The sequence below is a fragment of the Pleurodeles waltl genome, chromosome 4_1, assembly GCF_031143425.1.
Source record: "Pleurodeles waltl isolate 20211129_DDA chromosome 4_1, aPleWal1.hap1.20221129, whole genome shotgun sequence".
Lineage (NCBI taxonomy): Eukaryota > Metazoa > Chordata > Amphibia > Caudata > Salamandridae > Pleurodeles > Pleurodeles waltl.
Window position 1 is genome coordinate 111,673,429 of NC_090442.1, and position 72,089 is coordinate 111,745,517.

Here is a 72,089-nt window from a genome sequence, read left to right on the forward strand (position 1 = left end):
ATTGGTGGTCACAAGTTCTACTTGCACAAAGGAGCACAGGGTGACAGGCAGAGGGCGCTGTGTAACAGGGGCACTGGCCATGGGCAGCAGGATGCACAGAGCCACACGGAATGAATAGGTGGATAAAGTGTGACGAAGAGCTCAAGGTGTCCCGTGCAGGACACGAGGAGCCCATCCGGTCCTGTACGCATCATCACATTACTGGTCCCATTGTGCATTTTGGGACTGGAAGTAGAATACAGAGGAAAGAATAACGGTCTGCATGAGCTATTTATGACTGATATGAGGAAACTGAAACATTTTGGACTACAAGGGGCATTACGCCTTCGCTCTGCAATCCACTTGACAGCTTTGCTTGTAAGCAAGAGATATTATGCTGTCTATTGGTCTCCAATGCAGGACATGTACTCAAGTAGCCTTTCGGTCAGCTTGTTGCTCGTGAGTGGATGACTTAGTTGGCCATCTCATTTGTCTGCTCCAGATTTGATGGCTTTCCTCCCTATTCTTGTATTTGTCCTGCACAGGAGTATTTCATGGCGTAGCCTTCCAGTGCTAACGTTAGACCTTGCTGGGCACTGCATGGAAAGGACTAGTTTCTCTCCTTCTCTCGCTCCTTCTGTTCCACCATCCATTCACGTACCCATCCCTCACCCAGCATCCTCTTGTGCTCCAGCTGCCTTGCTTTTTTGCCACCTGACATGTAGCAGCAAAAAGCTATCTTAAAATGGTTTTATGGCCATTCCAAGATGTACACCCGCTTGGATGCATTCAAGTGCAGTGGTCATCTTCCAATGGCTTTTCTTTAACAAATACCATTCAAAGATGGCCACAGCGGATGCACACCTATCCACGCTTAAATGAGATTTCTTTAAATAAATCAAAATGCATTCAAACATGTTAATCTTTTAAGGGAATTTTTTTAAAAGACGATGGGTTTTAGGGATTAGACCTACTGGCTTTTCAAATACGCAGGAAACTATTTATGGACAGATGCCATACTTAATATTACTAGCATGTGCCAAAACGGACTGGCTTATCCCACTCAATGGATGTCAGACTTCTTTGGACCTGAGACCTTGCAAAAGTTTTCCTCTGCATTTCACATTGATTTTTCAGTTCCCTCCATCTCTAAAAGTGTGTGAAATGTTGTTAGACCTGACAGCCTTAGGGTAGTCACCCCTAACTTTTTGCCTGCCTCCCTCCACTTTTTGGACACTGTTTTTGCTGTTTTTTAGACTCTGCGCACTTTACCCCTGCTAACCAGGGCTAAAGTGCATATGCTCTATCCCTTAAAACATGGTAACCTGGAATCATACCTGATTGGACTATTAATTTACTTATTAGTCCCTAGTAAGGTGCACTTCATGTGCATAGGGCTGGTAAATTAAATACTACTAGAGGGCCAGCAGCACTGGTTGTGCCACTCACTTAAGTAGCCCCTTTTCCTTGTCTCAGGCCTGCCATTGCAAGGCCTGTGTGTGCAGTTTCACTGCCACATCGACTTGGCATTTAAAAGTACTTGCCAAGCCTAGAACTCCCCTTTTTCTACATATAAGTCACCCTTAATGTGTGCCCTAGGTAACCCCTAGGGCAGGGTGCTGTGTAGGTAAAGGGCAGGACATGTACCTGTGTAGTTATATGTCCTGGTAGTGTAAAGCTCCTAAATTCGTTTTTACACTACTGTGAGGCCTGCTTCCTTCATAGGCTAACATTGGGGCTGCCCTCATACACTGTTGAAGTGGCAGCTGCTGATCTGAAGGGAGCAGGAAGGTCATATTTAGTATGGCCAGAATGGTAATACAAAATCCTGCTGACTGGTGAAGTCGGATTTAATATTACTATTCTAGAAATGCCACTTTTAGAAAGTGAGCATTTCTTTGCACTTAAATCCTTCTGTGCCTTACAATCCACGTCTGGCTGGGCTTGGTTGACAGCTCCTTGTGCATTCACTCAGACACACCCCAAACACAGGGTACTCAGCCTCACTTGCATACATCTGCATTTTGAATGGGTCTTCCTGGGCTGGGATGGTGGAGGGCCTGCTCTCACACAAAGGACTGCCACACCCCCTACTGGGACCCTGGCAGACAGGATTGAACTGAAAGGGGACCTGGTGCACTTCTTAGCCACTCTTTGAAGTCTCCCCCACTTCAAAGGCACATTTGGGTATAAAACAGGGCCTCTGCCCTACCTCATCAGACACTTGCTGGAGAAGAAACCTGAACCAGAAACTACATCCTGCCAACAAGAACTGCCTGGCTGCTCAAAGGACTCACCTGTCTGCTTTCTACAAAGGACTGCTGCCTTGCTGTTGCCCTGCTGCCTTGCTGAACTCTTGTCTGGCTGTGAAAGTGCTCTCCAAGGGCTTGGATAGAGCTTGCCTCCTGTTCCCTGAAGTCTCAGGACCAAAAAGACTTCCCTTTTTCACTTGGACACTCCGTGCGCCGAAAATTTCGACGCACAGCTTGTTCCGCGGCGAGAAAAACGCCGCACACTGACGCTGATCGACGCGCCGCTCTTGGGACGACCGAAAATCCGACGCACGGCTTCACAAGGACAACGCCGCCCGACCTCTAGAGGAGAAATCGACGCGACGCCTGCCGTGAGATCGTAATTTCGACGCGCAGCCCCGCAGACCGACGTCTAGAAGAGAAATCGACGCAATGCCTGCCGTGAGATCGTAATTTCGATGCGCAGCCCCGCATACCGACGCGCAGCCGGAGAACAAGCAGGAAAACCCACGCACAGACCCGGGACATCTGGTAATCCCCGCGATCCACAGAAAGACTGTCCGCGCGCCGGAAAACGACGCACGACTTCCCCGTGTGGAAAATAACGACGCAAGTCCATGTGTGCTGGGGAGAAATCGATGCACACACCCTTTTTCCACGCACCTCTTCCTTTGTGGCCCTCTGAGGAGATTTTTCCACTCCAAACAAGGTACTTGTGCTTGAAAGAGACTTTGTTTATATTCTAAAGACTTAAGACACTTTATATCACTTTTCAGTGATATCTCTACAATTTCCAATTGCAACTTTATTCTTTTTGACCTACAATTATCCTGATAAATATTATATATTTTTCTAAACACTGTGTGGTGTATTTTTGTGGTGCTATATGGTGGTATTGTATGATTTATTGCACAAATACTTTACACATTGCCTTCTAAGTTAAGCCTGACTGCTCGTGCCAAGCTACCAGAGGGTGGGCACAGGATAATCTTGGATTGTGTGCGACTTACCCTGACTAGAGTGAGGGCTTTTGCTTGGACAGGGGGTAACCTGACTGCCAACCAAAAACCCCATTTCTAACACTGGTGATCAGCGGTGAGGATAGGACTTGTATTTGTGCAGTGACATACAGTAGCTAAGTATTTCACTACCTACCCACAGTTGAAGGTCAACTTGGCTTTTATCTCTTTTTGCAAAACCGTTTTTTTTCCTGACAATTTTCAAAAACTAAATCCTCACTCAACATGTCTCTGACTGGGTCTCAGACAGGGGACTTTGACCTAGTCCATTTGGATACATATACAGTCAAACAACTAAGAGGATTCTGCAGGGCATTGAGGGTACCCACCCAAGGGACCTCCAGAAAGGAGGACTTTCAAGTGGCGCTGAGGGCCTGGGCAGAAGCCCATTTAGAAGAGGATGATGAGGAAGAGGAGCCAGAAAATTGCCCCTCAGAGGATTTGTTACTATCTGTGGATGGTGTTACCACTGCAATTGTGCCCCCTTCCAGACCAGGGAGCAGTGTCTCTGTGCAAAGCCTGACCGCAGAGGAAAGGAGAGAAGAAAGGGAGTTCCAATTGCAAATGGCCAAACTGAAAATTGAGGCTCAACAGGAGGAGAGAAGGGCAGAAAAAGAAGCCAAACAAGCTGAAGCTGAAAGAGCAACCAAACAGGTGGAGGCTGAGAGAGCTTTGGCTGAAAAGAAACTATTGTTGGCTCATGAACGGAGTCTCAAGGAGCTGGAGATCAAGGCGAGACAGTCTGAATCCAGCAATAATGGTGTCAGCATACTGACAGGACCTGCTGGAGAAAAGAAGGTTCGTATACCCAAAAATGTGGTGCCCAGTTTTGTGGTGGGAGATGACATAGATAAATGGTTAGCTGCTTATGAAGTTGCACTGAGGGCTCATGAGGTTCCTGAAGGGCAATGGGGGGTAGCTATGTGGGGTTATGTACCGCCATTGGGGAGGGATACACTCCTCACATTGGATCAACCTGATCAAAACACATACCCACTTCAGAAAGCCACTTTACTTGCCAAGTTTGGGCTGACCCCTGAGGGATACCGTCAGAGGTTCAGGGACAGCACCAAACAAACCACACAAACATGGGTAGATTTCTTTGACTTTTCCAGTAAGGCACTGAATGGATGGGTGCGGGGCAACAAAGTAGCTGATTATAAAGGTTTATATGACTTGATTCTGAGAGAGCATATGCTTAATACTACTTATACAGAGATGCACCAGCACTTAGTGGATAGTAAGCTGACTGATCCCAGGAAGCTTGCTGAGGAGGCGGACCTTTGGGTTAGCACCAGAGTGTCCAAGAAGGTACCTGGGGGGGGGGGGGGGGGGGGACTCCCACAAAGGTGGTCAGGGTTCCCAACAGAAGAAAGAGGGGGGGAGATAAACTTGCAGATAAGGACCTCTCCAAAGGCCCCCAAAAGAATTTCCAGGGAGGGGGTGGCAACCCTTCCTTTTCCAGATTTGGGAAAAAGCCAGGGACATATGACAAGTCAGGGAAATCTAACCCCAAATGCATGGAGTGTTACCAGTATGGTCACTATAAAGGCGATCCCCAGTGCCCCAAGAGGGCACCGTCCACTACCGGACAGGCACCTGGGTTGACTAGTGTAGCGCTCGGGGGGAGATGGCCCCAGATAGCTTTGGGGAACAGGAAGAGATTTCCCTAGTGTCCCTGGGAGAAGGAGAAATGGTGCCCAAGGCCCACATGCCCAAAAATACTTCCAAGTACCGGCAGTGGGTCACCATTAATGGGCAGAAGGGGGAGGCACTGCGTGACACAGGAGCCAGTATGACTACTATCAAGAGTCAGCTGATGTCCACAGAGCAGATAGTACCTAATACATTCCACCAGGTCATAGTCGCTGACAATCGCGAGAGTCACCTACCGGTGGCTCTGGTTCCCTTTGAGTTGGGGAGGGGGGGGGGAGGGGGGGGGGTCCTCTGGTACTCTGAAAGTAGCTGTGAGTCCTGCCATGCCTGTAGATTGTCTGTTAGGCAATGATCTTGAGCATACTGCTTAGAAAGAAGTGGAGCTCAAGTCTCACCTGGAGATGATAGGGTTACCTGAGTGGGTCTGCATGACCACAGGGTCCATGGCTGACCGAGAGGGAAGTCAAGGGCGTCTGGAGCCTGGAACGATGGCCCAGAGAGCTGCCAAGAGGAGGGACACGGAGCGCGGGAACCGGCCCCAGAAGTTCCCGCAGTGGCTGACGGGGCTCCTGAGGAGGAGGCTCCCAAGCCAACTGGGGAAGACATTGCCACCCTAGGTGACTTACCTGAGCTTGCTGGCTGGCAAGTTGAGGGTGGACCCACCAGGGAGGAATTCTGCAAGGCGCAGAAAGAATGTCCCACTCTAGAAGGTCTGAGGAAACAAGCCTCAAACCAGGCGGCAGGTGACGCCTCTGGCGATCACCACCTATATTGGGAGAATGGTCTCCTCTACAGTGAGCTTAAGGTTCCGGCCTTTGGGGCAGCACGTACGCTGGTGGTCCCCCAATGTTACCGAACCTTCCTACTGGGTCTGGCTCACGACATTCCCCTGGCGGGACATTTGGGGCAAGGCAAGACCTTTAACAGGCTTGTCACCCACTTTTATTGGCCCAAAATGAGGACACACTCAGATAAGTTCTGCAGATCTTGTCCTACCTGCCAGGCCAGTGGTAAAGCAGGAAAAAGGGTTAAAACCCCCCTGATTCCACTTCCTGTCGTTGGCACCCCCTTTGAAAGGGTGGGCATCGACATTGTTGGTCCCTTGGACCCCAAAACTGCCTTCGGCAACAGGTTCATCCTGGTTTTGGTGGACCATGCCACCCGTTACCCAGAGGCAATCCCTCTGAGGACCGTAACTGCACCGGTGGTGACCAGAACTCTGATGGGGATATTTACCCGTGTGGGATTCCCCAAGGAGATAGTGTCTGACAGAGGCACTAACTTCATGTCTGCATACATGAAGTCTCTGTGGGATGCGTGTGGTGTAACCTACAAGTTCACCACACCCTATCACCCCCAGTCTAATGGTCTTGTGGAGAGATTCAACAAGACCCTGAAAGGCATGATTGGTGGCCTCCCTGAGGCGTAAGTGGGACATCCTCTTACCATGCCTTCTCTTTGCTTACAGAGAGGTCCCCCAGAGGGGGGTAGGGTTCAGTCCCTTTGAGCTTCTCTATGGGTACCCTGTCAGAGGACCCTTAAGCATTGTCAAGGAGGGATTGGAGAAAGCTCCAAAGACACCCCCTCAGGACGTGGCCAGCTACATGTTGGCCCTCCGCAACCAGATGACCCGCTTCTGGAAAGAGGCCCAAAGTAACCTTGAGGCCAGTCAAGAGTTAATGAAACACTGGTATGACCAGAAGGCCACCCTGGTAGAGTTTCAACCTGGAGACAAAGTGTGGGTAATGGAGCCAGTAGAGCCTAGAGCTCTCCAGGACCGCTGGTCTGGCCCATTTGAAATCAAGGAGCGGAAAGGGGAGGCCACTTACCTCGTGGACCTCCAAACCCCTAGGAATCCCCTAAGGGTGCTCCATGTGAACCGACTAAAGGCTCATTTTGAGAGGTCGGAGATAAACATGCTTCTGGTCACAGATGAAGGAATGGAAGAGGAGAGTGAACCTCTCCCCGACCTCCTCTCTGCCCAAGAAGGTGATGGGTCAGTAAGCGGGGTCATTCTTTCTGACTCCCTGACTCTAAACCAGAAAGGAGACTGCTATGAGCTGTTGGAGCAGTTCTCCCCCCTGTTCTCCCTTACTCCTGGACTGACCCACCTCTGTGTTCATGATATTGACACCGGTGACAGTCTCCCTGTGACGAACAAAATTTACAGGTTGTCGGATAAGGTGAAGGCCAGCATCAAGGAGGAGGTCTCCAAGATGTTGACTCTAGGGGTTATCGAGAAATCCAGTAGTCCCTGGGCCAGCCCAGTGGTGTTGGTCCCGAAGGCTACTGCCCCAGGTGCGAAGCCAGAACTCCGGTTCTGTGTGGACTACCGGGGTCTCAACTCAGTCACCCGGACTGATGCTCACCCCATCCCCCGAGCTGATGAGCTCGTTGACAGGCTGGGCGCTGCCAAGTTCCTGAGTACGTTTGATCTTACTGCAGGTTACTGGCAGATCGCCCTGACTGAGGGGGCTAAGGAAAGATCCGCATTTTCAACCCCTGATGGCCATTACCAGTTCCGGGTGATGCCGTTTGGATTGAAAAATGCCCCCGCTACCTTCCAACGGTTGGTTAACGGGGTCCTAGCTGGCAAGGATGCCTTCTGTGCAGCCTACCTGGATGACATAGCTGTCTACAGTTCCAGCTGGGAGGAACACCTGCTTCACCTCAAGGAGGTGCTTCAGGCCCTGCAACAGGGAGGCCTGACCATCAAGGCTAGTAAGTGCCAGATTGGGCAGGGTTCCGTGGTGTACTTGGGACACCTGGTGGGTGGTGGCAAGGTGCAGCCACTCCAGGCCAAGATTGAAACTATCAAGGCCTGGCAACCACCACGAACGCAGACTGAGGTGAGAGCCTTTTTAGGCCTCACAGGATACTACCGCAGATTTGTCAAGGGCTATGGTACCATTGTATCACCCTTGACAGAACTCACTTCCAAGAAACAACCTAGGTTGGTGAATTGGACAGAGGCTTGCCAGAAAGCCTTTGACGCCCTGAAGGAAGCCATGTGCACGGCCCCCGTGCTCAAGGCCCCTGACTACTCCCAGGAATTTATTGTGCAGACAGACGCTTCAGAGCATGGCATAGGGGCAGTCCTAGCACAGCTAAATGAGGAGGGCCGAGATCAACCGGCAGTCTTTATTAGCAGAAGGCTATTACCACGGGAACAGAGGTGGAGTGCTATTGAGAGAGAAGCTTTTGCTGTGGTCTGGGCACTGAAGAAGCTAAGACCCTACCTGTTTGGGACTCACTTCCGGGTTCAGACAGACCACAGGCCCCTCAGATGGCTCATGCAGATGAGGGGTGAGAATCCAAAACTCTTGAGGTGGTCCATTTCCCTACAGGCGATGGACTTTACGGTGGAACATCGCCCAGGGGTTGACCACGCCAATGCTGATGGTCTCTCCAGGTACTTCCGCCTTAGCGATGAGAGCTCCCAGGAGGTCGGGTAGCTCTCCCCACTTTCAGCTGGGGGGGGACACATGTTAGACCTGACAGCCTTAGGGTAGTCACCCCTAACTTTTTGCCTGTCTCCCTCCGCTTTTTGGACACTGTTTTTGCTGGTTTTTAGACTCTGCGCACTTTACCCCTGCTAACCAGGGCTAAAGTGCATATGCTCTCTCCCTTAAAACATGGTAACCTGGAATCATACCTGATTGGACTATTAATTTACTTATAAGTCCCTAGTAAGGTGTACTTCATGTGCATAGGGCTGGTAAATTAAATACTACTAGTGGGCCAGCAGCACTGGTTGTGCCACCCACTTAAGTAGCCCCTTTTCCTTGTCTCAGGCCCGCCATTGCAAGGCCTGTGTGTGCAGTTTCACTGCCACATCGACTTGGCATTTAAAAGTACTTGCCAAGCCTAGAACTCCCCTTTTTCTACATATAAGTCACCCTTAATGTGTGCCCTAGGTAACCCCTAGGGCAGGGTGCTGTGTAGGTAAAGGGCAGGACATGTACCTGTGTAGTTATATGTCCTGGTAGTGTAAAGCTCCTAAATTCGTTTTTACACTACTGTGAGGCCTGCTTCCTTCATAGGCTAACATTGGGGCTGCCCTCATACACTGTTGAAGTGGCAGCTGCAGATCTGAAGGGAGCAGGAAGGTCATATTTAGTATGGCCAGAATGGTAATACAAAATCCTGCTGACTGGTGAAGTCGGATTTAATATTACTATTCTAGAAATGCCACTTTTAGAAAGTGAGCATTTCTTTGCACTTAAATCCTTCTGTGCCTTACAATCCACGTCTGGCTGGGCTTGGTTGACAGCTCCTTGTGCATTCACTCAGACACACCCCAAACACAGGGTACTCAGCCTCACTTGCATACATCTGCATTTTGAATGGGTCTTCCTGGGCTGGGAGGGTGGAGGGCCTGCTCTCACACAAAGGACTGCCACACCCCCTACTGGGACCCTGGCAGACAGGATTGAACTGAAAGGAGACCTGGTGCACTTCTTAGCCACTCTTTGAAGTCTCCCCCACTTCAAAGGCACATTTGGGTATAAAACAGGGCCTCTGCCCTACCTCATCAGACACTTGCTGGAGAAGAAACCTGAACCAGAAACTACATCCTGCCAACAAGAACTGCCTGGCTGCTCAAAGGACTCACCTGTCTGCTTTCTACAAAGGACTGCTGCCTTGCTGTTGCCCTGCTGCCTTGCTGAACTCTTGTCTGGCTGTGAAAGTGCTCTCCAAGGGCTTGGATAGAGCTTGCCTCCTGTTCCCTGAAGTCTCAGGACCAAAAAGACTTCCCTTTTTCACTTGGACGCTCCGTGCGCCGAAAATTTCGACGCACCGCTTGTTCCGCGGCGAGAAAAACGCCGCACACAGACGCTGATCGACACGACGCTCTTGGGACGACCGAAAATCCGACGCACGGCTTCGCAAGGACAACGCCGCCCGACCTCTAGAGGAGAAATCGACGCGACGCCTGCTGTTAGATCGTAATTTCGACGCGCAGCCCCGCAGACCGACGTCTAGAGGAGAAATCGACGCGACGCCTGCCGTGAGATCGTAATTTCGACGCGCAGCCCCGCAGACAGACGCGCAGCCGGAGAACAAGCAGGAAAATCGACGCACAGACCCGGGACATCTGGTAATCCTCGCGATCCACAGAAAGAGACTGTCCGCGCGCCGGAAAACGACGCACGACTTCTCCGCGTGGAAAATAACGCGAGTCCATGTGTGCTGGGGAGAAATCGACGCACACACCCTTTTTCCACGCACCTCTTCCTTTGTGGCCCTCTGAGGAGATTTTTCCACTCCAAACCAGGTACTTGTGCTTGAAAGCGACTTTGTTTATATTCTAAAGACTTAAGACACTTTATATCACTTTTCAGTGATATCTGTACAATTTCCAATTGCAACTTTATTCTTTTTGACCTACAATTATCCTGATAAATATTATATATTTTTCTAAACACTGTGTGGTGTATTTTTGTGGTGCTATATGGTGGTATTGTATGATTTATTGCACAAATACTTTACAAATTGCCTTCTAAGTTAAGCCTGACTGCTCGTGCCAAGCTACCAGAGGGTGGGCACAGGATAATCTTGGATTGTGTGTGACTTACCCTGACTAGAGTAAGGGCTTTTGCTTGGACAGGGGGTAACCTGACTGCCAACCAAAAACCCCATTTCTAACAAATGTCAAATCCTTTTTGTTTTAAATAATAAATAACGAGACAGAGAAACTGTATGACATTAATCTACGCAACATCTCAGAATGCCCCACTATGTGTTGAATATGGCCGTACATATAAAGTTCCAGCCTAATGACTTGTAAGTCCACCCGACAGTGTATCCTACTGTTTAATTAATAGCAGTACAGAATGGTGAACCCGGTTCCCACGCATTACAAGACTTCTCTGGGCAGCTCTATGAGGGAAATCTGGAGCCAGATTGTGCAGTAACAGGTGATTGCAACTCCAAACAGTGCAGTTCTTACTTACCAGGTTTAATTTATTACAAAGCACATCCATTCATATTTACGGTGTTTGCAATGTATCCATTTTCTATCTTCTGCTCTCAAAGAAATTAAGTTCGCTATTGGCATTTTGCAGAAGCATTGATGAAAACTACTTGGTACATATTTTTAGTCGACTATGCTCTGCTCTTCAGCTTTTTCATAGCCGGTGTCTACATTTGCTTTCTGCTCAAAGGATCCGATGTGATAAACCATGAAACCTTGACATCAGCAATGCAGTGACATACATACAGGGCAGTACAGCAAATATCTAACCAAAATGGTTTCTGCTGGACAGGACGTCCACAGCACCAGATAATCAGAGCACAATGGTTACACTCCGCAGATCATACATGACTCCTGACTACAAGTGCTGCTCCCGTCACAAAACCTAGCATTTAGAAAAGTATGTGTCCCTTACTCACATACCTCTACCTCGAAAAGATGTGACAAGAATGAAGTCCAGAAGGACCGTTCAATAGGACGCAAATAAAAATGCTTATTGTAAGAAAAAATGAACCCAAAGAGTCGAGGCTTTAAGTGAGGCGGGTCCTCCAGGGGCTCTAGTCCGTTAGTAAATAAAAACAGGCAGTGAAACAGGTCCCTATCGGGCCCTATATTCATGTTCTTAACTTTGCTGCCAAATAACACTTAGCGATTTGTGAACCCTTAATGTAAAAACTAACGTAATGCACGTCAGAGGTTTAGTCCCTGATTATATGTCATATTTTACTTAATCTTGCACGAAAATACCAGTCGAAAGGCACAATATAGGGATCGCAAAAATGTAGTTAGTGCGTTTAAGACAAAGCCTTAACTGTAAAGACCACTACCTTTTAGAGACCCTCCCCCACATACACTTTTCCCATCCCACTCAAAGCCCCGCAGAGAGTAGCGCCGCACAGCGAGGTGAACTCAACCGCAGAGTGTTACAGGACAGCTTTTAATGAGGCGAGGAGGACACACGGGAAGTACACAGCCAACATTCAGCTGCAGCACTGGCTCACGAACCAAGATGTAAAGTTACACACATGCCCAACACGTGCACCTGAGGCGATCAGTCCATCCTGAGAAATCATGTCACATTCAAGAGGCAAAAATGTGTTGTTTTATCCTTTTAATAGAAAACAATCTACAGAGATAGTAGCTCTGAATCCACTTTACCGACATACTTTGGAGGGAGAGTAGCTGAACTGTCCTGCCCAGAGGCAAATATTTCCACTAATCGCGCTCTTAATGCACAAAGGTCGAAAAAGCAGGCACTGTCGCCATTTTCAAAGGGTTTTTACTGTAGTTTCTTGATGGGAAAAAAACCTTCTGCCAAATCCTGTCCCCACTAAAGAGTCACGGTTTCTCCTTCCCCACGGACTGCTGTCACGAGTATATCCGTCGTGGCTCACTGAGAACAATACTGCCTTCCTTCATCGCATTACGGAAGCGCTGGACCTGTGATATGCACCACCCAAAGAAACAGAAAACACAAAGTTAGAAAAACTGCTTTTTGTATGGAAAACGCCCTAGTGTTGGAAAGACAAAGATGCCAAATAGTGGAAGATCAGGAGAACTAGTAAACTGGTTAGGGTGTGCAGGGGGAATAGTTTCAGTCCTGGGATAGCAGCAACGAGCCCTGTATCTTTGTAGTATTGTGTGATGGCTAAGATGAGGACATGATAATGATGAACCTGGGACACTTCATAGCAGATCACAAGAGCACTGGCAGAGCGGTGTGCGAGGATCCATAGCTTTAATAACGCTAATGCTTCACGAAGGGACCATATTGTGTGTCTTGTCCACTTACCCGATCAGGTCCTTCTGGAAGCTCTTTTTAGTCTATAGCTCTCCTGGACAAAAACGATGGATTGGAATGCAGATCCAAGTAACCACCAGTGGCTAAAATTCACACTTTCCACAAATCAATATAAAGAGTTACACCCTTAGTGCGACAGAGCCAGACATGGGTCCTCTGCTCGCTGTGCCACAGGGCACAAGATGCACCTCCCCGAAGAGGCTCAACAATGACTAAGCGAGTCTGGGGCTGTGTGTCTTCCCATCCAGAGGGGACCTTAACCTGCTGTTTGGGTTGGACCATACTTACTGGAGCACGGCTAAACTGCATTTGCCAGTGGCTGGTCTTCATCCGGGGCGGAACTGTGGCAACAAAACCAAAAGACTGGAATTTGGTCCATTAATTACTAGAGGCCGACAGATAATCAGTGATGGTACTTGCAAAGGATGTTTTTCACTGGTGGTTGGTACAGACCAGCAATCTCACACTTGCTAGGAATTAGGCTGCAGGAATCCTAGCAAGCTCGACAGATATCTGGGAACATTGAGGGGGAGGTAAGGATGGAGAGGTACCAGTGGACCACACCTGAAGAACGGCTGTTAAAGCAGCTCAGACTCCCTTCAGTGAAGAGATCACAACAGTAATCTACTGTGTGTCTGCCAAAACTCTTTACAAAAACTGGATATTCTATTAGGACGTAACAGATTTCAATAACCGGAGAAAAGGTCCCAATTTAGCACACTGACCAATTATGGACCTGCTATTCACATTTACATCAAGAGCAAGGGTAGTGGTTTAGCACAGACTCAGTAGAAGTATAGGCTTCAGAGACAGCGAGAACAATAACATGGAGATACATTTCGAATCTGTGCGCTGTATTACTCCCAGATCACTCTTTTCCACACACAGTAGGCGTGCCTCTTATGGAGGCTCCTGGTTATTGAACTCTGTTACGTCCTGTTAGAACATCTAGCAAGGAGCAAGAACTACTCAGAGAGAACAAAAACAAACCTGGAGCACCGTCCACAGATAGTGAAGGCGGGTAAGATTTGCCAGACCAATCTAATCTTCCCATTTCCCTATTGCTGCAACTTTGTATATCCAAATGCACCTCATCATCAACAGACGCAACACATACTGTGCACCCGGGGGGAGTTGCACAAATCCAAAGGCGCAAGATTCAGTGCAGAGGTGCACTAACCCTGCGTGGCTGGTTGTGTCTGTATGTGCATGTTTCTTCAGCAGCCGCAGGCTCAGGGTGCTGCTTAAACTGCTACTGCCAAAACAGTAGTAGAGGGTGCGCACAGCAGCCCATAGGTGCACGGGCAGCGTATAACAAGTGGTCCCAAGAGCTCCCAGAGTAGAAGCTGCAAAACACTAGAAAAGAGGTGCTGGCTTTACAGGAGGCTGCAGTCGGAAATAATGAATTACTCCTACAGAAAAGGTTGGGGGGGGGGGGCAAAGGAATGAAAATAATGGGTATATGTTTAGAGGTACGTTAGGAGAGCCTAAACTTTACAGAGCACTGTACACTCCAAGAAAAGATGAAGGCATGGAAAGCTCTCTCACAGGAGTCCAGGGGCTGCACACCACACCACACACGCTGCCAGTACTTGCCGATTCAGACTTGAACTCCGAAGGAATGGCCTGGTAGACCATGTAACTGATACCGGCCTCCAGGCAGCGCTGCGCCAGCACTCGGCCGATATTCTCGCATGCAGAGACGTCTCGGCAGCTGTAGAGGTGGCGCCTGATGGCCCACTCCTGGGTGGAGGCAGACACTACTATATTGCCGCTGCTGTGCTCCACATAGGCCGTCACATGGTTCTGCGTTCTCTGCAAGCACAACCTGTCCGGGAAAGAAGGGGTAAAGGAGTTTAGCTCTTTCTCGTCAGTATCACGGCGCTTTCTCTCTCTGTACAAATGAAAAGGACAAAGCTAAATGAGGCAGCACACTGGACCATAGCAGTATGACAGTCGCAGAGCCTTCCTACATGTTAACCCGTGTTGTGCCTAAACAGTGATAAGACAAAAATTCAGCTCCCAACACCCGTCAATACAACCCAATCCTTCTAGCTTCATAATTGAAATAACCACCACTCTAATCCCAGTGGGGAAAAATACTCAATTTGGGAATGCTTTTTTTGTTGCTGTAGTCATCCTGTTCCAATAAAAAAAATAAAAAAAACAAAAAAAATAAAAAAATCAATGCGTTTTCCAAAACAGCACTCAGCATCCCACCACTTCTATCTGCGGATGCCCCTGTGCTCAGACGATTACTCCCTATTCATTGATATTTTCATGTCTTGTTTGGAATATTGCAACAGCCTATAAACATCTCAATACTTAAAAGTCCAATATTATGTAGCTTCTCTTATCTGTGGTTTGAAACAACACATCAATCCAGCCCTGAACGCCCTTCACGGGCTTGCAGTAAGACAAAGATCAACCTTCAAAACGCTTTGCCTTCTGCATAAGGCACAACATGGCCGCTCTCCCTACTTTCAGGTTTGCCTGCCATGGTCTACTAAGGATTATCCATTTTAAAATAAGCAACTGCAATACTATTTTGGCTTCAAAGAAAGAAAAAAAACACACTGAATTCAGCACTGGTGAACAACATGCTGACCACACGTTGAGGGTGCGCAAGATAAAGGACTATACAACCTCAACCTGGTATTCCATGTGAGCGCCAACTATGCACTTCTCAAAATTCTTCTTCCAGTTAAGCAAATTAACTGTTTTCACTGTCATGCTGTTTATCACTAATGGCGGTGACGCCACACCCAATAAAAAAACATAACTAAAAACAACAAGCATTTGCAATGCAATGAGTCTTGCATTTGCTCGACTTAGAGCTAGTAGCGTTGTAAATTTCTAACTGGACTTTTCTTGCCACAGTTGACATAAGCAAGTCAATTCAAAGCGCTACGGCATCTTGAGAGTGAGCACAGGAGTGATTGGATCCCTGAGTGAATGTCTAGAAAGGATCATGGCTGGGATGAAAGGCAAACCACAACCAGAGGAGGGGCCATCACACGCTCTAACAGGAGGAAGAGCGTGACAGTGTGATGGTCAGCAAAAATGTTCACTTTTTGAAATCGCCTGGGAGGGAACTCAGCACATAAAGAGTAACATTTCACAAAATACACCAATAAAAATTAAGCATTTAAAACAAGCACAACAAAGAATTAATAGCAAGAATAGCAAGAATGGGCGTGGTTAAAAGACCACAGAGAGAATACAACAGGCCAGAGCGCTTATGCACTCAACCCTAAAAATGAGGCATTACTACATTAGGTGTTACCCTGAACTAATTCAAATGTAAATTAGGCACTCTACCTAATGGAGTATAGAAAGGGATGCATTACACATAATTTACATAAGGAATAAATTAGTAGCTAATCCAATTATAACAAGGGTGATGTTGTTTTGAATGTACATGCCTGTCGCAGAAGTCTTCTGCATGGCTCTGGAGAGTGTACTTCCCTGTACTGATCTCTTGCCAAGTCATTGGCAAATGGCTGTACGATTTATTGATCTCTACTTCAGTGAGCATGACTAGCATGGTGTCCACCGAGGGTCTTCCAGTTTATCTGAATTGAGAACATACAGCCCTCCCCTGAAGTCAAGGGGGCATGCATAGTGCCCTGTTCCTAGACATTGGGAGAAGTTTCCAGAAGGGTTCTCTGAAGTTCCAGGATTTTTTTTTTACTCCCCTGCCCTGCCTCCTAGCTGGCTGCACTGATAATAAAGGGTCGTTAAGCCTGTTGTGTGGTAGCAGAACCCAGCCTATTCAGGTGCAAGAGGGGCTGTGCTTAGCTCCGCTGCACCCCTTTACCCTCCATCAAGTCAGTTAACTGCCCATTCAGGCAGTATTAATCCCCCTAATGTGTGACTGTCTGAGGTGGATTCACAAAGTCTCAACTGTTGGTTATACCCAGTCAGGTGACCTAGGGCGCACTGCAGGCACAGAAGGCTAAGGGCAGGAACATGCAAATTTTCTAAAAGTGGCATTTTCAAACTTTGAATGCTAAATCCAACTTTACCATTAAAGAGAGTTTACTATTATAAATTAAGGGATACCAAACATTAAATATGAACCACCTCTGGTTTAGAAATTACAGCTTATTAAATACAACAAGTAATCACCAATGTTAGCCTCTCAGAGGGGTAGGCCTCCCAATAGTGAAAAATTAATTTGGGAGTTTTTCACTACTAGGACATGTAAAACTTAAAAAGTACATGTCCTACCTTTTAATTACACAGCACCCTGCCCTATGAGCTACTTTCAGCCTACCTTAGGGGTGACATATGTAATAAAAAGGTGAGTGTTGGACCTGCCCCTTTTTGCAGGGTCATTCACAAACATTTTGCCTCCTTCCTCCTAATTTTTCTGATACGTTTTTGTTGGCTTTAGGACTCTGGGCACTTTACCATTGCTACCCAGTGCTAACGTCCATATGTTCTCTGTCTAAATTGTATTGGTGATTGGTATATTTGATTTACTAGTAAGTCCTTAGTAAAGTTCACTAGAGGTGCCTCAAAATCAAATGTTACTAGTAAGCCTGCAGCAATGATTGTGCCACCCACACGTGTAGCCCTGTAAACATCTCAGACATGCCACTGCAGTGCCTGTGTACGCAGTCTTGAAATGCCAATTGAACTTGGCACGTGTACCCACTTGCCAGGCCTAAACCTTCCCTTTTTGTACATGTAAGGCACCCCTATGGTAGGTCCTAGGTAGCCCCATGGGCAGGGTGCAGTATATGTTAAAGATTGGATATGTACTGATGTGTTTTACATGTCCTAACAGTGAAATACTGCCAAATTTGTTTTTCAGCATTGCAAGGCCTACCTCTCTCACAGGTTAACATGGGGACTGCCTTTAAGTATCTTTTAAGTACAGTTACCCATTGGGAGCAGATAGAGATTTTGAGTTTGGGGTCTCTGAACTCACAATGTAAAAATACATCTTTTGGTAAAGTTGGTTTTTAAACGGTCATTTTGAAAATGCCATTTTTAGAAAGTGGGCATTTTCGTGTTTAAACCATTCTGTGACTCTGCTGCTTTGTTTATTCCCTGTCTAGGTCAGACTGACAGTTGGGCTGTTGGTGAATCTCCATTACACAGTGACACAAAAGGAGCTGGGGTGTAGCCTGCATATCCCGATGGGCCATCTGGGCTAGAGTGGAGTGACGAGTGGTCACTTACAACTGAAAGGGCTGTGCCTGCCCTCACACAATGCAGTCTCTCCAACCCCCTGGGGCGAGTCTGGAGCCAGACCTGGGCAAGGCAGGATCTTGCGAACAACAGAGACTTTTCTTTGAAGTTTGCCAACTTCAAAGTCAGAAAGGGGTATAAGTAGTGGATCCAATACCCCAGATTTTTAGATTAGTTCTCGAACCAAGAGGGACCTCTGCCAAAGAGAAAAGCTGAAGGAGGCGAACTGCCCCTTTGCCTGTGACTGTGCTTTGCTGGGTTTGCCTACAGTTGCTGATTCTGCCTAAAAGAGGGCAAAGACTGGGCTTTGTGGTATATTCCTGCTTGTGAAGTGTCTTCAACAGCTTGGACTGAGCTTGCCTCCCGTTTTGAAGTCTCAGGGCCATCAAAGACTTCCTCTGCAAGCACCTGGGCTCTCTGCTGAGACTCCTACCCTGCCAAGTGGTAACCTGTCCAGTCCCTTGGCCCTTGAAAGGTGAAGCTGGTGCAACCAAGGTGGAAATCCACATGAAATGACGCAACACCTGCATTGCGGCTGAAATCGACGCACCACCTGCATCGCGGCTGGCGAAATGACGGAACACCTGCTTTCTGCTGCTAAGATCGACACAAACCCCACATAGCACAGATTCTCGTCGTCGTGAGGCCAGATTTCGCACGCAACATCGCTAGGCGTCAAACTCAACGTCAACCTGCCCAGACCCGAGGTGCCCGTCTGGAAATCCAGGCATCGCTCTCTTAGGGGACAGAAAAACGACGCATCACCTACCTGACCAGAGAAGAAACTACGCACTGCCTCACTTGCCAGTAAGAAAGACGCATCACTGAATTTTCCGATGCGCGCTCGCCCATGCAGCTTTATTTTTTATGCAAACCACTTTCTGTAACAACCTTTCCATTATTTTCTATGGAGTAAGATTCTATTATTTTAAAAATTCATAACTTTACTTGGTATGTTGGATTTTTGTCGTTTTGGTCTTCTTTGATCTAGATAAAAATTGCCTATTTTTCTAAACTGGTGTGGTGTCCATTTTGCAGTGTTTTCACTGTATTACTTTGTATGTTGTTACAAATACTTCACACATTGCCTTTGAGATAAGCCTGACTGCTTGCGCCAAGCTACCAAGTTATCTTAAGTGAGTATCTCCCTTGCCCTGACTAGAGTGAGGGTCCCTGCTTGGACAGAGTGCAAACTGACTGCCAACCAGAGACCCCATTTATAACAGGGAATTTAAGGATTGGCAAGGTGTTTTAATTGTCAGGTCGACATTACAGTGGGACAATGCCTCCAGGCTGCAATGGGAGGCCTAGGACAAGTTTTAAGGTGCTACTAAATTGGATGGCACGATAAGTGATGCAGGCTTACTGGTAGCATTTAATTTACAGACCCTGGGTGTATGGAATACCAGTCTGCAAGGGACTTGCATGGAAATTAAATATGACAATCAGGTACATGCCAATCATTGATTTAGGGAGAGAGCACAGACACTTTAGCAATGGTTAGCAGTGGTAAAGTGCATAGAGTCCTAAGGCCAATCGAGCAAAAATCCAGCAAAAAGTAGGAGGGGGAAGAAGGCAAAAAGCTTGGGGTGACTCTGTAGAGAGGGCCATTTCCAACACCTGGTTATCCATTTTGGAGTACAGTAGTACTGTGGCCCAGGACACCAGCCTTTAACAACTTTCTTTGATACAACTGGCACCAGGAAATAAGTCGCCCCAATGTCAATTTAACTGGCATATCTTGAATCACATGAAGATTAACAGGTTTGGTTCTTATACCTATTCGGATATTGTGTCACCAACACACACAGCTGGACCACTCAAAATTACAGAGTTAACAAGTACAAAAATTCTAGAACCAAATATCTGATTAAATAGATGCACAGCATGAAACTGTGGAATAATGCGCTACACTGCTCAACCGATGTCCTTCGAGCTTCACTAACCCAGGACTAATTTCAATTTGAGCTTGGCCCGATGTCCGCAACTGCTTTTTTCGAGCAGTCCACAATTTCAAATTTAAGATCAGGAAAAGCCACGGTGATGGACTAAGCGTGTGTTAGAATCATTAACCATCACCTATGAGATATTAACATGAGAGGTTATAATTTCATGGCTAGGTACAACGTGGAGCAAGGAAGATGCTTTCTATGTACAGTTCCATACAGCTTTGTGTACCATTTTTCTTGCATATAATACAAAAACAGTGCAGAAACCTGGGGTCTACGTACATATTTAACATTCGGTGGCCACAAAAAGACAAGGTAGTCACTGGAAAAACACAACACAGCCCTTGGCGCGACAATGACATCACAGGACTTCACATTTCATGCAACAGGGACTTTGACCAGGGGACAGGATCTTGTGGCTCCTGACCTAGTTTGCATTGTGAGAACTAACCAAAGTGACACGAGCGATCTTTGTGCACCATTGGCTAGTTTAAAGTTTGCTTCATCAGAAAATCTAACTTCTGGTCTTCTTTGTGTTTAATGACATAGCCTTTCACAGCAGCACAGTGATTTCAATTAGAAAATCCAGAAGCAGCTGAGGCATGTATTTAAAAACACCACATAAAACCCAGCAGTTCTATTCCTGCTCAGGGCCCAGGTTAATAGGTTTTTCAGTTTCCCCAAAAGATGCAGGATGACTTCAGAGGTGTTTGTAGGAAGTAGGTGGAAGTATAGGAAAATGTAGTCTACCATAAAAAACGTTAGGGTTAGAAAGCATTCAAAAGGTAATTTTCCCCTGGGTTCTAAAGGCCATGCTGGACCTCTGAAATGAAATAATATGGCCAGTATACAGTTCTGTCCAAGCACGGAAAAAACGTTATGTTGGTGAAATATTTATATGTTGCTCGTTCCATGTTTCTAGCCTCACAGCGCTAATGCAAAGCGTAGACTTGGCACAGTTCAGTTCTCTATTTAAAAAGCAAATATTGAATATTTTTAAGAAAGAGCTTTTCCCTGTCAACAGGATAAGATAGACATTGATTTTATAGAGAGGCTTAAAAGTATAGAATACGGACACTTGACCAGCATCCCAAGCTTGGCTTAGAGAAGATGCCCCACGATTCCATCAGCAATTAACTCCATGCAAAACATCTAGGAGGGATGGACTTCGCAGACAGTCTGTGGAGGACAGATGGGTGTTGATTTTATGACACTCTCCAGGGACATATGGCAACATCTGGGATCAGAAAGAAGGTAAAAAAGAAAAACAAGCACTGGCAAAGGCAACAGGCCTGGCTTTGGTCACAGAGCTACTGGCGTTACCAATACTTGTTTCCTTTGATATGTTTTATACTAGTTTAGCATTCCAACAAAGTCACACTATCTTGGAATGGGCCACTAAAGATAAAATACAAAAGCATTCGAACAAGACATGCATATTCATCCAAATGAGTGCGGACACACAAGCAGCCATATAGGAATGCTTTTTGTTACGGTTTACGGCAAAGGAAAAGAAAAAGGGCACCAGCAACTGTGTGACCTAGAACAGGCATGTTGTCACTGCCAGTGATTGCACAAATCTGGGATGAGCAGCAGATCTCTAGTTATAACTCCAGGAAGGTCAACTCATGCTTTACTACAACCAGAGTTGAAAGACTTACCGGTACACGTATTTGGATTCTCAAATGCAGATACATTTTTTAATCTAAACTAGTGCAGGGCACAGATTTATGAAATGAAATTGCCATTTCCCGGTCACAGATATCTGCTTGAAGCTCTTCTCTCCATATGTTTATGCCTTCAACAAAGCTTTCTTACACATTTGAGAAAGAAATCCAAGTGCACTCCAATGTACTGTGAAGTACTGTGCACAGTGCTCTGTTTGGTCAGACACTGTGTAGCAAGGTTGCTTGGCTGCTGACCTTCTGTGTTATCTCCTGTGGGTGTTACGGAATTGTGCACAGCTTCATACGGTCCGTGTGTGTTCTCCATGTGAGTGGGGTTTGCAAAGAAGCTGCTTGTGCTCTACAAAGAAAATGCTTGACCCTCTGCTTCAACTTTTGTGTGAGAGGAAAGCTTGCACTACTAATGCTTGTATTTGCCTACTGTGTGTGTGACTGAAGCTAGCAACATTGTTCTATTTTACAAAATAACACCAAAGAAAAGAAGCCTTCTTGTCACAACCGTGTAAGGAGGAAATGAACCATCTACAGAATGAGGCAGCGTGGAAATGCTGTTTTGGAGTTCAGGGATTCACAAAGCATTACTCAGGAGAGAGAGTTTCCAGAGGAACATTTGTGTAGACAGGTGGAATTAAATACATATAGTGATAGGATGGACTCCTTTCCTTATCGTAGTCACACTTCATGACTTGCACTGAAACGTGCACAACAAAATGGCACCACTCAAAATGCAATAGTGCCATTGACTGAGGTGGGTTGACCAACTGGCCCCTGAGGTATGCTGTGGAGGGCAGAGGGAAAATGAGAATGAAGTTTAAACAGAGTAATACATGAAGGGGACTTACCCACAGACCCTATATATATGTATGCATTTTTTGATTTTTTGTATTGCATAAGGCCGGTGATAAACCTAGATATATATCTCTGGGCCAGACTTAAATTAATCAGCTCCGCAGAGCTGGGATGCATTCACAAATGCCATGCATGCCGTAGAAATGTAATCATGATAATGGTGGACTGCAAGAAGTATTGTTAAGAAAAGACCATCAGCAAATCGTTAAATATAGGCTGTCTGAATTAATGTTCCACTATCTGGTCACCTCCATTTTTGTAAAAAAAAAAAAAAAAAAAAAAAGTTTTTTTTTTTTTTTTTCTTTTTTACAGAAACTAAAATCGTATTCACAGTGACACCAAGTCAGTATTATAAATGTTTTCATGAAAATGCGCGTTTTACACATTCCTCATTAGCTCGTCTACCTTACATTTGTTGTGTAGCCATTTTAGCTATAGCTCCATGCACGTTATTTTAACACACTAGGCCATGCCGCTGTGCACTCTAACCTAGATTTATTTTATTCGGCTTTATTTTTTTATTTTATTATTGTTACAATAGCCACTTTTACGGTCTGGTTTTATTTTCTGTTTAACTGTTTTTGCCTAGGCCAGCACTCTGTTCTCAAACAAGACATTCTTGCTCACTCTGTGCTTCTTCCAAGGCTGCAGCAAGATAAGTTGCCGGTGAAATTGGTATAAGTTTACTCTCCTACATTCGTAGAAAACACACATCCTTACAGGGACGTTTTCTCAGAACATCAGCTGTTTTATTATAAAAACACTTCCCTGTCCCTTACACGTTAGAGGGAGATTTCAGCCAGAGAACCATGATTGTATGCGGATTGCCGAATGCTTCGCTACAGCTGTTTTGCAGACTTCAGGCCTTTGCTCAGGTATGGGGGATGAAGTCTTCCCAGGGGAACCTGAAGGGCAGAATTAGGGCTTAACATGCTGTGCTCTATCATAGCCTAGGTAGGAATTAGTCTATTGACCCTAGTGACAATATGGTAGCGTTATGCTTATGCTTCACTCTCCTTGTCACAATTTTAATAGTGTCATGCTGTGTCGTCCTGGTTATTGCAGCTCATGCTCTGCTATCTAAGATGCAGTCGCTTCATTAAAATCATTATTGAAACACATACTGCCTCTGTTTGTCATTTTATATATGAGACTAATGTAACAGAGATACGGATGAGACCTGAGTGACCACGGCTTCCCTGAGAAACCAATTATGTAATGCGCTCGGCTGCCCAGTCATCCCTGCCCTCGGGTAGGGATGAGGCACTGCTAGTTAGCCAGAGCAAAACCTGGATTGGGGCGACAGGTGTCACCTGAAGTGGGTTAGACTTCGTCTCCCACACCGCAGGCGATTCTGCCGCTCAAAATCCAGTAGTCTCATTAGAATAATGAGAGCCTACGCGACACATTAACGTACATATTTCATCTGCTCCTTAGTTTTTACAGGAACTAAATCATGTTAATTTATATATAGCTTTTTAGCGCACAATAACAGCAAGTTTCTAATTGCACTTTCATTACTGTTGCTTTGCAATTGGTAACAGTAAGCTATGGAGCTTCTATGAGTCTGACAGCTTGAAAATCAGAAATGAAGTACTATGAATACATCCATGTTGATATAATTAAACCTAAAATTGAGTGGCACTGTGATTTTGTTTTTAGTAGAATCGGCGCAACAGCAACGTATGTGTCCTCTTTTCCAGAGTGATGATTTACCGCTCTGCAATGAGTACAATGCTTCTGATTGCCATCAAATCAACCATGTACAAAAGCTGTTCAAATGTTATTCCTCATGTTTCTTAAAAGAGGACAAACCGAGAGAATATGGCCACTGGAGATCTGTTGCAAATCCATTGTCTGCCTTGCTTTACATCAATTAGTTGCTACCAGAAGCCCACAACATGCCAACTGGATATATCGAAAACATAAGTCAATGCCTGATGTTAGCAATGAGTGGTAGAACCAGACAGCGTTTTTGTATGTCGTGCAGTTGTTTGTGCTCAGGTCTGGCGTCAGCCAAGACCTTTTGATTTTACCAGAATTATATGTATAATATGCTCACTTGTATCGTCTGTTATTGTGTCACTAACATTTTTTGCCAACCAGGACAGGGTACACTAGAGCATGGGGCAATGGCTCAGCCTGCTTCAGCCACTGGCTAACTTTACTAGGAGTGACAGTATTCTGCCCTTTTAAAAGGAGCACATCCACCCATAAAATAGTTCCCTTAAATGACTGGGACTACTATGGCAAAATGTTCTTTTAGAGACCCAAAAATATTTGTGAATTAAGTTTTTTTTTTTTTTTTTTTTAAGATCGATAGTGCCTGGCAGCTTCCCCAGCAATAAAGGTTTGCTAAGACTACGACAAAAGATAGCAAGCACTGACAATGGCAAAAGCCTGACAGCCAATGCAAGGCCTATTGGCTTTGCCAACACTTGTTTTATTTAGTTTCTTCACAGACACCACTAGTAGCCTTCTCTTGAACCAACCCTCACACTGGGCACAGCGGTATGCCCGCTTTTAAGCGAGAGCGCTTTTAAAGAGAATACATTTCATTCAGAATTTCTTCGAGTTAACGGTGCGGACATCATAGATTAGAAATCGCTACTTACTGTTTCCGTGCTGTGCTGTCTGCAGCACTAATTCAGAAAACTTTCTGCACTTAAGAAGATGCAATTTTATCAAACTAGAGGCATAGCCACGCCTCGTGTGAGGACAAGTATTCGTGACAGGGTCCCATCTCTCATCTTTTGGTCTGTGCCCTTATAAAGGTATGAATGTTGGGTGCCAGACTCCCATGCAGTCAGGTACCAGCCCTCACATTCAGTTACTCATGTATACAGATTGGCCAAAAAAATATAAACTGCTCACTTGGATGGAACTCCTATGCTATGATTTAAAAACGCTGCACTTTGGCTCCTGCTTGCTATAATAGGGGCTGCAGCACAGTCTCTGTGAAGAGACGGCTGCTGCCTGCTGTCTAGGGAACGAAGGAGAGTGCAAGAGATGTGATGGGAGCAGCCGCGCCTCACCCAAAAATAAAACACATTTTTGTTTTTATTGCATAACTGTTAGGCAATGTGCTTCTGAAAGCAGAGAACAAGGGACCAATTATTTCACATGAGAACACTGTTTACTTAACAACAAGTGGCAGACACCTCTGCCAAGCCACTGCTTCTACTTGCTTCAAATTCTATGACCGGGGCGGAAGTTTCGGACTATGCTTCTCTTTCTTTGCTGTTTATCGACAATCTTTCACAGCAGCCGATCAAAAATGAATCTTTAATAAATCTACAAGTCCAATAATTCTAACGATGTTGTCCACATAAAATAACCTGGTACCACCTTTTTATCCACTTTCTTTGCTGCTCCAACAAAATAGGTAAGTGCCTTTCTCCACCAGAAGGGGGTTTCTCAGAGGCCTGCAAGCGCAAGTCCTTGAGTGTGGTAGGCAAGACCCTGTCATGTTTTTATCTTGCTTCCCACAAATCTGTGCAGCCCCATCCCCAATACCACCCAGCACAGAGGTCATGGCTACACAGACTAAAGAGAAGACACCTTCAATCCTGCCAGATATCAAGGAGGTCACTACAGATACGGAAGGGGCTCCTTCTGTAGCGAAGGGAACTACTACACCGGAACAGGTCCCCAAGGTAAGCCTCATTCACCTTCATCAGTCGTATTAAGGGACAGGACTCCGCACTTCCTACCCTGGTGGAGTTGTCTGACCTATGGGTCCTAGAGACCATTACAGGTTACAAGATCCCATTCTATCGTACTTCTACCCAACCTTCCCCTCCCTATCCATTTTCCCCCAACAAGATCTGAACTTTATTCAGGAAGAAGTGCTCCAACTCCTAAAGAAGGGCGCCATTTGTCACTGCAAGTCCAACCCTTCCGGGTTCTGCAGCAATATCTTTGTAAACACCAAAAGGGGCAGGGGTTACCGGCTAGTCATAAATCTGAGGTAATTCAATGGGTGGATTGTCTATAGCCATTTCAAAATGGAAGGGATTCACCTTCTAAGAGATCTCACAGACAAAGAGTGGGATAGTTCGTCTCAATCTCAAAAACACGTCTCTCTCATTCTTCATCCTCACCGGAAATTCCTCCAATTCATTTGGGAAGGTCACTCGTACAAATTCAAGATGCTACCCTTTGGTCTCTCCTTCGCTCTTTGGTGTTTTACCCTGGTCATGCGACCTGTGGTCAAGAATCTATGAACCTGATGCATGTGTTTGATCATTTACCTCGAAAATATCCTTCAAATGGCCCAGGAAAAAAAGACCTATTGTTGGTATACCTGAGCTGAACGATTCAGACGCTTTTAGAACTAGGTTTTCTAGTGAACGAGAAGAAATCCATTCTTCCGCCTTTTCAACAGAGTTCCTGGGATTCCATATTGATTCTTCAACAGCACGTCTGCGCTTCGCCAGCAAAAACTGAGGGCAGCCCAGAAGGAGATTCATTCCAGACTAAACAGGGACAAAGTGTCCTTGAGAGTTCGTGCCAGGATAGTAGGCTCTTCGGCATCTTCTATACAAGTGATCTTCCCTGCTCCATTACATTAAAGGGCTCTCCAACAGCTGAAGATTCAACATCTTGCCTACTCCGAGACAGTAAGCCTAACTCTGGAAACCAAAGCAGACTTACAAAGGTGGTTACGCCACATATCTGCATGGGACAGCAGAACCATTTTTCAGCTCCGGTCCACATATCATTATATAATCAGACACCAGTCTATGGGGTTGGGAAGCCAGGTGCGGCAATATCTCTATCGAAGGTCAGTGGTCTCCCGCAGAGGCAGGTCTCCACATTAACTGGTAGGAGCTCCTAGCAGGATCATTTGCAATAAGAACACTAACCCCTCGAAAGTCCAGTTGATGTATCCTGCTGAGAATGGACAACATCTCAGCACTTCAGTATTTAAACAGGCAGGAGGAAAACAAGATCCAAAGTGTTGGTGGACCTTGCAAAAGCTTTCTGGCATTACTGTCTTCTAGACTGCATCCCAGTGAGAGTAGAGTATCTCCCAGGTCAGCCAAACTAGGGACCGATTTGACTTTGACCTATCTTCTATATACCAGTGAGCAGAAGCTGCATCCGAGGGTGTTCAACTCACTTCAGAATCACTGGAGTCCATGCAAAAGAGACCACTTTGTTTCCGGTCTGTCCAATCAATTAGAGGTTTTTCTGTTGGAGGCCTGACCCAATGGCACTTGCAACGGACGCCTTGCTTCAGACTTCAAGGTGACATCAGCACTACATCTTCCCTCAGTTTCTCTTGAGCCAGAGAGTGCCAGCTCATGCTCGCAATCAGGAAGGGGATCTGGTCCCAGTCATCCCTTTGTGCAAAGCTCAACCTTGGTTCCCAGTTCTTCCAGTGATGTTGTGCAAAATTCCAGTTCAGATTCCCCTGTTCCTGGATCTATCGCTAGATCCTGCGGGCCTTGGGCATCCTTTGATTCTTCAGGGCCGTCTACATATCATGGCTTGTCGATTTTCTGGGACTACTGGCTCTTGCCAGGTCTTTCAAAACAATCAGGTTCTTTCATACCCCAGTCATGGTCAGAAGCCACTCACAAACGTTATGCCTCAACATGGCAGAGTTGGGTGGGATGGTGCTCAGTCAGTGAGAGGCGCAATGGCCTCAAAATCATATCTGTTAGGTTCTCATTTGCAAGCCATCATGAGATCTGTGGCTAGATTCGCAGATTCAACTTTTAAAAGGTTTTGTTACAAACCTATATTAGATGTAGCCTCAGGTATTGGAACAGCTCTGAACAAGCATAATCTGAAGCCTTCGGTACTGCCGAAGAATAAAATACTTTTTAGCTAACACGTCCAGCATTTCCAATCCTATTAAGGACTCTGAGGTGAGGACTATCCCCACCCTACAACATTTTAGGCAAGAAAATGTTGATTCAAAATGTTATTACTGTAAGTACGAACACTGTAACCCACCCAGACTCAATATTGTGTTAATAAACATGTATCCCAGATTAGTCACAGGAGTACCACACATTTTTACTCAGTTTTCTTTTAGGCACTGGCCCAAAGCAAGAATAAGCTACAAAGGAAAACCTTTTTGTGGGTGATTTATTATCTGCCAGTTGGTCCTGTGAATGACTTCAGATAAGCATCGCATGGAGGGGTGCCGGAAAAGTTCTTCAGATCGATGGACTTAAATTTGGGATTACGATCAGACAAAGAGGATTAAAAGATATCGCTGGGTAATTTTATATGGACAAGGACACAGGGATTGGTACATAGAATATTATGTCATCATCAGAATGATAGTAAATGTAGTTCTATTAAAGTTAATTTTTGATTGGTCTGTGAGTCTAGCTTGCTTTAATTCAATTGACATTCAGCTCAGCTGCAGGCTTAAAAAATATTTGATTAGACTTGACCAAAAAAATAAAAAAACAATTGCCAACCTGGCGCTAAACCCCATGAACAAGCTCATGCACACGCCTTTCTTATAACTTGCGCTGCACCGCAACTTTAACACAAACTGGCAACTTAGTCTGTTATAGCATTTTAATTCTATGGACAATCTATCACCATAAACACATTATATTTGTAATATCCTGCACTATCCCTTCATTTCTTTCAATTGTTTTTCTTTTTAATATCTTGTTTTAAAAACCACTGCCATTCACTGTGAGAAAAGCCAACGGCTTCACCGGGCTGCCCCATGCTGCGTGCTTTGGTGGGTGGAAGTAAAATGTGAATGACAGCTGAACAGACCAATGGAGAAGGCAACTCACCAAAAAAAACCTAGATATTTATGTATATCCAGTGCCATCATGCTCTTCCAAGAATGGGATCCAGGAAATGTGTTCAAATAAAGGTGTTAAAGCCACAAACAGTCATAATGAAAAATAATAACATTTGAGGAGCCAGTCTCTATGTTAAGTGGTAATCAAAAAGCCTCCAGTTTCAGAAGAAGCCAGTGGGCCAGTTTCCCCCATCATACTTTCCCCACAGTAGAATAAATTATGTCATTTTTATATGTGTTTTTTTCAGAAAAACATAAGTCCGGCAAAACAGCTAAAGCTGTCGCTATGCTGGGCCTAAAAACAAAATTGAGAGAAATTCAGTATCACATTGATAGGCATTTCCGTGTAGGTTTTTCGAAGCAGGAGAAAACTCAGAAGAAGCCACTGCTGATTTCAAAGTAACTGTTAATATTCCACCTACATCGGAAACTGGTACATACGCCCCCTGCTACAATCGGGGACAAGCTTCTGCCCACACTGTGCCCTGAGAGAACGGATGGGGACACTGCAATAATCTATCACTTGTTCAGCAGTGGGACCCGCAGCCGGGGGTCAGACTGTTTCAAGAGCACGTTAGAGAAAGGATACCGGCAAGCGGGGAGAGCTGAGAGCCTGCTGCTGCTCGAGGAGCCCGTTTTCTACACTTAAACTCTTGTGCTATCTCACACCCCAGCCACAGATTGACTGAATGTCTAAACAGTAGCATATTGTTAGTCTCCGCGTTCACTCCGGTCTGAACTTATATATTTTATTATTTGATTTAAAAAAAAACCTGTTCAACGCATATAGTAAAATAAAAAAACTTGTCAGTGAGTATCAATTATCTGTCCGCCAATAGGGGGTGCTATGGCGATTGGGACTAGATGCAGTGGCTACTGGTTGTACAGAATGAAATGGGTTGCTGACTGATATACAGACCCTGTTTCAGTGCAGAGAATTGCAGAGGGTTGTGCGATGTGACAATTGTAAGGGGGTGCGCGCATGCTGTGGGACGCAGACTGCGAAGTGTAGGAGGGAGGCAGCGCTGTATGAATTTTGGTAGGAAAGAAGTAGACAGTAATGAATAAATCGTTATGGGAATGCTTGAACTGCAGGAGTTTGCAGGGACTGCACGTTAAACAGATTGTGAAGAGATTGCATATGTTGTACTGCACACTATAGAGGATGATTTCACCAAGCTGGACACAGCCTGATCTTCCATCTGCTGATTTTGTGATTCGGAGACACTGGCTATGGCGGAAGCAGGTAGGCCGCATATTCAGACTGCACTGGCTAAACGTGGACTCAATCAACAGTCAGTATCAGCTGGATGAGTCCCAGGCTGCGCTGTGGGCAGGAGGAGGAGTGTGCTGATGAAGGATGGGACTGGATGACATACTGCATCACTGACAGTTTTCCAAAGTAGACATGCGTTTAGAAGCAATGGAGAGGCTATCATGGAACAGCAAAACCATGAGATAGTGTGCATAATACTTTTCCATGCTAAGTGCCCTGAATGGCCATCTTAGAATGGTACTGTGGACACTATATTGCTGTTTTACCATTCTAATATGGCTATTGTTTTACTTATAAACATGTGGCTATCTTGGAATACTACACTTAAAATGGACTATGGATAACAGCATCAGTTTAGAAGCTGTGGTCATGCAGTATAGAAAAGAGCAGCTCAGCAGCACAGGGAGCTGCCCGGTGCTCTTAAAAGCTGTTCCAGTACCAGCACAAGTACCATGGGAGAGCAGGAGATGAGGATGAAGAGAGGGACACTTGCCTACAGATGGAGATGAAATGCAGCAAAATGCTATAGCTCAAATGCCAAACAACAAATTGTAGTCTTGTGAGCGGATACAAAATGCCTACACGCCAATCGCTAAAGGGAGCTAGCCCAGTATCCCTCTCGACGCATGTGGGGCCAGGCAGGTCTCAACATGAGAGGAGTGATGTATGCTTGGACAAGAGTCAGCACGTTAGGCATGCGTGATGGGGAGCACCAGCTTTATGTGGAAGCGGGCAGCCAATGCAGCTTGAACCCCCCCTTTCTTGTCTTGCAGCACTGTCGCCCTTGACCACAGCATTCGGGAAGGTTCTGCACATCTGTTCTGCCCAGTGCTTGGATCTGCAACATTTCGCCTGACATAGCACTACGGTAGTTGCAATTCCTAAAGCAGGAAAACAGTTCCTGCTTATCAACCAACCAATAACATATTCTTTCTAGTACACCAACAGAAAACGTCTACATTATCTACTTTTCAATCAGAAATTTCAGTATGGATTTAGAATTTTTCCAAAGGATGGATTTGTTAACCATTATAGTTCTGAGTAACCACTGGCACTTAAAACACATTTCAAGAAACTGTGTTAAACAATATCAACAGTTGTTGCACAGGTATATATTCTCTCACAGTATCATGCGAAGCGAATGCTTTTTCAGATTAATACCTATAGCAGGACAATGTGTGTCCTGCTTAATTATTGTTAGAGTAATCAATGTTGATGCACAGAGATACAGTTATATACACAAAGTCGCATCACCCTTATTAAATTCCACCGTCATGAACTCTCCGTCAACCCCGGCAGGTAAGTACGTGGTCAGGTAAGCTCTGAGACCTACGCCTGAGGTTACTGACTGACAGGTCACAGGTGGGGTAACATTTAGCCAGCAAACAAACGCACAAACAGGAAAACTTAGACCAGATCTCACAGATAAGAGCAGCGACACCACAATTGTCCCTGGAGATTGTCCCTAATAAAAACACATGGCCAGAGAGGTGTGTGCATCCCCAAAAGCACCATAAAGTTAGATGCCACATGTAGTTAGGAACACCTAGCCAATCCGATCGCTCAGGCCAGACATTTGGACACGTACTCACTGGCCCACATCGTGTCCACGCACGGTTGAGGCTAACCTGCACTCGTCATCTGGAACTTTTATTTACGACTCTATGACAACTGTTCACAATAGTCTTTTACCAATAAAGGAATGTTTTTATTGCTTTATGGTAGTCACAGAAATATATAAATACCTTCTCTAAACTGAAGTACATTGAGAGACAGTCCTCAGAACATGGTTCTGTTACTGGTCTCCCAGCGATAATGTTTAATTAGACAAATTGTTCCTGTTTTATCAGATGCCTCTTTTTTTTTTTTTTTTTTAAATGATAAATCCACATTCGAGCAACATTATTTTTATGAATAAAGAAAGCAGATTCCCAGTTATCCATCAAAGGGAAAACAGGACTTATTTCTGTCACAATAAATAACTATGACCTTCTGTTAATCTCAGGCAAGCAGCTCTTAATATTCTAAATTTTATTCACAAAATGAGTGACTTGATCACAATTGCCTTAGAGAACACATCAGTCACTGCAAACGGTTTCATATCCTCTTGATCTGGATTTTTTTTTTTTATTATTATTAATAAGTCAGTGTAGGGGCGGTTGTAGCTGCCACCAAGTTATACCTGTATTTTGAGAAAGATATTAGGAAATATTTGTTTTCTTCTCATGCACTACTCGAGCTATCTTTGTTTTGACGCTGCTATAAATATGTACCTGTTCAAGAACTGACTAGGACAGACACTATCTTTTCAAATACGGGTCCAGGTGCCACCACAACCTGCATGAAATGCAACAAACTGGCGTGTAAGGAGGGCAACTTCTCACCTGTGCCAGTACTGTCGCGTCGGCCATGAGGTCTCCCAGCCCCGCTCCTTCATCGCCAGTGCCATCCGCTCCAGGTTTCGTGGATTACGGTTATTGAAATGTGGGCTAACCAGCTCATTTTCATTCGTGTCTGGTTCGCCATCTGGTGAAGGCTGCGTCGCAACCCGGACGGAGAGACAACGGTACTCTGAAAGACCAAAAAGGAATAAGGGACTTTGAAAAGAGGAAAATGGCAGGAGAACAAGAGTAGAGGATCAGATGGTGCGATGGAGAATATAAGTGGAAATACTGAAAGGAAATTGATGCAGAGAGGATTAGGAAGAACACAAGAAAACTGGCTAAATGGACAGAGCGGTGCAGAGGAAATGAAAAGAATAAGGCAAAAAATAAATGCACTCTCCAAAATGCTTTCACGCAAAAAACTTTTTGTTGGCACAAAACTAAATCAAGGAAGATTTTTTGTGGACATTATGAGACTTCCCCATGAGGGATAGTGCAACTAACGCCAGGATCCCATCATGAAGAACAGAAATCCAGCGCCATCAAGTTACTACCTTAACAAACCAAGACTTCATAAACCTCCTCTAGATGACACCAACTGTACATTTCACTCAACTTCCGGGATGTTTCAGCAAAAGGGCGTGACACCCTAATAGTGTATACATAGAAACAAGTCACCACATCAACACGAATCCAGAATGAGGCAAACAGCTACACCCAAAGAAGTACGGGGAAATAATAAACTACACATGCCCGTAACAGACCAACACCTGTAACTCACACATCCTAATCTCACCCTTCCAAAATCCCCACACTCGGAGGAAACCTATTAATGAGCAAACCTACAGTTTTACATCTTCCCTTTCACAACATTGTCCACCCTGCTCATCCAACAGCCCCCTAGGAACTTCTAGTAGATGATCGATACACACCCCCCTCCCCTTCACCCCAAGCCATCGCCATTATGATAAATACACAATAAAAAGCCACTTATCCCTTTTTCGTCTCCTTCTATGTTCTTTCCATTCCAACACCATGAACAAACCTCACCGTGTTACGCCCCCCTAGGAGCTCCTCTGCAAGACCCATATATTTCACGACTATTTGTGCCAAGTCAGAGGTTACAGCTACTTCTCTCATCTCCTTCGACACGTCTGCCAGGTAACCACATATGTAGTATTTCCTAGGGCATCATCTCTTATATTGCCCCACAAGCATATGCTTCTAATAAGGATCCAAAACCTTCTTTCCCAAAATTCCTCTTTCTCAGAAATCCAGCATAATTCTCCGTTATCCCCGTCTCACTTCCTTTCAACACTCTTTGGTAAACAAATCTAAATAGGAGTCTTGATTACTCGAACCTACACCCCTTATTACTGTTTCCATGCCAAATATCACAACGCGTAAAACCTGTCTTCAAGACTTTTCATCATTTAGAAACCAACAATTATGTTTTACTTTTTTTTTCTCGCGCCCATTCGGAGCACTCCCAAACAAACCAGTTCTACCCTTAACCTGCTGACTTCCATTGCATGTCTCCCTTTTCCATTGTGCTATAAAAAGCAATTCTAAGCATTTGTCCAACTCCTCATAACCTCTTATCTCCTATTAATTATCCGACACCCTTTTCCTCTCGTAGCCAAAAACAGATGATGCTCTTTATAACTTGTAAAATCTCTTCTCAATACTTTAGTCTGAGCCGTTCGCTCAGAGCATATTGAAAAGTGAACTAAAAACTGATGCTATGCTGCCACCTTGTGGCAGCTCTGAGCACTGTAACCTCCATCTAAACCCTTTCGACGGGACCTTTTGACTCCGAGTACACATTCTCCGCTACAAAAAATCCTAATTCATAGTATTATTCAGCATATCTATACACTCTTAGCATACACTTTATGGTACTATTAAAACTCTTTATACCAAAAAAGCATTCTAGCAAAAAAAATTTTTTTTAAAGGTTTCAGAACCCTTCCTTCTACATATTCCAAAAAAGGTGTTTGATAGCACCCTAGTATGACTTTTGCGCTATCACAAATACCCCGCTCTCTCTGGTACCCAAGCTGAAACGGTAGCCACCTCTTTCAGTGACGCGCACTGTGTATGTGTACTCATTCACTGCTAGTCTACATATAGTGGCGCATAGAAACTACCCTATTGTGGTCACAGGAAAGGTTGAAAATTCCAAGAAAATATATGATAGAATTTAACAATGGAACAGACATTGCACGCGATCAGTACTAGTACTGACTGTCAAAGATTCAAGATAAAAAATTTTTTTTATTAAAAATAAATAAATAAAAATACAAAAAAGATGGCAGTCAACACAATTATGTAACAATTCAGACATTACATTTCCTGTCACTGAAACAAGGGCTTTGCTAGAAATGGGGTCTCTAGCTGGCAAGGGTATATACCCTTGCCCAAATAGGGACCACAATCCTAGTCAGGGTAAGTCACACACAACCCAAATTATCCTGTGCCCACCATCTGATAGCTGGGCACTGAGCAGACTTAGAAGGCATGTGGAAAGTATTTGTGCGATAAATCATGCAATAACACAGCGAGAACACCACAAAAATACACCACACAGGTTTAGAAAAATATGATAATCATCTGGTTAAATTAAGGTCAAAACGATAAAGACTGAATAAGCACAAATTTAAATATCACTTTTGCAAGATTAAAAAGCGTCTTAAATCTTGGAGATCAACATTTGTCTCTTGTTGGCACACAGTACCATGGCACAGATTTATACTGCTTGCACTGAATTAGTGTCATTTTTTTAACGCTAATTCAGTGCAAACTTAACTCCATAGTTATATTTTGACGCTAGACTAGTCTAACGTCAAAATATATATAGTCAATTTTTGGATGAGTGAACCAACCTGGCGTCAATGAGATGAAAGGTAGGCGTTCCCATCCAAAAAATGACTAAGGCCCTAGCACCTTATTTATCCTCCCATGCAAAAATGGTGCACGGGAGGGAGGCGGGCCTGAATAATGGCACTAAGCTTGCTTAGTGACATTATTTAACACCTGGGTCAGGGCAGGTGTTAGGGGATCTGTGGGCCCATTTCCATGGTGGAACACCATGGAATAAGTCCACAGGTGCCCGTCCCAGGGACACCCCCAATCCCACCAAAGGATGGGAGACCCCATCCCAGGTAAGTATTTCGTTTTTATATTTAAAGTGCCATTGGTGGCCCTGAAATGGGGCCCCGTACATGGCACTGGGTGCAGTGGCCATGCCCACAGGACCCTTGTCCCCTGTGCTAGCCACTGGGGTGGTGGGGATGACTCCAGTCATTTATAAGACAGGAGTCATATGGTATGGTAGGTTTTGTGCCAAGAAATGACGCTAAGCTGGTTAGTCATCTTTTTTTTTTTACTCTAACCAGCCTAAAGTCATTTTTTGGTGCAAAACCTGCTTCTCCCAAACCGCCACCACCACCCGGCTAAGGTCCTTTTCCTTGACGTTAGCCCACCCTTTGCCCTGGATTGCACTATTCCATTAATAAGATGCCTGGCCAGCATCTTGGTATGGCAATAGCAGACCGTAAACTTTTTCACGCAAATCTGTGTTAGTGCAGTTTTGCGCAAAAAAGTATAAATCTGGGCCCTGGTTTGTGGCAAAAATAACACGCACGGAGACAGCAGAGGAGATGCGTGAAAAAAAGGGCATGTGTCGATTTCCGGTGCGCAGGCTTGGTACCTCACTGCGATGTGGGAGTCTCTGGACACCCACGGACGATGCAGTGAAATCCTGGGTGTGCGGGAAGAAGTCACAGGTGCTGCATCGATCCAGTATAGTGATGCGTTGAATTTTCTGTTGCACAGCATGCGCTGCGTTGGTTTCCCACTCGGAGAATCAACTGCGTTGTTCCAGTTCGGCTGTGCGTCGAATTTCCGGTCGCAAGGCAGGTGCTGCATCGAATCCACACTAAGGAAGTCGGGCTGTGTCATTCCAGTTTGGCTGTGCAGCGATTTTTCAGCTGCAAAAAGGCTGTGCATCGGTTTTCTGCATACAAGGAGTTTCCTTGAAGAGACTAAGTCTTTTTGGCCCGAGACTTCAGAAAAAAGGAGGCACGCTCAATCCAAGCCCTTGGAGAGCACTTCTCAACAAAATCAGAGAGTAGCAGAGCAACAGTAGGGCAGCGGTCTTTAGCAGCAAAGCAGTCCAGATGAGTCCTTTGGGCAGTCAGGCAGGTCCTCTTGACAGGTTGCAGGTTCAGATCCAGAAGTGTCTGAGTTGGTGGAGTCAGAAACCCAGTTTATATACCCAGAAATGCCTTTGAAGTGGGGGGAAGACTTCAAAGACTGGTTTTGAAGTGCACAAGTTCCCCTTTCAGTACAGTTCTGTCTGCCAGGGACCCCGTTTGGCAGTCCATTGGGTGAGGGTAGGCCACTGTCCTTTAAAATGTAAGTGTAAGGCCCCTCCACCCTTCCAGCCCAAGATAACCCATTCAGTATGCAGATGAGTGCAGGTATGACTGAGTATCCTGTGTTGGTTGGTTGTCTGGGTGAAATGCACAAGGAAGCTGTCAACCAGCCAAGACGTAGATTGGGGGGGGACAGGCTGTAAGGCACAGATGGATTTTCAATGCAGAGAAATGCTCACTTTCTAAAAGTGTCATTTCTAAAATAGTAATATAAAATCCAACCTCACCAATAAGCAGGATTTTCTATTACCATTCTGGTCATACTATGACCTGTTTACCCCTTTCTGATCAGGATCTACCACTCAAGCAGTCTATGAGGGTAGCCCTAATGCTATCCTATGAAAGAGACAGGGCTCACATTAGTGGAAAACGAATTTAGGAGTTTTCCCATACCAGGACATATATAACACACCTCTACATGTCCTGCCTTCAACCTACATAGCACCCTGCCCTATGAGTTACCTAGGGCCAACCTTAAGGGTGACATATGTAGGAAAAGAGGGAGTTTAAGGATTGGCAAGTACTTTTAAATGCCAAGTTGAAATAGCAGTGAAACTGCACACACAGGCCTTGCAATGGCAGGTCTGAGACATGGTTAAGGGGCTACTTATGTGGGTGGCACAACCAGTGCTGCGGGCCCACTAGTAGCATTCAATTTACAGGCCCTGGGCACATGTAGTGCACTTTATTAGGGACTTACAAGTAAATTAAATATCCCAATTGAGTATGAACCAATGTTACCATGTTTTTAGGGAGAGAGCACATGCACTTTAGCACTGGTAAAGTGTCCAGAACCCTAAAGCCATCAAGAATGAGGTCACAAAAAAAAAAAAAAAAAGGAGGGAGGCAAAAAGTCTGGGGGTGACCCTGCAGAGAGGCCATTTCCAACAGGCTTCATCTAAGCCTCCTGCAAGTTTTAAGATAAATCATGACTACTGCCCAAAATATGGATGTTAAAAGAAATTTGCAGAACCCCGTACGAGGTAAATCGAGGGCTGAGGGAGCAAAAGAACTATATTAAAAAAAAAAATTAAAAAAAAGTTAAAATACACCTTTGGAAAAAAAAGAATTTCAAAAGGAGGGAAAGCTTGGGTGAACAGTAGAAATAATCTTGCTGAACGATACAAAAACAGTGGTCCATATTAGCACAGAAATTTCCAGACAGATGTGGTGATGTGTGTAAAGTTACAGCATAAAAGTGGAGCAGCTCTGACAATTTTCTGTTATAAATAGCGATGGCTGTTTAAATGCATATTTTTGAGATGACTGAGGAAGGTATGAAAAAAATGGTTTGATCCGGATGTTGCTCAATGCCAGACTGTGGTGGGAAGGAGGGAAGAGAATCTTTTCTCCACTAGCAGCTAACAATAAAACAGGTGCTTTATTACAGCCCATAATTCCCAAGAGAGACAAGACAGTGTCTCATGCAGTTCCACCCAGGCAAGCCCAGTGCCAGCAAGCATTACTGTACACATCAGCTTTCTGAGGTTCGGTGGATGAGGGAGCTGCTGAGGGGCTTTGTATGGATCTTGAACACCTGAACCTGGTCCCTCCTACTAGAGAATTACTCTGCTTCTTCCGCTGAACAGTCTCTCTGTATGCAGTGCCGGGTAGACTCAATTCTTTCTCTCAGCAGGCCGGCATGTTTTTAGGCACGTGTCCCCTCACCTCCTGGAGGCTGACTGTCAAACTGGCACCAGTTCTGTTCAGATGACAGTACGGTACAGGACACTCCCTTTCTTCATCATGAAGGACGTGGAACTGGGACAAAGCAAATGGTTCTGGTCTCTCTTTTATACAATTTCTCTTGACAGGGGAGCTGGGTCCACCATCTTGACATTCAAAACCAGTTTGGGGTGGATGTCTATCAAGAGACCATCACAGGCTGCTCCTGAAATAACACCTTCATGTAAAGTGATGCTTTACAGTAGATAGTACTGGTTCATTTTCATACTGTAGCACCCACAACATGGGCACAATGAAGTGCGAGTTTTCTGCACCTGTATGGCATCAGCATCTCCAAAGCAATAATTATGGATAGACAAAAGGGCAGTCCTAACCTAGAAGTCAGCTCACTTTCCAAAACATAACCTACAGTCACACCCCTCATCCCTACTGTCAACCAGATGTCAGTGCTCAGAAAGAAATAAACACAAACCCCTCACGGAATTTCAGACAGTAGGCTCATCTCCAGCTACAGAAATGCAGACAGTACACTTCCACTGGCTGGGAAAGCTGTCCTCATGCCCCATCTTGAGCCACACAAAACCAGGTGCAACCAAAATTGATCCCAATGGCTTCAATACTTAGAAGCACTCAGAGTCCTGCTGCGTGCACACTACAAACGTACTAAACATACTCAAAGGATGACAGTGCAACGTCCTGGGCATCCACATACTTTACAGAACTTTACACTAGAGGGGACTTTTGGCTACACTCTTAATAAGACAGACAAAAGGTCTGGGCACACTATCAATCTCAAAACATGGTATGTTGCCCCCACTCATTCATGTGCCATTTACAAGAAAGGCCATGAGGGCACACTTGGTGTGCCAATCCAGGTCCCGGACAGGTCTGGGACCTCACATAGTTAAGGAGAGGCCTAGGACTCTGTGCCCATACTTACATTCGATTAACACTAAACTCGAAATAGAAGTCAGGACATCAGATATACACACAGTCAGTCAGGCACTTAGGGCAGGTGAATATGCCAGTTCACCACACAAGAGATGTTCCCACCCAATAGATCCCCTGACTTGTCACCACATAACACAGCTAGAGTTTAAACTTCTTGCAGAGCAAGGGAGTTGTCCATGGCCTGATAATGATGTAACAATAAAATTAAGTTAGCAAGCATAATACAGTCATTGATTTATAGGGCTGAATGATTGCCAAAACAGATGAAGAACTTCTCACAATCCATTGCAAAGCCCTGCCCCCACTCAATCTGTGCAGGCGTGCGTTAGCACTTAGGGAAGTTGGATTGGCATAGTAAGCCCATGACATTTGTAACCCCCAGACTGTGTTTTTTTAAGTGACACCTTCGGAGAGCCCTGGCTCATTAGCATATAGTAGTTTGCATGTTCAAAATTGGTAAATGGCTATTAATATCACAAAGCTGATGACTAGTGGAGGTAGGTGTCAATGCTTACATGCGCCATCTTAACAAGTTGCCTTTTATTTTTAAACAAAGATTTTAGGATATGCCGGTTTAAATAGGGAAGTAGGTTAGTAACATAACATATGTATTCAGGAGGGTTGCAGGTGTTTTAAGAAAGTTCCAAGACCAGTATGTTGGAAAACAGGGTTATTTTCTGAAAAATCTACTAGTGATCAGGGGTCACTCAAAGCTGAAATGGCACACATAATGTAGGAAAGTACCATCTTGCCTGGCATGTTACCCCCATATTTCACTGTATATATGTTGTTTTAGTCTATGTGTCACTGGGACCCTGCCAGGCAGGGCCCCAGTGCTCATAAGTGTGCCCTTTAAGTGTTCCCTGTGTGATGCCTAACTGTCTCACTGAGACTCTGCTAACCAGAACCTCAGTGGTTATGCTCTCTGCTTTCCAAATTGTCACTAACAGGCTAGTGACCAATTCACATTGGAATACTGGAACACCCTTATAATTCCCTAGTATATGGAACTGAGGTACCCAGGGTATTGGGGTTCCAGGAGATCCCTATGGGCTGCAGCATTTCTTTTGCCACCCATAGGGAGATCTGACAATTCTTACACAGGCCTGCCAGTGCAGCCTGAGTGAAATAACGTCCACGTTATTTCACAGCCATTTACCACTGCACTTAAGTAACTTATAAGTCACCTATATGTCTAACCTTCACCTGGTGAAGGTTGGGTGCAAAGTTACTTAGTGTGTGGGCACCCTGGCACTAGCCAAGGTGCCCCCACATCGTTCAGGGCAAATTCCCTGGACTTTGTGAGTGCAGTGACACCATTTCACACGTGCACTATACATAGGTCACTACCTATGTATAGCGTCACAATGGTAACTCCAAACATGGCCATGTAACATGTCTAAGATCATGGAATTGTCACCCCAATGCCATTCTGGCATTGGGGAGACAATTCCATGATCCCCCGGGTCTCTAGCACAGAACCCGGGTACTGCCAAACTGCCTTTCCGGGGTCTCCACTGCAGCTGCTGCCAACCCCTCAGACAGGTTTCTGCCCTCCTGGGGTCCAGGCAGCCCTGGTCCAGGAAGGCAGAACAAAGGATTTCCTCTGAGAGAGGGTGTGACACCCTCTCACTTTGGAAATAGGTGTGATGGCTGGGGAGGAGTAGCCTCTGGAAATGCTTTGATGGGCACAGATGCTGCCATCTCTGCATAAGCCAGTCTACACCGGTTTCAGGATCCCCCAGCCCTGCTCTGGCGCAAAACTGGACAAAGGAAAGGGGAGTGACCACTCCCCTGACCTGCACCTCCCAGGGGAGGTGCCCAGAGCTCCTCCAGTGTGCCCCAGACCTCTGCCATCTTGGAAACAGAGGTGTTGCTGGCACACTGGACTGCTCTGAGTGGCCAGTGCCATCAGGTGACGTCAGAGACTCCTTCTGATAGGCTCTTACCTTTCTAACTAGCCTATCCTCCTTCCTAGGTAGCCAAACCTCCTTTTCTGGCTATTTAGGGTCTCTGCTTTGGGGAATTCTTCAGATACTGAATGCAAGAGCTCACCAGAGTTCCTCTGCATCTCCCTCTTCACCTTCTGCCAAAGGATCGACCGCTGACTGCTCAGGACGCCTGCAAAACTGCAACAAAGTAGCAAAGACGACTACTGGAACCTTGTATCGCTTCATCCTGCCGGCTTTCTCGCCTGTTTCCTGGTGGTGCATGCTCTGGGGGTAGCCTGTCTCCTTCTTGCACCAGGAGCTCTGAAGAAATCTCCAGTGGGGCGAAGGAATCTTCCCCCGGCAACCGCAGGCAACAAAAGACTGCATCACAGGTCCTCTGGGTCCCCTCTCAGCATGACAAGCGTGGTCCCTGGAACTCAGCAACTCTGTCCAAGTGATTCCCACAGTCCAGTGACTCTTCAGTCCAAGTTTGGCGGAGGTAAGTCCTTGCTTCCCCACGCTAGACTGCATTGCTGGGAACCGCGTGATTTGCAGCTGCTCCGGCTCCTGCGCACTCTTCTAGGATTTCCCTCGTGCACAGCCAAGCCTGGGTCCCCAACACTCTAACCTGCAGTGCACAACCTTCTGAGTTATCCTCCAGCGTCGTGGGACTCCCTTTTCTGACTTCGGGTGGACTCCGGTTCACTCCTCTTCTAAGTGCCTGTTCCGGTACTTCTGCGGGTGCTGCCTGCTTCTGTGAGGGCTCCCTGACTTGCTGGGCGCCCCCTCTGTCTCCTCATCCAAGTGGCGACATCCTGGTCCCTCCTGGGCCATAGCAGCATCCAAAAACCCTAACCGCAACCCTTGTAGCTAGCAAGGCTTGTTTGCGGTCTTTCTGCGTGGGAACACCTCTGCAAGCTTCTTCACGACGTGGGACATCCATCCTCCAAAGGCGAAGTTCCTAGTCCTCTTCGTTCTTGCAAAACACCAAGCTTCTTCCATCCGGTGGCAGCTCCTTTGCACCCTCAGCTGGCATTGCCCTGGGCATCTGCCAACTCTCGACACTGTCGCGACTCTTGGACTTGGTCCCCTTGTCTTACAGGTACTCAGGTCCGGAAATCCACTGCTGTTGCTTTGCTGGTGTTGGTTTTCCTTGCAGAATCCCCCTGTCACGACTTCTGTGCTCTCTGGGGGTTGTAGGTGCACTTTACACCTACCTTACAGGGTCTTGGGGTGGGCTATTCTTCTAACCCTTACTGTTTTCTTACAGTCCCAGCGACCCTCTACAAGCTCACATAGGTTTGGGGTCCATTCATGGTTCGCATTCCACTTTTGGAGTATATGGTTTGTGATGCCCCTATACCTATGTGCTCCTATTGCAATCTATTGTAACTTTACACTGCTTGCATTACTTCCTTTTGCTATTACTGCAGATTGTTGGTATTGTGTACGTACCAAATTGTGTATATTTGTCATCCTCAAACCTAGGGTACTCACTGAGATACTTTTGGCATATTGTCATAAAAATAAAGTACCTTTATTTTTAGTATATCTGTTGGTACTTTCCTACATCTGTGTATTGTGTTTTCTTATGATATTGTGCATATGACACCAGTGGTATAGTAGGAGCTTTGCATGTCTCCTAGTTCAGCCTAAGCTGCTCTGCTATAGCTACCTTCTATCAGCCTAAGCTGCTAGAAACACCTCTTCTACACTAATAAGGGATAACTGGACCTGGCACAAGGTGTAAGTACCTTTGGTACCCACTACAAGCCAGGCCAGCCTCCTACACATAAGCACTATGAAACCATTGAACAATTGTGAATCACTCAGTCAGAAAACACACTTTAGACTGCCATCTACACTCTGCTTTGAATTCCATGAGATCAGCTGCACAGAAAGCTTTCTTCATGTTACAAAAATGTTATGTGCATTCATTTCAGTTACATCACTGTCCAAAATGAGTTCATTGCACCCTCCGCGGAGACGGAGCAGGGTGACATCTGTCCTCTTTTTTCCATGTTTGACATTTGAATAATCTGTCATTGCAGGTACTCATCAGGTGCAAAACACCAAATGTTCAGGATGTTGAAGCTCACAAATACCTGTCTGACTGGACACCTCAAGCAGGATATCAATCTCTCACTATTTCAGTCCTTTATGAACTGTGAAATAGGCCCATCTGTGGTGAAGAGAGAGTAGCTGCAACATAAGAGTGGTCGTGCAAAATGCAGCTTCAGACACAGGGTCGCCTTTAGAGATGCTTAAAGGGAATGTGCGGTTTGTCACCAAGAATTAGTGAATGATAACCATATCTGAGTCATATGATGGGAATTGTTTGGTGTTTATTTCTTCCATAGGCGTCCTACAAGATGCACATATATATATGTATATATTCAGATCAGGTGACAGTCAAAAAAGAATATGATTTGCCCAAGATCAAATAATTTGATCATGCTGGAGACCCAGGATGCAATGCAGTACTCCTTGCACCAAGAGCTATAACTTTACAGCTATATTACATGTTGGGAATTACACTACGAAACTCTGCACTGCCTAGTAACTCTAACCTGAAATAATGTTCAGTCCAGACTTTTTTTTCCCCCACAAACCTGTTAGAAGCTTTTACATTGATTCTAAATACCCAAACTCTTGGGAAACAATAGGGAGAAACGAATAAGATCAAAGAGTGATTGCCAAAGAGCACACAATTAAGCCAAAGAAGGCGGCCAGAATAAAAAGCATACCTCATAGTTCCACAGTTTCCAATGAGACCACAAGTGGGGGGCAGCAATTCTGATGGAAAGGCTAAGAGACAACATACCCAGGGAAAGGTAATTTAATTATATGCCGTGCACAGATTTGTAGTTGTGTTTACAGCCAGGATATTTATGTAAAGCCAGGACAGGATGTTAAGCGCACTGTTGGTGTCTGCAGACTTGTGAATTACCCACCTTATCAGTGGTTCTGTCAATGCTTTTTCATAGCACTCTAACTGTAGCGTATCTATCTCTAAGCCATATCTCCTCCCTACAATATTTTTATATATTGGAAAAAAGGAAGAAGTAGATTGTTAGACCTTTTCTTTAGGTCCTAGGACAGCAGCAGGTAACTTATCAGTATCCATGGTGGATACTGCTGTTCACCAATAGCGTTTCAGGTCTTAAGACTGTTTCATTCAATGTGTGTGATGAGGTTATTCATTCTCTAAACGTGTGTGCAAATGTGCCAGTGGCAAGCAGATAAGACTTGCTCCTGTAGGGTCTGAACTTAAAAACAGTACGCCACAGTAGTCAGACTCAATAAGCCCAATATCTGTCCTATTGATACCTTTTAAAATGGGCTATTTTAGAGAAAGGGGTTATGGAATTGAACCCGAAAATGTGACCTGTGACTCCTATTTCCTTTGATTCCTTCCCCCTCCCCCCCCAAAAAAAAATACGTCAGTTCACAGAAACCGAGTCCACTCTTGCCAAGTATCTTACATGACAGTTTGCATGCATACACACTTACATAGCCGGCTTTATGCCAGTGTGACCGGTGCAGTTGCATCGGATGCTGAATTTAGATATAATTCATGGGTTTAAAACCACCTGCTACAGACTTCCTTGTGCGTTTACCAATTTTCATGCAGCAATAAAAACGTCAACATAACTGGTGAATAATGTTCCATTTGGAGAGTAATCAGTTTTATCTAGTGGCAGTTTTGACTCATTACAAAGTAGTTCAGAGTGTTCATATACTGCAAAAAATACATACCATGCAGGTCACAATTGTATTTTAAGGGAATAGCTCACTCATTTTATGGGAATACTTTTGTCACAGAGACCCTTTTGTTACAGCAGTTTATAAGTTACATTCAAAGAAAACTGACATTACAGATCTGCATGGAAACGACATAACATAGGTTAAGACGTTATGTTTTCTCCCCATTCTTTCATTATGTATTCCTAATGTTGCTAAAAATAAACAATAATAAGAATACATTCTTAGTAGTAAAGACAAATCCAACCAGCGCTTCAAAACAGACAGGGGACATGGAGAAATGAGGGGCAGTGTTGGAGCGTGGTAGTGAGGGAATCCGTGAAAGAGGTCGTTGGTGAAGGGTGTCCATAACAATTGCTGCACTGGGCACACCAGCGCTAAAGTCGGCTCTGTATACACAAATAAGAGTCCTGCGGCATGATAGTGGAAAGTTGGCCACACGAAGGCACAGATGGTTGAGAAGCAGGATAGATTACATTTTAAGATATTTGTTATTCTGGAATGAAAAGATAACGGCCATGCTCAAAAACAATGCCGTACGTTGAAACAGGGTTTCCTGAGAAAAGGTATTTAGCCCCGACTTAAACTGGACATAAATCGATCTCTAAAACTCATGACCAAATCCGGAGAGTTCCTATGACTCTTATGCACTGACCCACGCAGCTTCTTCTTTCTGTTCCGTTAATTGCGACAAATCCGCCCATCACTGGCACTGACCAACACTAGCCATTGTAAGCTTGTGATAATCCTTCGACCCGCCCAACTGTGCATTGTGGTACGTGTGGTTTACCTTTGTGGCCACTCAAGCAGTGCTTAAAGCTTTCATACTGCACGAACTTTATATACAACTATTAAAACACTTTTGTCCTTTTAAACATTACAATTCCAGATGACAAACTGACTTGAGGCAACATGCCAGCAGCGTCACTTTCTACTACTACCAACGCACTCCCCTCCAGTCAGGGTTGGGCTGGGACAGAAAACAGGCCCGGGGACCAAAATAAAAGTGGCCCCGAATAGTGAAGCAGATAGTTAAGAAAGTGGTCCACATTTGCAAATAGGGCAGTTTAAAAAAGTTACAAATATGCTTTACAGGTATTTTGCAAATGATGCATGCTTTTGAGTTTGCCTCCTGCAATGTTTGTGGTACTATCACACAAATCAGCAACAAAAACCGGACCAACGGATCTACAAAAGATCCACAAACCTCCAAAAAACACAGCCCACACACTGAACTGACAGGCCAGCCATTCGGGGACTGCCCCATAGCCCTCTAATGCCAGTCCGCCCTTGCCTCCAGTACTTCTTACCCGCACCTTTCCCCTGGTTTGTCACACCACATCAAACAAACTTATACAGCCCCTGCAATTAGCACATTTACAAACCCATTCCACCACCACTCTCCTAAATGGCCTACCACCCTTCCCCGTCTGATCGTACTCCCGTGTCCCCACCACAAGACAAGCTAAACGTTCGTTATTACCCCTCGGCGTTGTCAGCAGCCTCTTGGCACCCCGCAGTAAAGCCATTGCGGGCTCCGAGACCGCAGTCTGCCTGACGCTGAGGGCACCGCGTACGGGGCTCTTCCGCCCTGACCTCGCGCAACGGAGGCAGCCATATTGTCAGGCGTCGCGCTTCCGGTGCACTTGCAGCTTTGGCGGCCATCTTTCAGAAGGAAATGCATGAACAGAAACAAGCAGCTGCCAGATACTTGGTAATCAACCCCTCCTTGCAAGCCTCAGTTTTGCTCAAAAGAACGGATTTGCAAACACCAAGAGATTCGTTAAACACGTAATTTCGCAGAAACTGCACTTATTATTTTTTTTTTTTTGCAATACATTGTTATCATGTTTAGTAGGAAATCATGAATCTTCTTTAAGCGCATGACGAGTTTATATTTTTCCACTTTTTGAGTTTGTTCTCGTTAATGGTTCAACCTTACTATGTCGTTATCTTAGTGCTGTTGCTCAAGCACGACTGTATCCCGATCCAAAAGTGCAGCTGTGCCCCTCCCCCTTAACCATGTTTAAACAGGGCATGTGTAAAGCAGCATAGGTGTGGAAAAGGGGAGGAACTGGGTGACCGTGAAAGACTGCTGAGAAAAGTGAAGAGGAGGAGATCCCGAGTGATTCACACACTCTGACAATTAATATCCTTTTCACTTACCTTAGTAATGTTTCATTTACAGTCCAATATGTTTAGACTTGAAAACGTTTCAAATCTGATCATTTGCACTAAAATCATTGTTGTTGCTCATTTAGATGATAGTGCTAACAAGCACTGACAATGCCAAAAGGTCTGGTTTCTATCTGGTGTTCATTGTTATGTGATATGTGTGGATGAAACATCAGTCTTACAGAGATGACCCAGTTGCAGGATGTTGCAACGACGCTGAGTCCGTAATATTTCAGATGATCTTTAATGTATGATTGCTCTGTTCAACAGTGATGCTCATATTACCAGCCAGCCGCAACTGTCACTGGCAGAGAACACACATAAAATCCATTACTAAGGTAACAGAATTTAAATTAGATTACAACCCCCCCCCCCCCCCCCTTGCAATTTAGAACACAGAAGAAACAAAATTACAACAAGTAAGCTATAAGTAAGAAAAGCACAAAAAACAACTTATGCTTAAAACACAAAAAATAACAACAGGATGAATACACTGCATTGATGAACAAGCAATGCTTAACTCACTGTACATAATAGGATAAATATTTAGGAGGTTTCCTCAATCTGGTGATTCTACCAGAAAACCTTCTAACAATAGAAGCTGCACTTGTAGAATGTAATCTTTCATGGTCACTGTTTTCTGAACACAGATTATTAACCTGTATATCTCTTATATAATTTACTAACTCATCATTGCTCCCAAACAAATCCTCATCTATCCTCATATATCCATTGCAAACATTCTTATTAAGTGAACTCCTGTCAATACCTTCCTTACCATATTTGGCAACTCTCCTCAAATTCCAGCATTCACCACTTCTCAACACAACATGCCCTCTATGAACTTCCTTAACTTGAAACGGAACCCCTAAATCTTCCCAAACCTCTCTTGATGCGCCCATCCTTAACCTTTACTAAATCACCTGGATGAATTCTCCCATTAAAAGGCTGAGTATTTTTGTTGGTACCCTCTTTGTCACACCTTCCTTCTAACAGGCTTTGCATCCAAGAAGGATTCAATTTAGTAGTAGGTGTTGTACCTCTCATCTTCATAAAGGGTACTTCATTTGTGCTTGAATTCACAGCAGTACGATATGCCCTCACTAAATCATATATCAAATTCTCTTCATCCATACCATTAGTGAATGCGAGTTGTAGGCACCCTTACTCATACGATTAGCATGTTCTACAATGCCATTTGTTTGTGGATTATACAACGCGGTGCATGAGTGTTTGATGCCACATGATAGTAAAAACTCATGCATCTCATTTGAGGTCAATTGTGTACCATTATCTGTTATCAAGACTCTTGGAAAACCCTCCTCCAAACAAACTTCACAGAACATTGCTACCGTTTTCTTAGTGGAAATATTCGTCATAAATTTAACAACCAACCACCTGGTGTTGACATCTACCAATAACATGGCATACTGTTTCCAAGGATGTAACCACGACATTGGTCCAATGAAGTCCATGCACACACTATGCCAAGGAAAACCAGGATCCTGAATATTGCTTACCTCAATATGAGAACCCACCCTCAATCTTTTTTCACACTTCCTGCACTCAACACACTGCTCAACCTATTCCACAACATCACTATCCATTGCTGGTCACAAATAATCCATGCACAATCTTTTTTGGTAACAGTCTGGCTTAAATGCCTTTCATGAGCCACATCAAACAAAACCTTACGAACCCCTATTGGAGGAATTATTTTATCCCTACATATCACAATCCATCCATTTATCTCCGACAACTCATCAACCATTTTGCAGAAAGGTCTTACGGAATTTGGTGGAGCATTCTCCCTCCTCACACCATGTCTAATCATTTCTACAACTTGTTTGAGAACTTCATCTTTCAACATAGCTATAGACCATTCTGCTTCACTTACGGTGCCATATGTCCCTAACACCACCTCACCAACACTAGCTACCGCATCTTCATGGTCTCTTCTGATGACATTGTTTTTGTCTACACTCCTCCAGACCACAGGCATACGAGACAAACAATCAGCTTGGGAATTTTTCCAACCTGGAATAAACTCAATACGATAGTTGTACTCCTGTAAGCGTGAAGCCAACCTAGCCAATCTTGCCGAACCTTTTCCAGCTCACCCAGGGGACAACATTTTCAAAAGTGGTTTATGATCAGAATGTAAAATGACATTTGTGCCCCAAATATAGGTTCCAAAATATTCTAATCCCCAAGCAGCTGCAAACGCTTCCCTCTCAATCACTGCATAGTGACGTTCTGTAGCAGTCAAAGTGCGAGAAGCAAAAGCCACAGTTTTCTCCTGTGTTCCATGTAATTGCAATAACACCACCCCTAATCCAACCGCACTAGCATCAACAGTTACAATGGTGTTCTTTTTTATATCAAAGGGGGTTAATATATGTGCCTGACATATGTCATTTTTGATCTTCGCTACAGCTGCTTATGCAGACTTCAGGCCTTTGCTCAGGTATGGCGGATGATGTCTTCCCAGGGGAACCTGAAGGGAAGAATTAGAGCTTAACATGCTGTGCTCTATTATAGCCTAGATAGGAATTAGTCTATTGACTATAGTGACAAAATGATAGTGTTACTTCTATGCTTCACTCTCCTTGTCACAATTCTAATCTTGTCATGCTGGGTCGTCCTGGTTATTGCAGTAAATACTTTGCTATCTAAGATGCAGTCGCTTCATTCAAACCTTATTGAAACATATACTGCCTCTGTTTGTCATTGTGTATGTGAGACTAATGTAACTGAGAGAAACGGATGAGACCTGAGTGGCCACGGTTTCCCGGAGAAATCAATTATATCATGTGCTCGGCTGCCCAATCATCCCAGCTCCTGGGTAGAGATGAGGCACTGCTAGTTAGCCGGAGCAAAACCCGGATTGGGGTGACAGGTGTCACCTGTAGTGAGTAAGACTCAGTCTCCCACACGGCAGGCGATTCTGGCATGAATCATGAAACATATATCAAGTGAAACATATGAACAAGTGCACTTCGTGTAGAACAAATTAACCTGCACTTTTCTGTAATGTGATAATCATTCTTACTAATGTGAGCTGGTTATGCTAATTGAACCAAATGTATATTAGGCACAATTTTCTAATAAAAGGTGAGGATTATGCATTCTCTTTATTGCCTTGTTATAAAAGCAGCCAACATGAATGGCAATAAAATAATTATGAGAAATATGAAGAACGGCAACACCCTTACTTCTTAGAGAAAAAAATACAACTCCCATTGTAGGGGAGCATTACCCAGTCGCCATCCAGTAAAGCACGTAAACATTGGTTACAAATACAAACCCACATCTTCTTGTAGTGAGGACTTCATCACCAGCGACATAACCCATCAATTCCTATTTTTGATCCAAACTAAACAAAATAAAGTAATTAGCTGCCCTAGTTCAACTAATCTCAGTATAATTAGCAGACAGGAGAAATTAAGGTCAGTACAACATATGTTTGAATATAGATTGACAGAATCACTAAGCCTTCAAGCAATACAAGGGTGGGATAATCCTCAACTCTGTGTCTTTAATAAAATTGAACTTCTTGTTCACAAATGCTAGAACATTTTTGATTCAATGACAAGACCAAAGTCTTCTGATTATACAGGTTTAAAGCTGTTCAACCGTCAAGGGGATTGGGTTACTTATGGGCTCAAAGTAGAATTGTTTAATGTGGACTCAGAAGACCAATCTGCCAAATGCATAATATCCTGCAAACTCGCCCCAAAAGAGAATGATATAGAGGCAATGGCAACTCTGACCAAATGTGCCCCAAAAATGGAAGTGTCAATACCTGCAAAAATTTCCTAGTGAATGCGAGTTGTAAGGCACCCATAATCATGTGATTAGCACGTTACCATCTGCGTCCTGCGGAGACCTCTTCGCATCTCGCTCCCCAACCATGAAGGCTGGTGTCTGACTCGATTATTATGTCTGGGCCATGATCATTCCAAGCTTCCATGTGGGCTAACCGCGACAGAGGCACTGGTTGAGAAAATAAACATACTTTGCATAGGTGGAACACCTGCAGGCTCTGAAGTGGCCATCAGTGTAGAGGATCTGTAAAGATTGGTTGAATGAAAGCAAAGAGAGAAGATCCTGGGGGTGAGCAATCCAATGTAAGGTGACCTTGTCCTTACTAAGACTCTGCGCATCTCTTTCTTGATGGCTTTGATATTTTGATCTGGAAGACATAGAGTATCATTCACAGAGTTCATGATAAAACAAAAAAACTTGTATGTGGTTGGTTTGTGTCGTTTAATATTTTGTTTGGTTTATCACAAAATCCAACTCCTGGAGGAGAGAAACAGTTGAAAGAAGGTGATGTTATCTCCACAATAAATTGCACGGATAATGTTACAAACTTGGTGAACTACCAAGGGGCTGATGATAACCCGAAGGAAAGATACAAGAATTTGTAAGTTTTGTTTTTCCAGGCAAATTGGAGGAAGCAGAAGAATGGACACTGAGAGATAGGCGGCTTTCAGGTCTAGATGCATTCTGCAATCTCTCTTTCTCTCAAAATGTCACTTAGGAGGTGTATCCCTTCAAATTTGAAGTGTCTGTATACAATCCATGAATTCAAGTTTTTGCAGTAAATGACATCTCTGTACCTCCTCCTTTTTTGTCTACAAGGAGGATATTGCTTAGAAAGCCATTGGGATGAAGTCTAGTGTGATAAGTAGCTTTTATTTGAAGGAGGAAAAAATCTCCTGGTTTAAGAACTTCTGTTTTGTCTAAGTAGAAATGAACAGGAGCCAGGAGAGAGGTTCTCTAGATATAAACCTCTCACTGTCAGTTGTGTTAAATAACTATAAGAGATCTGAGCCCAAACATGAAACAACAGGTGAAACCTGCCCCCTGGTTCTAGAGGGGAAGAAAATTGACTTCTGACCTGAGAAAGAGGTTGAATGTTATCTGCAGAACTGCCCTCAATAGCTGCAACCTTTGAAGGGTCTGATCCGGAAGGGATGAAGACTTCTCCCCATTGGAATTTTCCCTAATAACCTCTTTTACTTAGGTACTCTGTGTTGGAGCTGGAAGGCAGCTCAGCCAGCAGAACCCCCTGCCTCTGCTGAGCCTGGGAAAAAGGTTCTGATTGAAGACTTTTTTCAACGCTGCTTGAGCTTTGTCCAAGGACGTAAAGGTGCTGACAGATTGTGACACCTCCTTCACGAAGGGCTCAACAAATAGTAAACCTCCAGCAGATTGACCAGCCTCTTTAGTAGCCAATGTCCGAAGCATCAGGCAAGCCTTAACAAAAAACCTAAAGTATTTCTGCAGATAATGTACAATTTGAGATTCATAAATGTCATATGGCCCGTTGGGCCCAGCCCACCAAAATACCTGGGTTAATATGGTTGCCCATTATTTAGCCATGAAGGCCACATCCAAACTTTTTGAGAAGGGGTCTGAAATCTCCAAAAGGTCATCATGATAGGTCCACCAAGACCTGTTAATGCCATTTTTGTGATCCTTAATTTTCCCAAGAAAGATGTCAATTTATGAACAATCTGAGCTGTGGTAGCTACCTGACAACTAAGAAAAAAAAACCATTCTCCTACACCCCTAAAATATCCATCTACTGTGAGGCCCCTTCGAAAACATGCACAATAAGGGCACTCACACTTTGGGTATTCAATCTGGGGAAATGCACAGTATAAAATGAGGTGTGGTATCAATAAGTATAAAATCAAATTATGCAAAAATAGTCTCATGTAAGCAACCACCAGAAGCCTGTTGGATTGTGCTACCAACTGGCTTACCTTATCATCATCAGCAGTTTCCTATACAAACACAGAAGGGTCCTACCTATGCAGGATCTCCTATGGAAGGTGAATCAAGTGTAGCATGGCAGATTGCACTTACAATAACTTCTACACTAATACCTGGTGCTACATTTGTAAGGTCCCCTAAATAACAGAGTTCACACCTCACTCTCTCAGTCTGTTTGAGCCACACAAAAAAGTCTAAAAGGTGTCTGAGGGACTGGTCTTCTAAAGGGCGACACGGGCATTCTACCTTTAGGTGGTTGTGCACCTCCTTGAGAAAAGGTTTTCTTAGCCTACACTGGACATAGGCTTCTGTCTTAGCTGTAGGGGCACAATCTGACAAATGGGGGACTACGGTCTTTTCTGGGTTGATTTTATTAGAGTCGATCTGCTGAGAGTGAATAGGAAGGGCCTTATTTGGCCTCTCAGACCAACCTGCTGCGCTTATGCAAGGGACGCTGTAGAAGTGCTAGATCCCACTCAGAGGTCTGAGCCTCAGCCTCCTCAGATTTTTATTATTCTGAATCCATGTTGCAGAGCCTGTCAGTGCAGTTTACTCTGCCATGTCCACCTGTCCAAATAACACTTTTGCCAGGCCAGAATCTTCCCTTTTTATACATATAAGTCACCTCTAAGGTAGTTCCTAGACAACCCAGAGAGCATGGTGCAATGTATTTAAAAGGCAGGACTTGTACTTTAAAATTTTACAGGTCCTAGTAGGGGAATACTCCCAAAGTAATTTGTTACTACTTCCCATCTGTCCCAGAGGATAACAGTGAATTTAACTTATTACTTATACGTGTAATTCACAATCCAGAGGAGATATGTTTTTCTAGTTTGGTGTTTCTGGAATCACAATTTAAAATCACAACTTCTGGTTAAGTCAAATTTTAAATTGTAATTCTGAAAATGCCACTTTTAGAAAGGTATTATTCTACCAAATAAGGCAAACCCAAGTAACACTTAGACCTTGTGTAGGAAGTTGGCTCTGTATATACTATTTCAAAGTAAGAAATAGTGTGCACAGAGTCTAAGGGTTCCCCCTAGAGGTAAGATAGTGGCAAAATTAGATAATTCTAATGCTCTATTTTGTGGTAGTGTGGTCGAGCAGTAGGCTCATCAGAGGGTAGTGTTAAGCATTTGTTGTACACACACAGGCAATAAATGAGGAACACACACTCAAAGACTTACTCCAGGCCAATAGGTTTTTATACAGAAAATTATCTTTTCCTAATTTATTTTTAGAACAACAAGTTCATGTCACGCCGTGGCTCCCGCAGCGGCCGCAGCCGCAGGCTCAAGTTGCCGCGGCGCGGCATTTGTTTAATACCGCGTCCTGTCTGCAGGCCGCGGGAGAAGCAGTGGCTTGCAGACAGGCAGCGGGAGAAGCCGCGAGCCTGGTCAGGGGTCGCGGCACTCGCCGCGCCCCCTTCTTTCATTTCTGCCTCAAGGGCAGACGCGGCAGGACTTGAGACCCCGAGTGGGTTTCAGACCTGCCGCGCATAGCGCATTTAGTGCGCTTTACATTTCAGACTATTTTATAGAAACCTCTGCTCACCACTTACCAGTATCTACAGGCAAAAGCCGAATACTTGCACATGGTGGTGTTTTTATGCCTGCCTTTTCCCTTTCCCAGCATGCTGCCCACTTCCTCTCTTCCCAGAATGCATTGTTTCTCTTTGTTTGGACGCATGTGCTTTATTCACTATTATACTCTTTTCCCCAATCCAAGATGGTGGTGTTTCTACTTCCTGTTTCCTACTTCCTGTCTAGGGGTATATAAGGGGAATTCAGCTGCTTGTTCATTGCGTTGCAACACTCCTTTGGTGGTAGTCACGCTCCGGCTGGTTTCTTCTTGTGAATCCAGTATTTCCTGACCTGTCTTCGTCTCAAGTCTTCCTGTACCCTCGGATCTTAAGCTCTAACGCCTTGGTGTCCTCCTTCTGTTTCAGGGAGTTCCTGTTGGAGGTTTTTTACCCTATTGGGGTTTTTCCTCTGGGACTCCTTCTGGAGGGCACGGACTGTAGTGGCTTGCTATTGTCAAACAGCACCGTGGCTACCGGAAGGGGTCGCCCCTACCTCGGCCAGAGCAGAACCTGCCGGAACCGGGGTCATTCCCCAACCCTCATCAACTTCGACGGTAAGCCCATTGAAAACCGTGACAGATTGCAACGGCAAAAAATCCAGTTGCAGTCCAGAACCATGGATAATCCAGTGGCAAATACGGAACCCACCAGCCAGACCCTGCTCATGACAATACAACAACAGGCTCAAGAACTCCAACAGCTACGTACTGAAAATACCGTCTATCAACAAGCCTTTGCATCCAGGACCACTAATGTCCCCTCAGTATCTGCCACTACACCTCGTTTCCCTGGGGAGCCTAACAAATTGAGAGAATTCCTGGATGCCTTGACGGTTTACTTTGCCTTTCGCCCCTCGCTATTTGTGCAAGACAAGACCAAGGTGGGGTATTTGATTAGCGCCTTATCGGGGCCAGCCTTGGCTTGGGCCACTCCTTTAGTGACAAGAAATGATCCCTGCTTGTCTAATTATTCCACCTTTGTCACTACCTTTAAACAGATGTTTGAGCACCCTGGACTCGAGGCTTCAGCAGAAGAAGCTCTTTGCGATATCCAACAAGGGAATCAAGATGTATTACAATACATCACCCGCTTCAGACAATTAGCATCAGAAACATCCTGGGTTTCACTGTTCCGCAGAGGTCTCAGAGAGGACATTAAGGACGAACTGGTGCACTCTGCTAGGATAGAGAACCTTAAAGGATTGATGGATCAGACTCTGACTATAGAATATCGCTTGAATGAACGAAGAATGGAGAAAAGGAAGAGTCGTTTGCCATCACACTCAGTGACATCTCAAACCTTCTCTCATCGTACAGAGGAAGTCCGTCCTGAACCCAAGGGAGCCACCGAAGAAGAGCCAATGCAAATTGATACGGCTCGAGGACCTTTTCTCAGCTAGTGAAAGAGAAAACAGACGAAGAAAGGAACTTTGTCTATATTGTGGTGCAGCTGGTCACCTAATTCGCACCTGTCCCATTCGTCCAACCAAGTCTTTGGGAAACGCCAACTCCCGTCCTCAGTGAGAAGGGTGAGGACGGGATATCGTGAAATACCTTCCATTTGTTCTTCAGGGAGGAAGGAACTGCTCTTTTTTTTTTACCAGTTATACTTCACTTGACTGATGGCCGAGAAGAAAGAACCCTGGCTTTATTAGACTGCGGAGCCAGTGGTATCTATTTAGATGAAGCATGGGCCAAAGAACGACAGATAGCACAACTACCTAAGGAAGTACCAGAACAAGTACACATGGTGGATGGGTCACTCTTGGCCTCAGGACCCGTACAATATACCACCCCTACTTTCTGCCTACAGTTTGGGAAACACCAAGAAAACCTTTCGTTTGATTTAATTTCATCACCACACCACGTCATGATCCTGGGAATTCCATGGCTCACACGACACAACCCTTACATCAACTGGGAAACAAGAACTATTTCTTTATCCTCTCACTTTTGTCAGCACCACTGCTACCTAGCAGGAGATTATTGGTCCCCAAAAGGTCTTCTAATCGCACCCCCTAAGGTGGGATGCTCTATTAACGTCCTACAGGGAGTTCCCAGGCAATATCAGGAATATGCCGACGTATTCCAGAAGCCAGAAAAGCCTAAACTGCCACCCCATAGAGAATACGATTGCGCCATTCCTTTAGAACCAAATACAGTGGTTCCTTTCGAGCGAATGTACTCTCTCACAGAACCTGAGAAGCAGATTCTTAAGGAATACCTAGATGAGAACCTACAGAGCGGGTTGATTGTTCCCTCCTCTTCACCTGCAGGGGCCCCTCTCTTCTTTGTTCCTAAGAAGACTAAAGATTTGTGTCCCTGTATTGATTTTAGAGGATTAAACAGAATCACTATTAAGGATCGGTACCCGTTACCCCTCATTAAGGACATACTAGAAGCAGTCAGAGGGGCAAAAAGATTCACCAAGCTGGATCTCAGAGGAGCCTACCATCTTTTAAGAATTAAAGAAGGTGATGAGTGGAAGACCGCTTTTAGAACACCTTTTGGTCACTACGAATATCGAGTAATGCCATTCGGACTCACCAATGCTCCTTCCATATTTCAAAGGTTCATGGATTCTATCTTTTCCGATCTTTTGCAACAAACAGTAGTGGTTTATCTCGACGATATTTTAATTTTTTCTGTTCACCCAGAGGAACACTCTAAGCATGTTCGCCAAGTTCTAGAGCGACTCCGACAACACCATCTATTCTGCAAACCGGAAAAGTGCGAGTTTGATCAGACGGAAGTAAAATACTTGGGGTATTGCATTAACCAAATCGGAGTCGCCATGGATTCAGACAAGGTGCAAGCTATATTGAATTGGCCATCTCCTTCCTCCATCAAGGAGACTCAGTGTTTTTTGGGATTAGCCAATTTTTATCGACAATTTATAGCAAACTTTGCACAGAGAACCAGCTATATTACTCAAACCCTCAAAAAAGACCATCTAAGAAAGGGCTTTTGTTGGACACAAGATGCAGAGTTAGCCTTTCAAGACTTAAAGAAAGCCTTTATTCAAGCCCTTATTCTAGGACACCCAGACACCAGCAAGCAATTCATTGTGGTCGCAGACGCATCCGAAAGAGCCATTGGGGCTGCCTTACTGCAAAGACAAGACGATGATGATTTAGAGCATCCGGTATTCTACCTTTCCCATATCCTATCCGACTCAGAACGGAACTATTCCGTACTAGAACGTGAATTACTTGTCTTAAAGACCGCATGCACAGATTGGAGACACTTTTTGATGGGCTCGAAAGAACCCTTTGAAGCCCGGACAGACCACAGAAATCTACAGTGCCTAAGAAACTTTCAGTGTCAGAATAGCCGGCAGGCTCGATGGGCTTTCTTTTTTAGCCAATATGACTTTTATATCACATACATCCCTGGTTGTCAGAACATCCTGGCGGATGCCTTGTCCCGACGTTACCCTGAGTGCAGTGATTCTCCTGTTCAGAACCTATTTGACAATAACAAAATCATTGGTTTAGTACAGACTTTTTTAGACCAAGTCAGGTCCGAATATGCCCGTCTAGAAGACACAGAATTGAATAAGTTGCGGCCGCAACTTCATGTAGAGCAAGGGTATTACTATCATGATAAGGCCCTGTTCTTACCCACTAAACGAGTACAGACTGAAGCCTTACGTATGTGCCATGATTCCCCCATCGCAGGTCATCGAGGAATGAAAGCTACTCAAGAACTTCTGCTTCGCTCCTTCTGGTGGCCAACTCTCAAGACAGATACGGAAGAATATGTATCATCCTGTCCTATATGTGCTCAAGCAAAGACACCCCGTACTAAACCAGTAGGGTTACTTCGCCCACTACCAGTTCCCCCAGGTCCATGGCACACCATCTCCACAGATTTCATGTGCTCATTACCCTCTTCAATGGGAAATCACGTACAAATGGTAACCGTGGACTCCTTCACTAAAATGGCTCACTTCACGGCCTTAAGAAAGTTGCCCACGGCAAAAGATTTAGGTCAAATCTTTACACAAGAAATCTTTCGACTTCATGGATTACCTCAGGTCATTATATCGGATAGGGGTCCTCAATATATCTCCCGATTCTGGAATCAATTCTGTAAGACCTTGGGAATCAAAGTGGCCTTATCATCAGGGTTCCATCCTCAAACTACCTGACAGACGGAACGACTCAATCAAGGCCTCGAACAATATTTACGTAGCTTCTGCAATGCTATGCAGAGTAATTGGGCTACCTATTTACCGCTTGCAGAATTCTCCTATAACAACTCCATACACAGCGCCTCAAAGGTCTCCCCTTTCTATGGCTCCTACGGTTTCCATCCCAAGGCCTTTCCAACTCCCCTGAAAGATAATTCCAATCTTCCTGCCATATCCTCCTATGTTCGACAGCTACGGGGTGTCCGACGTGTTATCCATTCCAACCTTGTGGCCACTAAGTACCGCATGAAAAGGATAGCAGATAGGAGACGTTGTGCGGCTCCTCAATATCAGGTCCATGATAAAGTTTGGCTCTCCTCTAGATTCCTACCTCTCCGACTCACTCAGAACAAATTCAATCCCCGTTTTTATGGTCCCTTCCTGATCCTCAAAAAGATTAACCCAGTGTCTGTGCGTCTTCGCCTGCCCCGGACTTGGAAGATTCACCCTGTATTCCATGTCTCTCAACTTAAACCTTACCTTCCTGATCCTTTTCACAGACAATTTTCCTGTCCTCCCCCTCTGTTGGTTGATAATGTGCCCGAGTACGAGGTCCAGGAAATCTGTGACTCTCGGTTTTTCCATGGGCGCCTCCAATATCTTATTCATTGGAAAGGCTACCCTATGAGTGAGTGTTCCTGGGAGGATGCCCCTTCAGTTCATGCCCCTCTTTTGGTCAGTCGCTTTTTTCGACTATTCCCTCACAAACCTGGGGCCTCGGGGGGGACCTACTGTCACGCCGCGGCTCCCGCGGCGGCCGCGCCGCAGGCTCAGGTCGCCGCAACGCGGCATTGCAGACAGGCCGCGGGAGAAGCCGCGAGCCTGGTCAGGGGTCGCAGCACTCGCCGAGCCCCCTTCTTTCATTTCTGCCGCAAGGGCAGACGCGGCAGGACTTGAGACCCCGAGTGGGTTTCAGACCTGCCGCGCATAGCGCATTTAGTGCGCTTTACATTTCAGACTATTTTATATAAACCTCTGCTCACCACTTACCAGTATCTACAGGCAAAAGCCGAATACTTGCACATGGTGGTGTTTTTATGCCTGCCTTTTCCCTTTCCCAGCATGCTGCCCACTTCCTCTCTTCCCAGCATGCATTGTTTCTCTTTGTTTGGACGCATGTGCTTTATTCACTAATATACTCTTTTCCCCAATCCAAGATGGTGGTGTTTCTACTTCCTGTTTCCTACTTCCTGACTAGGGGTATATAAGGGGAATTCAGCTGCTTGTTCATTGCGTTGCAACACTCCTTTGGTGGTAGTCACGCTCCGGCTGGTTTCTTCTTGTGAATCCAGTATTTCCTGACCTGTCTTCGTCTCCAGTCTTCCTGTACCCTCGGATCTTAAGCTCTAACGCCTTGGTGTCCTCCTTCTGTTTCAGGGAGTTCCTGTTGGAGGTTTTTTACCCTATTGGGGTTTTTCCTCTGGGACTCCTTCTGGAGGGCACAGACTGTAGTGGCTTGCTATTGTCAAACAGCACCGTGGCTACCGGAAGGGGTCGCCCCTACCTCGACCAGAGCAGAACCTGCCGGAACCGGGGTCGTTCCCCAACCCTCCTCAACTTCGACGGTAAGCCCATTGAAAACCGTGACAGTTCAAGATTTGAAGTAAATACATAAAATGCAAGGTACTCCACACAGGTAAGTTAGGAACGTTGAATTACAGCAATAACATACACAGTCTTTGTTAAAATGGTAATAAGCTAATTTAAAAGGGGACACAGTGCAAATATCAACAGTTCCCGTGGGAGGTAAGTAATGGTTAGATTGTGAGGTAAGTAAGACACTTACAAGTCGCAGTTTCTGGGCATAGGCAGCCCACCGTTGGGGGTTCAGGGCAACCCCAAAGTTACCACACCAGCAGCTCAGGGCCGGTCAGGTGCAGAGGTCAAAGAGGTGCCCAAAACACATAGGTGCCTATGGAGAACAGGGGTGCTCCGGTTCCAGTCTGCCAGCAGGTAAGTACCGGCGTCCTCGGGGGCAGACCAGGGGGGTTTTGTAGAGCACTGGGGTGGACACAAGTAGGCACACAAAACACACCCTCAGCAGCACAGGGGAAGTGTGCAAAGCAGGCGTCGGGTTTTAGATAGGATTCAATGGAGGGACTCGGGGGTCACTCTAGCGGTGCAGGCAGGCACAGGGGGGGCTTCTCGGGACAGCTACCACCTGGGCTAGGCAGAGGGTCGTCTAGGGGTCACTCCTGCACTGAAGTTAAGTTCTGTCTGATCCTGGGGGCTGCGGGTGCAGTGCTTGGTCCAGGCGTCGGGTCCCTTGTTACAGGCAGTCGCGGTCAGGAGGAGCCTCTGGATTCTCTATGCAGGCGTCACTGTGGGGGTCCAGGAGGGTCGTCTCGGGCTACTCACGGGGTCGCAGTCGCCGGGGTGTCCTCCCTGTGGTGTTGGTTCTCTGGATCTCGAGCTGGGGGCGTCGGGTGCAGAGTGTGAAGTCTCACGTTTCCGGCGGGAAGAGTGAGTTCTTTGGAAGTTGCTTCTTTGTTGCAAAGATGTAGCTGTTGTTGAGCAGAGCCGGTGCTCACTGGAGTTTCTTGGTCCTGGGGGTCAGAGCAGTCCTCTGAGGCTTCAGAGGTCGCTGGTCCCTTTTGGATGCGTCACTGGTTGCAGGTTTTTGAGTCAGGAGACAGGCCGGTAGGGCTGGGGCCAAAGCAGTTGTCGTCTTCCGTCGTCTCTGCAGGCTTGTAGGTCAGCAGTCCTTCTTCTTTAGTTCAGGTTGCAGGAATCTGATTTCCTGGGTTCTTGGGTGCCCCTAAATACTAAATTTAGGGGTGTGTTTAGGTCTGGGAGGGCAGTAGCCAATGGCTACTGTCCTGGAGGGTGGCTACACCCTCTTTGTGCCCCCTCCCTGTGGGGAGGGGGGCACATCCCTAATCCTGTTGGGGGAATCCTCCAAAACTAAGATGGAGGATTTCTAAAGGCAGGGGTCACCTCAGCTCAGGGCACCTTAGGGGCTGTCCTGACTGGGGGGTGACTTCTCCTTGTTTTTCTCATTATCTCCTCCAGCCTTGCTGCCAAAAGTGGGGGCAGTGGCCGGAGGGGCGGGCACCTCCACTAGCTGGGATGCCCTGGGGACTGTAACAAAAGGGGTGAGCCTTTGAGGCTCATCGCCAGGTGTTACAGTTCCTGCAGGGGGAGGGGTGAAACACCTCCACCCAGTACAGGCTTTGTTCCTGGCCACAGAGTGACAAAGGCACTCTCCCCATGTGGCCAGCAACTCGTCTGGTTTGTGGCAGGCTGGAACTGGTCAGCCTAATACTAGTAGTCAGATTGGTATTCAGGGGGCATCTCTAAGATGCCCTCTGGGTGCATTTTACAATAAATTCCACACATGCATCAGTGTGCATTTATTGTGCTAAGAAGTTTGATACCAAACTTCCCAGATTTCAGTGTAGCCATTATGGAACTGTGGAGTTCGTGTTTGACAAACTCCCAGACGATATACTCTTATGGCTACCCTGCACTTACAATGTCCAAGATTTTGCTTAGACACTGTAGGGGCATAGAGCTCATGCACATATGCTCTCACCTGTGGTATAGTGCACCCTGCCTTAGGGCTGTGAGGCCTGCTAGAGGGGTGACTTACCTATGCCACAGGCATTGGTATGGCACTCTGAGGGGAGTGCCATGTCGACTTAGGGCCAGATGTAGCAAACGTTTGCGAGTCGCAAACGGGCCGATTCGCTATTTGCGACAGTGCAAAATCGGAAATGGGATGCAAAAAGCCCATTTCCGACTCGCAAAAAGCGATGGGACCCGTTTGCGACTCTCATCCGTTGTGACCCCATTTTGCGACCCGCAAATACCAAGTCGCAATTTGCGAGTCGCAAACCTTATGCAATTGCAACTCGCAAATTGCGACTAGTCGCAAAAAGCCCAGTTTGCATATCCCATTTACCACTAACTCAGAGCAGGTGGTAACCATTACCAAAGTATAAAAGGAGACCCAGAAGGCATCTGGGTTACTCAAGATGGCGGAGATATACCTGATAGCAGTGAGGAGGAGAGTCCACGCAGCCCAGCAGAGGAGGAGGAGGGGCCACAGACAGGAGAAGATATATAGAACAAGGCAGACTCTTATTCAGCAAACTGAGGAAGAGATCTATGACAAATACCGCCTTAGCAGCGCAGCCATCCTAGAATTAATAGATTTACTCAAACCACAGCTAGAACACCAGACTCTGCGTGGCTGCGCCATCCCTACGCATGTTCAAGTGCTATGCTCACTGCACCTCTTGGCCTCAGGGAGGTATCAGGGGGTCATTGCTGTTGCAGGTGGGGTATCAAGTGCAGTGTCAAGGTTCCTCAGGGCCTTCCTAGATGCCTTAGTCACGCACATGTTTCACTTCATATACTTACCAAGGAATGAGGCAGAAATGAACAGCACCAAGCTGGACTTTTACCGCATTGCCCACTTTCCCCATGTCATAGGGTGTGTAGATGGGACACACATTCAAATATGCCCCCCTGCAAATCTGGAACACATTTTCCGCAACAGAAAGTGTACCCACTCACTCAATATTCAGGTTGTTTGTGACGGCCATTATGTCATCACGGACATTGTAGCTAAGTTTCCAGGCAGTACCCATGACTCCTACATTTTTAGGCATAGTGGGATACATCAACGCCAGGAACGTGGGGAATTCGGAGACAGTTACCTCCTAGGTAGAGCCACAGACACTTGCAGACATACACACAGGTCACTGTGCACGACAATCTGGACTTCCTAACAGTGTACTTTTGTTCCCACCAGGTGACAGTGCATATGCTCTCAGGCCTTGGATCATGACTCCGTTTTTAACACCCAGCAATGATTCAGAGAGGCAATACAACAGTGCACATAAGAGGACCAGGAACCTCATCGAGCGCACCTTCGGACTCCTGAAGGCAAGATTCAGATGCCTCCACCGCAATGGAGGTGCCCTCCAATATACCCCCATTACCGCATTCAAAATTGTGGTCGCATGCGCCATCCTCCACAACGTAGCCACCTGACGTGGGCTACCTCTCACCCCTGCAGACCCAGATCCTGATGATGAAGAGCAAGAACAACCACATCGCCATCATGGGGATAGGAGTATAGCTAATCAAGGCAGACTGAGACGGGAACACATCGCAACACAATATTTTGGACGGTACGTGTCAACTCCCACCATACTCACCTATTAACCAAAAACTCCATTTGTTAAGTGGAACAAAAATAACTGTTTTATTGGTGCATTGATTAAACTATTCACAAGTAAAGATTGTCCATGGGCAGGAAAATGCTAACCAGGCATGTGGCACATTAACGTCATGTGCCACATTTTATGGTCCAGGGTGATCTCTAGGACCTTCTGCCCCTCCTGCCAGCCTGGCTGGTCCCTGGTGCTTCCGTGGTGCTGTGCCTGCCACTCCTGAGCACCCTGCTGTCAGTGACAGAGACACTGCTCACTGTTGAGCCCTCCTCACTATCCTGGGGTGTTTCCCCTGTGGCCCTCGACATTTCCCGTGTCTCCATCATTTCTATGATGTGGGTCAGACGTCCCAGGCCCCTAGCCACATCCCCAGCGAAATGGCCCATCTCCACTTGCAGCCCAACTGTCCTCCTCGACAGGCCTGTGGTGTTCATGGCGAGCCTGCCGATGGATGTGGCCATCCTGTTCAGTCTGTGCATGAGCTGCTGATCCCTGCGCCGCCCAGCCTCGGCCTGGGCCAGTAGTCCTCCCGCCAGTTCCCTCATGGCAAGGGCAAGGTCCCCAGTGTTACTGCAGATCATGTCCATCCGTGTGTTGAGGTGCTGCATGCTGGCATTGTTGTTGCGCACAAAGCGGTGCAGCACACCACTAATTCTCCCCAATATTCTATTCTGTAGGCGCTGACCACGCAGCAGATGTGCCTCACTGGTGGTGGGAGGAAGTAGCCCGGATGCAGACTGCAGCCCTGATGGAATGGACCGGCGACGCCTGCGCAGCGGTGGCTGCCCTGTGCTTCCACCTGTCTCATCCCTGCCTGTTGCTGGGGCAGCCTCCTGTGGAATTGTTGCAGCAGGTGTGGCTACTGCAGGGATGCTGCTGACCGTGCAGGTGGGGGTGCTGGGGGGTCCTGGGGTGTCCTCATGGGCCTGGCTGCTTGGAGGGTTGGTGGTGTCTTGCTGGAGACCTGTGGGACATGGGGAACAGACTGTCAGTGTCTACTATCTATTGCACACTTCCTAATAAACATTTGCCTATGAACTGCCTACTAGACTACATTTCCCATAATGCATCATTCTGGCATTTGCTACCCTGAACTGGAGCTATCTTGGTTGTGCATGCCCCTGTGTACATGGTGGGTGGGGGTATGGCATTGATAGGGGTACAGGCATATCACATGGTACTCACCGGTTGATGTGCTGGGCTCTGAGGTGTCCAGGTCCCCAAATCCAGACACTGCCTCCTGCTCCAAGGTTTCTTCCACCCTTTCTTCCAGGGGTTTGGGTGGTGGCACAGACGATGGTCCCCCTCCTGTGCCTCTCATCTCCCGGAGCCTTTCAGCCACCCTCTCCTTGGTCCGGGAGCGGAGGTCATACCACCTCTTCTTGATGTCGTTGATGGTCCTATGGCTCACCCCCAGGGAATTGATCTTGTCCTGGATGTCCTGCCACAGCTGTTTTTTTGTGGCCTGAGGAACATTGAGGGCTGCTCTCCCAAACAAGTCATCATAGTGCTGACAGCATTCCTCTGTCAGCACCTCCAGCTCCCTCTCAGAAAATTTGAGCTTCCTCTTTCTTGGGGTTCCCTCCATTGCAGCTGCTGTTTGTCCTGTGTGAAATTCGGCAGTTATAAAAGGGTGTGGTCCTGCCTCCTCCCAGGTGTATTTGTAAACTTCCTGGCTGTGATGTCATCATCATGTGCCAGGAAGTGTTTCCAGAGTGTTCTGGTGTGGTTTCTGGAGTGTTCTGCTGCACCTGTAAGCAATTTGCAAGGTAATCGCAATTTGCGACACCTACTCGCTAATTGTGAGTTCGTTTTTTGCACACTCGCAAAAAGCGACCTCGCAATCTGCGGACTCGCACACTGCGTTGCGAGTCCGGGTGCGAGTCGCTATTTCGGAACGTTATTTTTCCTTGCATTACAAATTGCAACTCGCATTTTGCAAGTCGCATCAACTCGCAAAATGCGAGTCGCAATTTTTTGTTTTGCTACATCTGGCCCTTAGTCTTTTATCCCCACCAGCACACACAAGCTGTGAAGCAGTGTGCATGTGCTGAGTGAGGGGTCCACAGGAGACATGCTGCAGCCCTTCGAGACCTTCCCTGGCATCAGGGGCCTTGGTACCAGTTACAAGGGACGTATCTGAGTGCCAGGGCTATACCAATTGCGGAACCAAAGGTACAGTTTAGGGAAAGAACACTGGTGCTAGGGCCTGGTTAGCAGGGTCCCAGCACACTTTCAATCAAAACTTAGCATTAGCAAAGGCAAAAGGTTAGGGGGTAACCATGCCAAGGAGGCATTTCCTTACACCCCCCCCCCCCCCCAAACGAATGAGAATGAGACTAACCTTTCCCAAGAGAGTCTTAATTTTCTAAGTGGAAGAACCTGGAAAGGCCATCAGTATTGGCATGGGCAGTCCCAGGTCTGTGTTCCACTACAAAGTCCATTCCCTGTAGGGATATGGACCACCTCAACAGTTTAGGGTTTTCTCCTTTCATTTGCATTAGCCTTCTGAGAGGTCTGTGGTCAGTTTGAACTATGAAGTGAGTACCAAAAAGGTATGGTCTCAACTTCTTCAGGGACCAGACCACAGCAAAGGCCTCCCTCTCAATGGCACTCCAACGCCGCTACCTGGGGAGTAACCTCCTGCTAATAAAAGCAACAGGCTGGTCAAGGCCATCATCATTTGTTTGGGACAGGACTGCTCCTATCCCATGTTCAGAGGCATCTTTCTGCACAATAAACTGCTTAGAGTAATCTGGAGCTTTCAAAACTGGTGCTGTACACATTGCTTGCTTCAGGGTGTCAAAGGCCTTTTGACAGTCCACGGTCCAGTTCACTTTCTTGGGCATTTTCTTGGAGGTAAGTTCTGTGAGGGGTGTCACTATTGATCCATAACCCTTCACAAACCTCCTATAGTACCCAGTCAAGCCAAGGAATGCCCTGACTTGAGTATGGGTTTTTGGAGCTACCCAGTCCAGAATAGTCTGGATCTTGGGTTGGAATGGCTGACCTTGGCCTCCACCTACAAGGTGAGCCAAGTAAACCACAGTACCCTGCCCTATCTGACATTTAGATGCCTTGATAGAGAGGCCTGCTGCTTGCAGGGCCTGCAAAACCTTCCTCAGGCGGACCAGGTGATCCTGCCTATTGGAGCTAAAGACAGCAATATCATCAAGATAAGCTGCACTAAAGGACTCCAAGCCAGCAAGGACTTGATTCATCAACCTTTGGAAGGTGGCAGGGTCATTCTTTAAGCCAAAGGGCATCACAGTAAACTGGTAGTGCCCATCAGGTGTAGAGAATGTTGTTTTCTCTTTTGCTCCTGGTGCCATTCTTATTTGCCAGTACCCTGCTGATAGGTCAAAGGTACTTAAGTATTTGGCAGCACCCAATTTATCTATTAGCTCATCTGCCCTTGGAATGGGGTGAGCATCTGTCTTGGTGACAGAGTAAAGCCCTCTGTAGTCCACACAGAACCTCATCTCTCTCATGCCATCTTTGGTGTGAGGTTTGGGGACCATGACCACTGGGCTAGCCCAGGGACTGTCAGAGTGCTCAATCACTCCCAACTCCAGCATCTTGTGGACTTCCACTTTGATGCTTTCCTTAACTTGGTCAGACTGTCTAAATATTTTGTTTTTGACAGGCATGCTGTCTCTTGTGTCCACATAATGGGTACACAGGTGTGTCTGACCAGAGGTTAGGGAAAAGAGCTCAGCAAACTGCTGGAGGACTTGCCTGCAGTCAGCCTGCTGTTGGCCAGAGAGGGTGTCTGAATAGATCACTCCATCTACTGTGACATCCTTAGGGTCAGTGGAGAGGAGATCAGGAGAGGTTCACTCTCTGCTTCTTGGTCCTCATCTGTAACCATTAACATGTTTACATCTGCCCTATCATGGAAGAGTTGGAGGCAATTAACATGGATCACCCTCTTGGGGGTCTTGCTAGTGCCTAGGTACTTTCGTAGTACTGGGTAAGGGCCTCTCCATTTGTCCTGAAGTGCCCAGGGAGCCACAGGCTCCAGAACACAGACTTTCCGTCCTGGCTGAAACTCAACCATAGCAGCCTTTTGGCCATACCACATCTTCTGGAGTTGTTGGCTGGCCTCAAGGTTTTTGCTTGCCTTTTCCATGTACTCTGCCATCCTTGAACGTAGGCCTAGTACATAGTCCACCACATCTTGTTTACGCTCATGGAGAGGTCTCTCCCAGCCTTCTTTTACAAGAGCTAGTGGTCCCCTAACAGGATGGCCAAACAGAAGTTCAAAGGGGGAAAACCCTACTCCCTTCTGAGGCACCTCTCTGTAGGCGAAAAGCAGGCATGGCAAGAGGACATCCCATCTCCTTTTGAGTTTTTCAGGGAGCCCCATGATCATGCTGTAGGAAGGTAGCCTCTTTCTAGCCTTGTCACCCCCACGTTTGGCCTGTTTGTGAGTATATGTCAGGGTGTTTTTACTGTCTCACTGGGATCCTGCTAGCCAGGGCCCAGTGCTCATAGTGAAAACCCTATGTTGTCAGTATGTTTGATATGTGTCACTGGGATCCTGCTAGCCAGGACCCCAGTGGTCATACGTTTGTGGCCTATATGTGTTCCCTGTGTGGTGCCTAACTGTATCACTGAGGCTCTGCTAACCAGAACCTCAGAGTTTATGCTCTCTCTGCTTTTAAAATTGTCACTGCAGGCTAGTGACTAATTTTACCAATTCTCATTGGCACACTGGAACACCCTTATAATTCCCTAGTATATGGTACCTAGGTACCCAGGGTATTGGGGTCCAGAAGATACCTATGGGCTGCAGCATTTCTTTTGCCGCCCATAGGGAGCTCAGACAATTCTTGCACAGGACTGCCACTGCAGCCTGAGTGAAATAACGTCCACGTTATTTCACAGCCATTTTACATTGCACTTAAGTAACTTATAAGTCACCTATATGTCTAACCTTCACTTAGTGAAGGTTAGGTGCAAAGTTACTTAGTGTGAGAGCACCCTGGCACTAGCCAAGGTGCCCCCACATTGTTCAGGGCAATTTCCCCGGACTTTGTGAGTGCGGGGAAACCATTACACATGTGCACTACATACCTATATGTAGCGTCACCATGGTAACTCTGAACATGGCCATGTAACATGTCTAGGATCATGGAAGTGTCCCCCCAATACCATTCTGGTATTGGTGGGACAATTCCATGCATCCCCGGGTCTCCAGCATAGAGCCCGGGGTACTGACAAACTAACTGTCCGGGGTTTTCTCTGCAGCTACTGCTGCTGCCAACCCTCAGACAGGTTTCTACCCCCCTGGGGCTTGGGCAGCCCAGTCCCAGAAAGGCAGAACAAAGGATTTCCTCTGAGAGAGGGTGTTACACCCTCTCCCTTGGAAATAGGTGTGACGGACCTGAGAGGAGTAGCCTCTCCTGCCCTCTGGAAATGCACAGAAGGTCCCCTCCTCGCATAAGCCAGTCTACACTGGTTCAGGGATCCCCCCAGCCCTGCTCTGGTGCGAAACTGGACAAAGGAAAGAGGAGTGACTACTCCCCTGACCAGCACCTCCCATGGGAGGTGCCCAGAGCTCCTCCAATGTGTCCCAGACCTCTGCCATCTTGGATGTAGGGGTGTGAGGGCACAATGGACAGCTCTGAGTGGCCAGGGCCAGCAGGTGATGTCAGAGACCCCTCCTGATAGGTGCTTACCTTTCTCTGTAGCCAATCCTCCTCCGAGGGCTATTTAGGGTCTCTCCTGTGGGTATCTCACCAGATAACAAATGCAAGAGCTCACCGGAGTTCCTCTGCATTTCCCTCTTCGACTTCTGCCAAGGATCGACCGCTGATTGCTCCAGGACACCTGCAAAACCGCAACAAAGAAGCAAGAAGATTACCAGCAACATTGTAGTGCCTCATCCTGCCGGCTTTCTCGACTGTTTCCTGGTGGTGCATGCTCTGAGGGCTGTCTGCCTTCACCCTGCACTGGAAGCCAAGAAGAAATCTCCTGTGGGTCGACGGAATCTTCCTCCTGCTAACGCAGGCACCAAACTTCCGCATCACCGGTCCTCTGGGTCCCCTCTCATCTTGACGAGCGTGGTCCCTGGAACACAGGAGCTGGATCCAGGTGTCCCCGACAGTCCAGTGGCCCTTCTGTCCAAATTTGGTGGAGGTAAGTCCTTGCCTCCCCACGCCAGACAGTAATCCTGTGTACTGCGTGAACTGCAGCTGCTAGGGCTTCTGTGCACTTTTACAAGACTTCCTTTGTGCACAGCCTTGCACAGGTCTGTCCTGCATTGCCCAACTTGTTGAGTTGGACTCTGACTTCGTGGGACTCCCTTTTGTTGTGCTGAGTCGACCGTCGTGCTCAGATCTTCTGAATGCCTGTTCAGGTGCTTCTGCGGTGCTGCCTGCTTCTGCGTGGGCTCACCGTGTTGCTGAGCCCCCCTCTGTCTCCTACTCCAAGGGGCGACCTCCTGCTCCTTCCTGGGCCCTGGCAGAACCCAAAATCTTCAACCGCGACTCTCGCAGCTTGCAAGGCTTGTTTGCGGTGTTTCTGCATGGAAACAACTCTGCATCCTCCAGCACACCGTGGGACATCTTCTGACCAAAGGAGAAGTTCCTGGCATCTTCCGTTGTTGCAGAATCTTCCACCCTGAGGCAGCCCTTTTGCACCTTCATCTGGGGTTTAGTGGGCTCCTGCCCCCCCTGGACACTTGCGTGACTCTTGGACTTGGTCCCCTTCCTTTACAGGTCCTCAGGTCCAGGAATCCGTCTTCAGTGCTTTGCAGTCAGTTGTTGTCCTTACAGAATCCCCTATCTCGACTTTACTGTCTTTCTGGGGTAGTAGGGTAACTTTACTCCTACTTTTCAGGGTCTTGGGGTGGGGTATCTTGGACACCCTTAGTGTTTTCTTACACTCCCAGCGACCCTCTACACACTACACTAGGCCTGCGGTCCATTCGTGGTTCGCATTCCACTTTTGGAGTATATGGTTTGTGTTGACCCTAGGCCTTTTTTCTCCTATTGCATTCTATTGTATTCTACAGTGTTTGCACTACTTTTCTAACTGTTTACTTACCTGATTTTGGTTGTATGTGTATATTTTGTGTATATTACTTACCTCCTAAGGGAGTATATCCTCTGAGATACTTTTGGCATATTGTCACTAAAATAAAGTACCTTTATTTTTAGTAACTCTAAGTACTGTGTTTTCTTATGATATAGTGCTAAGTGGTATAGTAGGAGCTTTGCATGTATCCTAGTTCAGCCTAAGCTGCTCTGCTATAGCTATAGCTACCTCTATCAGCCTAAGCTGCTAGAACACCTCTAATCTACTAATAAGGGATAACTGGACCTGGCACAAGGTGTAAGTACCACAAGGTACCCACTATAAGCCAGGCCAGCCTCCTACACATGCCCTTCAATGTCTTGTTAAATCTTTCAACAAGACCATTTGTTTGTGGATGGTATGGTGTGGTGAATTTGTAAGTCACCTCACACTCATTCCACATATGTTTCAGGTAAGCTGACATGAAGTTGGTACCTCTGTCAGAAACCATCTCAATAGAAAATCCCACTCTGGTAAAGATACCTATGAATGCCTTG

General features: G+C 46.0%; 1 protein-coding gene across 1 annotated transcript; it reads right to left on the bottom strand.

Moving 5' to 3' along the window:
- Positions 1-11,977: 11,977 nt before the first annotated feature.
- On the bottom strand, positions 11,978-47,194 carry MRPL18 (mitochondrial ribosomal protein L18). Its single transcript, XM_069227859.1, has 4 exons — positions 47,072-47,194; positions 32,817-33,003; positions 14,281-14,512; positions 11,978-12,323 (listed from the first exon to the last, which is right to left on the bottom strand). The coding sequence occupies exons 1-4, from the start codon at positions 47,115-47,117 to the stop codon at positions 12,252-12,254; spliced, it is 537 nt and encodes a 178-aa protein (XP_069083960.1). The 5' UTR covers positions 47,118-47,194; the 3' UTR covers positions 11,978-12,251.
- Positions 47,195-72,089: the final 24,895 nt, after the last annotated feature.

What these genes read in the sequence shown, in the direction of transcription:
- MRPL18 (XM_069227859.1), bottom strand. Translation starts at nt 47,117, where the DNA reads ATGGCTTTACTGCGGGGTGCCAAGAGGCTGCTGACAACGCCGAGGG. An exon ending in GCTGCTGACAACGCCGAGGG is followed by an intron (nt 33,004 to 47,071) that starts GTAATAACGAAC and finishes TTGGTCTTTCAG; the next exon opens with AGTACCGTTGTCTCTCCGTC. An exon ending in CGGAGTTCAAGTCTGAATCG is followed by an intron (nt 12,324 to 14,280) that starts GCAAGTACTGGC and finishes TGCATATCACAG; the next exon opens with GTCCAGCGCTTCCGTAATGC.